Raw genomic sequence first — 72,089 nt, forward strand, 5'->3', positions numbered from 1 at the left:
AGAATCGTCCTGTACATTATATGATTATATTTACTGTCCTGTGGAAAATCGTCCTGTACATTATATGATTATATTTACTGTCCTGTGGAGAATCATCCTGTACATTATATGATTATATTTACTGCTCTGTGGAGAATCGTCCTGTACATTATATGATTATATTTACTGCTCTGTGGAGAATCGTCCTGTACATTATATGATTATATTCACTGTCCTGTGGAGAATCGTCCTGTACATTATATGATTATATTTACTGTCCTGTGGAGAATCGTCCTGTACATTATATGATTATATTTACTGCTCTGTGGAGAATCGTCCTGTACATTATATGATTATATTTACTGTCCTGTGGAGAATCGTCCTGTACATTATATGATTATATTTACTGCTCTGTGGAGAATCGTCCTGTACATTATATGATTATATTTACTGTCCTGTGGAGAATCGTCCTGTACATTATATGATTATATTTACTGTCCTGTGGAGAATCGTCCTGTACATTATATGATTATATTTACTGCTCTGTGGAGAATCGTCCTGTACATTATATGATTATATTTACTGTCCTGTGGAGAATCGTCCTGTACATTATATGATTATATTTACTGTCCTGTGGAGAATCGTCCTGTACATTATATGATTATATTTACTGTCCTGTGGAGAATCGTCCTGTACATTATATGATTATATTTACTGCTCTGTGGAGAATCGTCCTGTACATTATATGATTATATTTACTGTCCTGTGGAGAATCGTCCTGTACATTATATGATTATATTTACTGTCCTGTGGAGAATCGTCCTGTACATTATATGATTATATTTACTGCTCTGTGGAGAATCGTCCTGTACATTATATGATTATATTTACTGCTCTGTTGAGAATCGTCCTGTACATTATATGATTATATTTACTGTCCTGTGGAGAATCGTCCTGTACATTATATGATTATATTTACTGCTCTGTGGAGAATCGTCCTGTACATTATATGATTATATTTACTGTCCTGTGGAGAATCGTCCTGTACATTATATGATTATATTTACTGCTCTGTGGAGAATCGTCCTGTACATTATATGATTATATTTACTGTCCTGTGGAGAATCGTCCTGTACATTATATGATTATATTTACTGTCCTGTGGAGAATCGTCCTGTACATTATATGATTATATTTACTGCTATGTGGAGAATCGTCCTGTACATTATATGATTATATTTACTGTCCTGTGGAGAATCGTCCTGTACATTATATGATTATATTTACTGTCCTGTGGAGAATCGTCCTGTACATTATATGATTATATTTATTGCTATGTGGAGAATCGTCCTGTACATTATATGATTATATTTACTGTCCTGTGGAGAATCGTCCTGTACATTATATGATTATATTTACTGTCCTGTGGAGAATCGTCCTGTACATTATATGATTATATTTACTGTCCTGTGGAGAATCGTCCTGTACATTATATAATTATATTTACTTCTATGTGGAGAATCGTCCTGTACATTATATGATTATATTTATTTCTATGTGGAGAATCGTCCTGTACATTATATAATTATATTTACTGTCCTGTGGAGAATCGTCCTGTACATTATATAATTATATGTACTGTCCTGTGTAGAATCGTCCTGTACATTATATAATTATATTTACTGTCCTGTGGAGAATCGTCCTGTACATTATATAATTATATTTACTTCTATGTGGAGAATCGTCCTGTACATTATATGATTATATTTATTTCTATGTGGAGAATCGTCCTGTACATTATATAATTATATTTACTTCTATGTGGAGAATCGTCCTGTACATTATATGATTATATTTATTTCTATGTGGAGAATCGTCCTGTACATTATATAATTATATTTACTGTCCTGTGGAGAATCGTCCTGTACATTATATAATTATATTTACTGTCCTGTGGAGAATCGTCCTGTACATTATATAATTATATTTACTGTCCTGTAGAGAATCGTCCTGTACATTATATGATTATATTTACTGTCCTGTGGAGAATCGTCCTGTACATTATATAATTATATTTACTGTCCTGTGGAGAATCGTCCTGTACATTATATAATTATATTTACTGTCCTGTAGAGAATCGTCCTGTACATTATATGATTATAGTTACTTCTATGTGGAGAATCGTCCTGTACATTATAGGATTATATTTACTGTCCTGTGTAGAATCGTCCTGTACATTATATGATTATATTTACTGTCCTGTGGAGAATCGTCCTGTACATTATATAATTATATTTACTGTCCTGTAGAGAATCGTCCTGTACATTATATAATTATATTTACTGTCCTGTGGAGAATCGTCCTGTACATTATATGATTATATTTACTGTCCTGTGGAGAATCGTCCTGTACATTATATGATTATATTTACTGTCCTGTGGAGAATCGTCCTGTACATTATATAATTATATTTACTGTCCTGTGGAGAATCGTCCTGTACATTATATAATTATATTTACTGTCCTGTAGAGAATCGTCCTGTACATTATATGATTATAGTTACTTCTATGTGGAGAATCGTCCTGTACATTATAGGATTATATTTACTGTCCTGTGTAGAATCGTCCTGTACATTATATGATTATATTTACTGTCCTGTGGAGAATCGTCCTGTACATTATATAATTATATTTACTGTCCTGTAGAGAATCGTCCTGTACATTATATAATTATATTTACTGTCCTGTGGAGAATCGTCCTGTACATTATATAATTATATTTACTGTCCTGTGGAGAATCGTCCTGTACATTATATGATTATATTTACTGTCCTGTGGAGAATCGTCCTGTACATTATATAATTATATTTACTGTCCTGTGGAGAATCGTCCTGTACATTATATGATTATAGTTACTTCTATGTGGAGAATCGTCCTGTACATTATATGATTATATTTACTGTCCTGTGTAGAATCGTCCTGTACATTATATGATTATATTTACTATTATATGGAGAATCGTCCTGTACATTATATGATTATATTTACTGTCCTGTGGAGAATCGTCCTGTACATTATATGATTATATTTACTGTCCTGTGGAGAATCGTCCTGTACATTATATGATTATATTTACTGTCCTGTGGAGAATTGTCCTGTACATTATATGATTATATTTACTGCTCTGTGTACAATCGTCCTGTACATTATATGATTATATTTACTGTCCTGTGGAGAATCGTCCTGTACATTATATAATTATATTTACTGTCCTGTGGAGAATCGTCCTGTACATTATATGATTATATTTACTGTCCTGTGGAGAATCGTCCTGTACATTATATAATTATATTTACTGTCCTGTGGAGAATCGTCCTGTACATTATATGATTATATTTACTTATCTTTGGAGAATCGTCCTGTACATTATATGATTATATTTACTTATCTTTGGAGAATCGTCCTGTACATTATATGATTATAGTTACTGTCCTGTGGAGAATCGTCCTGTACATTATATGATTATATTTACTGTCCTGTGGAGAATCGTCCTGTACATTATATAATTATATTTACTTCTATGTGGAGAATCGTCCTGTACATTATATGATTATATTTACTGCTTAGTGGAGAATTGTCTTGTGCTTTATATGATTGTTTTTTATATTGGTAATCGTTTATAATAGCAGAATAATTGTAATGATATTTTGTATCTAATCCTGTGGATATTATTTTTAGTGTATATTTTTTATATAGTTGAATAATAATAATATGAATAATATAAAAACAATTATTTTGTATGGATAAATAGATATATATTTGTGTGTAATTAATATTTATTTGCATATGTAATATCATTTTTATATCATACCGATATGTTATAGAAGAATTTAAAAAAAATAAATAAAAAATACCAGTATATATCAGTCTATAGTAAAAAAAATATATATAATTCCCCAGTGTCTTCAATAGGAGATTCATTATAAAATACCAATGTTTTATATTACTTTATAATAGAAAAATGTATACATTGTATGAGTATATTGTATCATTATATAATAGAATAATTGTTATATTGCACTAGTATATTAAACATGTATATAATAAAATAAGTATTATACTTAACCAGTGTATTATATCAGTCTATAGTAGAAGAATCCTTATAATATACCAGTGTATTATATCAGTCTATAGTAGAAGAATCATTATAATTTACCAGTCTATAGTAGAAGAATCATTATAATATACCAGTGTATTATACCAGTCTATAGTAGAAGAATCATTATAATATACCAGTGTATTATATCAGTCTATAGTAGAAGAATCATTATAATTTACCAGTCTATAGTAGAAGAATCATTTCATTATAATATACCAGAGTATTATATCAGTCTATAGTAGAAGAATCATTATAATATACCAGTGTATTATATCAGTCTATAGTAGAAGAATCATTATAATATACCAGAGTATTATATCAGTCTATAGTAGAAGAATCATAATTTACCAGTCTATAGTAGAAGAATCATTATAATATACCAGTGTATTATATCAGTCTATAGTAGAAGAATCATTATAATTTACCAGTCTATAGTAGAAGAATCATTATAATATACCAGAGTATTATATCAGTCTATAGTAGAATAATCATTATAATTAACCAGTGTATTATACCAGTCTATAGTAGAAGAATCATTATAATATACCAGTGTATTATATCAGTCTATAGTAGAAGAATCATAATTTACCAGTCTATAGTAGAAGAATCATTATAATATACCAGAGTATTATATCAGTCTATAGTAGAAGAATCATTATAATATACCAGTGTATTATATCAGTCTATAGTAGAAGAATCATTATAATATACCAGTGTATTATATCAGTCTATAGTAGAAGAATCATTATAATAAACCAGTGTATTATATCAGTCTATAGTAGAAGAATCATTATAATAAACCAGTGTATTATATCAGTCTATAGTAGAAGAATCATTATAATAAACCAGTGTATTATATCAGTCTATAGTAGAAGAATCATTATAATTTACCAGTGTATTATATCAGTCTATAGTAGAAGAATCATTATAATATACCAGTGTATTATATCAGTCTATAGTAGAAGAATCATTATAATATACCAGAGTATTATATCAGTCTATAGTAGAAGAATCATAATTTACCAGTCTATAGTAGAAGAATCATTATAATATACCAGTGTATTATATCAGTCTATAGTAGAAGAATCATAATTTATCAGTCTATAGTAGAAGAATCATTATAATTTACCAGTGTATTATATCAGTCTATAGTAGAAGAATCATAATTTATCAGTCTATAGTAGAAGAATCATTATAATATACCAGAGTATTATATCAGTCTATAGTAGAAGAATCATTATAATTTACCAGAGTATTATATCAGTCTATAGTAGAAGAATCATTATAATAAACCAGTATATTATATCAGTCTATAGTAGAAGAATCATTATAATATACCAGAGTATTATATCAGTCTATAGTAGAAGAATCATTATAATTTACCAGTCCATAGTAGAAGAATCATTATAATATACCAGAGTATTATATCAGTCTATAGTAGAAGAATCATTATAATTTACCAGTCTATAGTAGAAGAATCATTATAATATACCAGTGTATTATATCAGTCTATAGTAGAAGAATCATTGTAATGTAATGATTTGTGTAAACAATTTAAATGATAAATAATATGTGTAGTATAGGAGTGATATAGAATGATATGTACAATATATAGTTGGGATTTAACTATATGTTTAGGATATAAGTAATTGATAATGATAAATCTAGGATATATGTATATATATATATCTCTATCTGTCTGTCTATATATATACATATATACATACATACACACACACACACAATATATAGGTGATATATAATTGTGTGTACAGGATAACAGTGATATAAAATGATATATACAATATATAGGAGACATTCAATGATATGTACTATATCTATATGTAATATATAATTTTATAGACAATATATAGGTGATATATAAGGATATGTTAAGAATATAGATGATAATTATATGTCAATGATATAGGACATAAATAATGATATGTACAAAGCTTAAGTGAAATATATGTAAAGAATATAGACACTGTCCATAGCTGATTAGACAGTCACAGCCATATATATAGGCGTGTTTATATAGACTCTATATATAGGTGTGTGATTATAGATGTGTATATAGGTGTGATTATGTGTGTATATATAGGTGTGAATATAGATGTATATAAGTTATTATATATATGTGTATATAGGTGATTATAGATGTGTGTGTGTGTGTGTGTGTGTATAGGTGTGTGATTATACATGTGAATATATAGGTGTTAATACAGATATATAGGTGTGTGATTATAGATGTATATGTAGGTCTGTGATTATAGTGTGTGTGTGTGTGTGTGTGTGTGTGTGTGTGTGTGTGTGTGTGTGTGTGTGTGTGTGTGTTATTATAGATGTGTATAGGTGTGCGATTATAGATGTATATATAGGTGCTTATATGTGTATATTACGGTGATTGTAAGTGTATATATAGGTGTGTGATTATAGATGTGTATATACGTGTGTGATTCTAGATGTATATATAGGTGTGTGATTATAGATATATATACACATATAATCACACCTATATATACAAGTGTGTGATTATAGATGTGTATATATATGTTTGATTATAGATGTATATATAGGTGTGTGATTATAGATGTATATATAGGTGTGATTATATATGTGTGTGATTATAGATGTTTATATAAGTGTGTGATTATAGATGTATATACAGGTGTGTGATTATAAATGTGTATATATATGTTTGATTATAGATGTGTATATAGGTGTGATTTTGTTTATATATATATTGTTGATATTTATGCATCTCAATATCTGATAATAACAATGTTGTATCGGAATAATCGTTAATAATCGTTTCCTTTACTTTCTTCTCGTTTCTATTTCATTTTGATCATTTTGAAAACAACACGTTCCATTGGTCGCCCAATCAGATTGTACAGTATGTGGATGGCATTGCGGCTGCCGTTGTTGGTGTCCTGCACACACTGTATCCCATGCTCTGGCTGCACATTCTTTCTGTCGCGACATTTGTGTCCCCAGCGACCTCCTGTAACACTCCATATCTGCTACAATGTATCAGTCTCCAGACGTCAGAGTGCGAGCCGCCCCCATATTCCGGGGATCCCCCGCTCCTCTTTATCTGCTCGGGGACATGAAAGGCGCAGCCCGGGCGCCTGGTGCTATTATCAGCGCGGAGCAGAGACAAGCGGCCGCTGGGAAGGGGCTGGAGGGGCTGCCGGGCCCCAGATAATGAAGATGTGAAGCCGGGGACACAAAGGCCACTCACCTCATTAGCATGAAACCTCCGCATCCCCTTTGAGCCCCTCTAATCCCCCCGCATTCAAAGCCTCTCAGTAATGAAGCTTTTACAGCTAATAGTGTTCTGTGTGCCGAGAGAAAGGCGCCTAATCCGCCTTATCAGCGCAGAAAGTCGCAGCAAACACCCCTCCCCCCACTGCGGCCGGGAGACGAGCGACAACCCTGCCCTGCGCAGCGCCATCTATATATATATATATATATATATATATATATATATATATATATATAGGAGGGGGCAGACTGACCAGGACCCGGCAGCCCCCGGATTATAGAGATTAACACCCCCCCCCCCCCCAAATATTGCTGCCGGGATAATTGCCTAAACTGATTTGCACTTTCACAAAAGCCCCCGGGATCCTTTGTAGGGAGAACACAGAGCAAACGAGCGGCTTTATCTCCGGACACAACCCCGATTCATGCGCTAATGAGGCGCGAACCAACAACAAGCGCTGCCATGTCCGGGGCAGGTGTGAACGGGCCGCAGCGACACATGAGCGGTGCCGCATCTGGATAATAAGAACTCTTTATTGACAAAATATTGACAGGGCATCGTCATACTTCTCGGAAGTACAAAGAATCCTACAAGTCACCACAACACACAGACGTCTGTACAATCCGCAGCACAAGCCGCGGCCAAACCACTGCTGCCAGTCGTTGCGTCATTTCACGCGGACAATCCGCAGGGGGTCCAGCGCCACGTATACTCCACACAATCCGACTTTGAACCTCCTGTGCCCCCCGCCGATCGCGTGTGTCCCCGGGGGCCCGCAGCCAGCTCTCCTCCTGGTCCTGTACAACACATAATCCCGGGGTGGGGTCTTTGCTGTCTGCGGCCTGGATACAAAAGTGTTCATCAAAAGTGCTGATTATCAATGCTGTTAATCGTCCGATGTGACGTCGATCTCCTCGGGGCTGGCCTGCTTGGTGGCAATCCTCCAGCGATTAATATGGTGGGTGCCCTTCTTCTTCTGAGACGAGTCTGAACCTTCCTCCTCCAGCTTCTGCCGTTTAAACTTCGTTCTCCGGTTCTGGAACCATACTTTTACCTGCAAGGCATAAAACGCAAGATTAACGCAAAGTCCTATCAAATATACTACCCCTATAGTACTGTACTGCTATCCTGCTGAATATTACTCCTATATACCTCAATACTTCTATACTGCCTAATACTACTCCTATATACCTCAACACTGCTATACTGCCTAATACTACCGCTATATACCTCAACACTGCTATGCTGCCTAATACTACCCCTATAAACCCCAACACTGCTATACTGCCTAATACTACCCCTATATACCTCAATACTTCTATACTACCTAATACTGCCCCTATATACCTCAACACTGCTATGCTGCCTAATACAACCCCTATATACCTCAATACTTCTATACTGCCTAATACTACTCCTATATACCTCAACACTGCTATACTGCCTAATACTACCGCTATATACGTCAACACTGCTATACTGCCTAATATTACTCCTATAAACCCCAACACTGCTACAATGCCTTATACTACCCCTATATACCTCAACACTGCTGTACTGCCTAATACGACTCCTATATACACTGGGAAAACGGCTATACTGCCTAATTCTACTCCTATATACCTCAACACTGTTATACTACCCAATACTATCCCTATACACCTCAACACTGCTATACCATCTATTACTACTCCTATATACCTCAACACTGCTATGCTGCCTACCCCTATATACAACACTGCCATACTGCCTAAGACTGCTCCTATATACCTCAACACTGCTATATTGCATACTACTACTATACTACCACCATATACCTCAAAACTGCTATATTGCATACTACTACTATACTACCACCATATACCTCAACACTGCTATACTGCCTAATATTACTCCTATGTACCTCAACACTGCTATACTGCCTAATATTACTCCTATGTACCTCAACACTGCTATACTGCCTAATATTACCCCTATATACCTCAACACTGCTATACTGCCGAATACTACTCCTATATACCTCAATACTGCTATACTGCCTAATTCTACTCCTATAAACCCCAACACTGCTATAATGCCTAATATTACTCCTATAAACCCCAACACTACTATAATGCCTTATACTACTCCTATATACATCAACACTGCTATACTGCCTTATACTACCCCTATATACCTCAACACTGCTATTTTGCCTAATACTACCCCTATATACCTCAACACTGCTATAATGCCTAATATTACTCCTATATACACTGGAAAACGGCTATACTGACTAATACTACTCCTATATACCTCAACACTGCTATACTGGCTAATATTACCCCTATATACAACAACACTGTTATACTGCCTAATACAATCCATATACACCTCAACACTGCTATACCATCTATTACTACTCCTATATACCTCAACACTGCTATGCTGCCTAATACTACCCCTATATACAACACTGCTATACTGCCTAATACTACCCCTATATACCTCAACACTGATATACTGCCGAATACTACCCCTATATACCTCAACACTGCTATACTGCCTAATATTACCCCTATATCTCTCAATACTGCTATACTGCCTAATACTACTCCTATATACATCAGCCTTGCTAATCTGCCTAATACTACTCCTATATACCTCAACACTGCTATACTGCCTAATACTACTCCTATATACCTCAACGCTGCTATACTGCCTAATTCTACTCCTATAAACCCCAACACTACTATAATGCCTAATACTACCGCTATATACCTCAACACTCCTACAATGCCTAATACTACTCTTATATAGATCAACACTGCTATACTGCCTAATACTACCCCTATATACTCCAAGACTGCTATAATGCCTAATACTACCCCTATATACCTCAACACTGCTATAATGCCTAATATTACTCCAATATACATCAACACTCCTATACTGCCTAATACTACTCTTATATAGATCAACACTGCTATACTGCCTAATACTGCCCCTATATACTCCAAGACTGCTATAATGCCTAATACTACCCCTATATACCTCAACACTGCTATAATGCCTAATATTACTCCTATATACATCAACACTCCTATACTGCCTAATACTACTCTTATATAGATCAACACTGCTATACTGCCTAATACTACCCCTATATACTTCAACACTGCTGTACCTCCTAATAATACAACTATATACACTGGAACACTGCTATACTGCCGAATACTACCCCTATATACCTCAACACTGCTATGCTGCCTAATACTACCCCTCTATACCTCAACACTGCTATACTGCCTAATATTACTCCTATAAACCCCAACACTGCTATAATGCCTTATACTACCCCTATATAACTCAACACTGCTGTACTGCCTAATACTACTCCTATATACACTGGAAAACGGCTATACTGCCTAATACTACTCCTATAAACCACAACACTGCTATAATGCCTTATACTACCCCTATATAACTCAACACTGCTGTACTGCCTAATACTACTCCTATATACACTGGAAAACGGCTATACTGCCTAATACTACTCCTATATACCTCAACACTGCTATACTGGCTAATACTACCCCTATATACAACAACACTGTTATACTGCCTAATACTATCCCTATACACCTCAACACTGCTATACCATCTATTACTACTCCTATATACCTCAACACTGCTATGCTGCCTAATACTACCCCTATATACAACACTGCTATACTGCCTAATACTACCCCTATATACCTCAATACTGATATACTGCCGAATACTACCCCTATATACATCAACACTGCTATACTGCTGAATACTACCCCTATACCTCAATTCTGCTATACTGCCTAATACTACTCCTATATACCTCAATACTGCCTAATACTACCCCTATATACCTCAACACTGCTATACTGCCTAATATTACCCATATATCTCTCAATACTGCTATACTGCCCAATACTACTCCTATATACATCAGCCTTGCTAATCTGCCTAATACTACTCCTATATACCTCAACGCTGCTATACTGCCTAATTCTACTCCTATAAACCCCAACACTACTATAATGCCTAATACTACTCCAATATACCTCAACACTGCTATTATGCCTAATACTACCCCTATATACCTCAACACTCCTACAATGCCAAATACTACTCTTATATAGATCAACACTGATATACTGCCTAATACTACCCCTATATACCTCAACACTGCTATAATGCCTATTACTCCTATATACATCAACACTGCTATACTGTCTAATACTACTCCTATATACCTCAACACTTCTATACTGCCTAAATATTACCCTTATATAAAACAACACTGCTATACTGCCCAATACTTACTCCTATATACCTAAACATTGCTAAGCTGACTAATACTACCCCTATATACCTCAACACTGCTATACTGCCTAATACTACCCCTATATATCTCAACACTGCTATACTGCCTAAATATTACCCTTATATACAACACTGCGATGCTGCCTAAAATTACCCCTATATACCACAACACTGCTATACTGCCTAATACTACCCCTATATACCTCAACACTCCTATACTGCCTTATACTACTCCTATATACCTCAATACTGCTATACTGACTTATACTACTCCTATATAACCATCCTCAATTCTATGCTGCCTGAATTTTATCCCTATATAACCCTCCTTAATGGTATCTTTCCTAAATATTACCCCTTTATACCTCAACACTACTATACTGCCCAAACACTATTCATGTATAAAGTTCCAACATTTACCCAGGGTACCTGCCCACTGCCCCCGTATACGGATAACACACACACACACACACACACACACTTTATCATTCATAATACTGCTGTCTTCTTATGCGGCTGAGGGGCTTTCGGCCCCCTCAGGCTCCAGCACCAAGATGAGTGCTACCTCCGCACCCCCTATAGCTACGCCCCTGCCCCCACCACCACATCTGCTTCACAAGTATTTGTACCATCTTATTACAGTCTGTGGAGTTTATAATAGACATTAATATGAAACATGACATATATTTATACCTACAACATCATAACACATGGATGATCTAAAACTGGAGCTTAGTAGCCACAAGGGACAAGTATGTGGGGGTGACACTGCTTCTAATGAATCCAGACAGACCACTAACCCACCGGGCGACAGACCACTCACCCACCGGGCGACAGACCACTCACCCACCGGGCGACAGACCACTCACCCACCGGGCGACAGACCACTCACCCACCGGGCGACAGACCACTGACGGGACTGCCGACAACTCCTATCAACTGACTGACAACTAATAACCGGCAACTGACAACTATTGGTTCATGGACACAGAAATTCGCTAATTTGATATCAGATTTTTATGATTCTGGTTGTCAGGACGTGAAAACGCAGCGTGGATGTTGAGCGTCATTCACACGCTGGTTTTGTAGTTATTTCTATATCGGTCTGTGCATCATGCCCTGCCTTGTACGTATCTGTGCTTCCCAATCAGAGGATTTCACTTTTTTTCATTAATAAAAATAATACAATTATAAAAATTAAAAAAATACAAGTAAAACCAAAAATTAAAAAAACGCTCAAAATATTACAAAGAGGGTGCACTTTCTATAAAATGAGATCAGTTTCGGTTTTGCATCTGGTTTTATTTTCAGGAATAAAACGTTGCATTTCGATCCTGTAGAAAACCAAATCCTGACTTGGAAACACTCAAATGTACTGGACCAAAAGGTCCAGTACAAATCCTGAGCTCCATGATCAATTCCCAGTATGATTATAGGTTATTATAGTACAAGCCGCCGCCACCACAATACCCGACTATAAACGCCAGCACTGGCTCCGCGCTTTCTGCCCCATAACTTTCTTCCTTTCCCCCTGTTCCTATTGTATCATCTCTCTCTCCTTATATTGATATTGTAACATTGTATCTGATTGTAATAGTCACTTATAATATACTTGTATCTGATTGTAATAGTCACTTATAATGTACTTGTATCTGATTGTAATAGTCACTTATAATATACTTGTATCTGATTGTAATAGTCACTTATAATATACTTGTATCTGATTGTAATAGTCACTTATAATATACTTGTATCTGATTGTAATAGTCACTTATAATATACTTGTATCTGATTGTAATAGTCACTTATAATATACTTGTATCTGATTGTAATAGTCACTTATAATATACTTGTATCTGAATGTAATAGTCACTTATAATATACTTGTATCTGAATGTAATAGTCACTTATAATATACTTGTATCTGAATGTAATAGTCACTTATAATATACTCGTATCTGAATGTAATAGTCACTTATAATATACTTGTATCTGATTGTAATAGTCACTTATAATGTACTTGTATCTGATTGTAATAGTCACTTATAATATACTTGTATCTGATTGTAATAGTCACTTATAATATACTTGTATCTGATTGTAATAGTCACTTATAATATACTTGTATCTGATTGTAATAGTCACTTATAATATACTTGTATCTGATTGTAATAGTCACTTATAATATACTTGTATCTGATTGTAATAGTCACTTATAATATACTTGTATCTGATTGTAATAGTCACTTATAATATACTTGTATCTGATTGTAATAGTCACTTATAATATACTTGTATCTGAATGTAATAGTCACTTATAATATACTTGTATCTGAATGTAATAGTCACTTATAATATACTTGTATCTGATTGTAATAGTCACTTATAATATACTTGTATCTGAATGTAATAGTCACTTATAATATACTTGTATCTGAATGTAATAGTCACTTATAATATACTTGTATCTGATTGTAATAGTCACTTATAATATACTTGTATCTGAATGTAACAGTCACTTATAATATACTTGTATCTGAATGTAACAGTCACTTATAATATACTTGTATCTGAATGTAATAGTCACTTATAATATACTTGTATCTGAATGTAATAGTCACTTATAATATACTTGTATCTGATTGTAATAGTCACTTATAATATACTTGTATCTGAATGTAATAGTCACTTATAATATACTTGTATCTGAATGTAATAGTCACTTATAATATACTTGTATCTGATTGTAATAGTCACTTATAATATACTTGTATCTGATTGTAATAGTCACTTATAATACACTTGTATCTGAATGTAATAGTCACTTATAATATACTTATATCTGAATGTAATAGTCACTTATAATATACTTGTATCTGAATGTTATAGTCACTTATAATATACTTGTATCTGATTGTAATAGTCACTTATAATATACTTGTATCCGAATGTAATAGTCACTTATAATATACTTGTATCTGAATGTAATAGTCACTTATAATATACTTGTATCTGATTGTAATAGTCACTTATAATGTACTTGTATCTGATTGTAATAGTCACTTATAATATACTTGTATCTGAATGTAATAGTCACTTATAATATACTTGTATCTGAATGTAATAGTCACTTATAATATACTTGTATCTGATTGTAATAGTCACTTATAATATACTTGTATCTGAATGTAATAGTTACTTATAATATACTTGTATCTGATTGTAATAGTCACTTATAATATACTTGTATCTGATTGTAATAGTCACTTATAATATACTTGTATCTGATTGTAATAGTCACTTATAATATACTTGTATCTGATTGTAATAGTCACTTATAATATACTTGTATCTGATTGTAATAGTCACTTATAATATACTTGTATCTGATTGTAATAGTCACTTATAATATACTTGTATCTGATTGTAATAGTCACTTATAATATACTTGTATCTGAATGTAATAGTCACTTATAATATACTTGTATCTGATTGTAATAGTCACTTATAATATACTTGTATCTGATTGTAATAGTCACTTATAATATACTTGTATCTGAATGTAATAGTCACTTATAATATACTTGTATCTGATTGTAATAGTCACTTATAATATACTTGTATCTGATTGTAATAGTCACTTATAATATACTTATATCTGATTGTAATAGTCACTTATAATATACTTGTATCTGATTGTAATAGTCACTTATAATATACTTGTATCTGAATGTAATAGTCACTTATAATATACTTGTATCTGAATGTAATAGTCACTTATAATATACTTGTATCTGATTGTAATAGTCACTTATAATATACTTGTATCTGATTGTAATAGTCACTTATAATATACTTGTATCTGATTGTAATAGTCACTTATAATATACTTGTATCTGATTGTAATAGTCACTTATAATATACTTGTATCTGATTGTAATAGTCACTTATAATATACTTGTATCTGATTGTAATAGTCACTTATAATATACTTGTATCTGATTGTAATAGTCACTTATAATATACTTGTATCTGATTGTAATAGTCACTGTAACTTATTACAGCTCAGCCGGAAATGGTTAATATAATAATATGATAATTATTTAAAAAAAATAGTAATAATAATACATAATAATAGCAATAATAATACTAATATTTTTATTATTAGTAGTATTACTATTATTATTAAGATTATTTTTATTTTACTTTTTATTATTATTATTAGTTTCTGTGTAAAGTGATAATTTTCCTCTCTGTCGCCGCAGTTTATTATAATCTCCATCATCGGATTTTTATAACTTCTTGTTGTTCTGATCTTTATATTATTATCACGGTTCTGCATTTCTTGCTGTTGCCGGATTCTACTTCTCTGGTTCTGGGTGTTTACTGTGAATGAAGCCGGAGCCGGACAGCCCGGTGTTTTATACAGATCAGTATCGACTGCACCTTCCACACTAATCACCCTCATCATCATCATCATCATCCTCCTCGTCATTATCCTCATCATCACCCTCATCATCATCATCCTCCTCATCATCACCCTCATCATCATCATCACCCTCATCATCATCATCACCCTCATCATCATCATCACCCTCATCATAATCATCACCCTCATCATCCTCATCATCATCATCACCCTCCTCCTCATCATCCTCCTCATCATCATCATCCTCCTCCTCATCATCCTCCTCATCATCATCATCCTCCTCATCATCCTCCTCCTCATCATCATCCTCCTCATCATCATCCTCCTCATCATCATCCTCCTCATCATCATCCTCCTCATCATCATCCTCCTCATCATCATCCTCCTCATCATCATCCTCCTCATCATCATCCTCCTCATCATCATCCTCCTCATCATCATCCTCCTCCTCATCCTCCTCCTCCTCATCATCCTCCTCCTCCTCCTCCTCCTCCTCATCCTCCTCCTCCTCCTCATCATCATCCTCCTCCTCCTCATCATCATCATCATCCTCATCATCATCATCATCCTCCTCCTCCTCCTCCTCCTCCTCCTCCTCCTCATCATCATCACCCTCATCATCATCATCCTCCTCCTCATCACCCTCCTCCTCATCACCCTCATTGATCCTTTAGGATTGGCATATTTTACAGAGCAGGGGCACGGCTTTCTGGGGGTGAAGTGTACCCACTCACTGCCAGGATAATAGTCGGGCCCTCTCTCCTGCAGCCGCTGCGGTCACTGTGTCTGTATCAGCAGTATAAAGGACACCCGCCAGGGCTAGAGACCGCAGCTTGGCCACCGCGTCACCCTCCACACCCGGTCATGGCCTCCTGGGCGTTCCACAGAGAACCCCGCAGACCAGACCCTCAGACCCGCTCTGCTCATTCAGTCTCTTAGCTTAGTGTCAAGTGTAACTTCTCCCAATCAACACCTCCCGCTCCTAAAAACGATCAATTTCTGAAGAAACTACCCTGTAATTATCACAAGAGCCGATCACCCGCTTTCACTTTCCTCTCAGCCTTTAAATATCAGCCTCTCTCCCTCCCTAATCCACTGCAACCTCCGCCCTAATCCACCGCACCCTCCCCCCCTAATCCACTGCAACCTCCCCCCCTAATCCACTGCAACCTCCCCCCCTAATCCACCGCACCCTCCCCCCTAATCCACTGCAACCTCCCCCCTAATCCACCGCACCCTCCCCCCCTAAACCACTGCAACCTCCGCCCCTAATCCACTGCAACCTCCGCCCCTAATCCACCGCACCCTCCCCCTTAATCCACTGCAACCTCCTCCCCTAATCCACCGCAACCTCCGCCCTAATCCACCGCACCCTCCCCCCTAATCCACCGCACCCTCCCCCCCTAATCCACTGCAACCTCTGCCCTAATCCACCGCACCCTCCCCCCTAATCCACTGCAACCTCCCCCCTAATCCACCGCACCCTCCCCCCCTAATCCACCGCAACCTCCGCCCCTAATCCACTGCAACCTCCGCCCTAATCCACCGCACCCTCCCCCTAATACACTGCAACCTCCTCCCTAATCCACCGCACCCTCCCCCCCTAATCCACCGCAACCTCCGCCCTAATCCACCGCACCCTCCCCCCTAATTCACTGCAACCTCCCCCCCATATCCACTGCAACCTCCGCCCTAATCCACCGCACCCTCCCCCCTAATCCACCGCAACCTCCCCCCTAATCCACTGCAACCTCCCCCCTAATCCACCGCACCCTCCCCCCCTAATACACCGCAACCTCCGCCCTAATCCACCGCACCCTCCCCCCTAATCCACTGCAACCTCCCCCCTAATCATCTGCAACCTCCCCCCTAATCCACCGCACCCTCCCCCCCTAATCCACCGCAACCTCCGCCCTAATCCACCGCACCCTCCCCCCTAATCCACTGCAACCTCCCCCCTAATCCACCGCACCCTCCCCCCCTAATCCACCGCAACCTCCGCCCTAATCCACCGCACCCTCCCCCCCCAAACCCACCGCACCCTTCCCCCCCTAATCCACTGCAACATCCCCCCTAATCCACCGCACCCTCCGCCCTAATCCACTGCAACCTCCCCCCTAATCCACCGCAACCACCACCCTAAATCCACCGCACCCTCCCCCTAATCCACCACAACCTCCCCCCTAATCCACCGCACCTTCCCCCCCTAATCCACCGCACCCGCCCCCCTATTCCACCACACCCTCCCCCCCATATCCACCGCAACCTCCCCCCTAATCCACTGCAACCTCCGCCCTAATCCACCGCACCCTCCCCCCCATATCCACCGCAACCTCCCCCCCTAATCCACTGCACCCTCCCCCCTAATCCACTGCAACCTCCCCCCTAATCCACCGCACCCTCCCCCCCTAATCCACCGCAACCTCCGCCCTAATCCACCGCACCCTCCCCCCCCAAAACCCACCGCACCCTTCCCCCCTAATCCACCGCAACATTCCCCCTAATCCACCGCACCCTCCGCCCTAATCCACTGCAACCTCCCCCCTAATCCACCGCAACCTCCCCCCTAAATCCACCGCACCCTCCCCCCTAATCCACCACAACCTCCCCCCTAATCCACCGCACCTTCCCCCCCTAATCCACCGCACCCGCCCCCCTAATCCACCACACCCTCCCCCCCATATCCACCGCAACCTCCCCCCCTAATCCACCACACCCTCCCCCCCATATCCTCCGCACCCTCCCCCTAATCCACCGCAACTTCCCCCCCTAATCCACCGCACCCTCCCCCCTAATCTACCGCACCCTCCCCCCTAATCCACCGCACCCTCCCCCCTAATCCACTGCAACCTCCCCCCTAATCCACCGCACCCTCCCCCCCTAATCCACTGCAACCTCCGCCCTAATCCACCGCACCCTCCCCCCCTAATCCACTGCAACCTCCGCCCTAATCCACCGCACCCTCCCCCCTAATCCACCGCAACCTCCCCCCTAATCCACCGCACCCTCCCCCCCTAATCCACTGCAACCTCCGCCCTAATCCACCGCACCCTCCCCCCTAATCCACTGCAACCTCCCCCCTAATCCACCGCACCCTCCCCCCCTAATCCACCGCAACCTCCGCCCTAATCCACCGCACCCTCCCCCCCCAAACCCACCGCACCCTTCCCCCCCCTAATCCACTGCAACATCCCCCCTAATACACCGCACCCTCCGCCCTAATCCACCGCAACCTCCCCCCTAATCCACCGCACCTTCCCCCCCCTAATCCACCGCACCCGCCCCCCTAATCCACCGCACCCTCCCCCCCATATCCACTGCAACCTCCCCCCCTAATCCACCGCACCCTCCCCCCTAATCTACCGCACCCTCCCCCCTAATCCACCGCACCCTCCCCCCTAATCCACCGCACCCTCCCCCCTAATCCACCGCACCCTCCCCCCTAATCCACCGCACCCTCCCCCCTAATCCACCGCACCCTCCCTGTTGCTTTACAAAGCTCTCTATACTGTCTCAAAAGCTCCACTACACACCCTCCCCCCCCTAATCCACTGCAACCTCCGTCCTAATCCACCGCACCCTCCCCCCCCCTAATCCCTGCACCTCTGCTACACTCACTACATCTTCTATACACTCCCTGCACCTCTGCTACACTCACTCCATCTTCTATACACTCCCTGCACCTCTGCTACACTCACTCCATCTTCTATACACTCCCTGCACCTCTGCTACACTCACTCCATCTTCTATACACTCCCTGCACCTCTGCTACACTCACTACATCTTCTATACACTCCCTGCACCTCTGCTACACTCACTACATCTTCTATACACTCCCTGCACCTCTGCTACACTCACTACATCTTCTATACACTCCCTGCACCTCTGCTACATTCACTACATCTTCTATACACTCCCTGCACCTCTGTTACATTCACTACATCTTCCATACACTCCCTGCACCTCTGTTACATTCACTACATCTTCTATACACTCCCTGCACCTCTGTTACATTCACTACATCTTCTATACACTCCCTGCACCTCTGTTACACTCACTACATCTTCTATACACTCCCTGCACCTCTGTTACATTCACTACATCTTCTATACACTCCCTGCACCTCTGTTACATTCACTACATCTTCCATACACTCCCTGCACCTCTGTTACATTCACTACATCTTCTATACACTCCCTGCACCTCTGTTACATTCACTACATCTTCTATAAACTCCCTGCACCTCTGCTACACTCACTCCATCTTCTATACACTCCCTGCACCTCTGCTACACTCACTACATCTTCTATACACTCCCTGCACCTCTGCTACACTCACTACATCTTCCATACACTCCCTGCACCTCTGCTACACTCACTACATCTTCTATACACTCCCTGCACCTCTGCTACATTCACTACATCTTCTATACACTCCCTGCACCTCTGTTACATTCACTACATCTTCCATACACTCCCTGCACCTCTGTTACATTCACTACATCTTCTATACACTCCCTGCACCTCTGTTACATTCACTACATCTTCTATACACTCCCTGCACCTCTGTTACACTCACTACATCTTCTATACACTCCCTGCACCTCTGTTACATTCACTACATCTTCTATACACTCCCTGCACCTCTGTTACATTCACTACATCTTCCATACACTCCCTGCACCTCTGTTACATTCACTACATCTTCTATACACTCCCTGCACCTCTGTTACATTCACTACATCTTCTATAAACTCCCTGCACCTCTGTTACATTCACTACATCTTCTATACACTCCCTGCACCTCTGCTACATTCACTACATCTTCTATACACTCCCTGCACCTCTGTTACATTCACTACATCTTCTATACACTCCCTGCACCTCTGTTACATTCACTACATCTTCTATACACTCCCTGCACCTCTGCTACACTCACTACATCTTCTATACACTCCCTGCACCTCTGTTACACTCAATACATCTTCTATACACTCCCTTAGCACCTCTGTTACATTCACTACATCTTCTATACACTCCCTGCACCTCTGCTACATTCACATCTGCTATACACTCCCTGCACCTCTGTTACATTCACTACATCTTCTATACAGTCCCTGCACCTCTGCTACATTCACTACATCTTCTATACACTCCCTGCACCTCTGCTACACTCACTACATCTTCTATACACTCCCTGCACCTCTGTTACATTCACTACATCTTCTATACACTCCCTGCACCTCTACTACACTCACTACATCTTCTATACACTCCCTGCACCTCTGCTACATTCACATCTATACACTCCCTGCACCTCTGCTACACTCACTACATCTTCTATACACTCCCTGCACCTCTGTTACACTCACTACATCTTCTATACACTCCCTGCACCTCTGTTACACTCACTACATCTTCTATACACTCCCTGCACCTCTGTTACATTCACTACATCTTCTATACACTCCCTGCACCTCTGCTACACTCACTACATCTTCTATACACTCCCTGCACCTCTGCTACATTCACTACATCTTCTATACACTCCCTGCACCTCTGTTACACTCACTACATCTTCTATACACTCCCTGCACCTCTGTTACATTCACATCTGCTATACACTCCCTGCACCTCTGCTACACTCACTACATCTTCTATACACTCCCTGCACCTCTGCTACATTCACTACATCTTCTATACACTCCCTGCACCTCTGTTACATTCACTACATCTTCCATACACTCCCTGCACCTCTGTTACATTCACTACATCTTCTATACACTCCCTGCACCTCTGTTACATTCACTACATCTTCTATACACTCCCTGCACCTCTGTTACATTCACTACATCTTCTATACACTCCCTGCACCTCTGTTACACTCACTACATCTTCTATACACTCCCTGCACCTCTGTTACATTCACTACATCTTCTATACACTCCCTGCACCTCTGTTACATTCACTACATCTTCTATACACTCCCTGCGCCTCTGTTACATTCACTCCATCTTCTATACACTCCCTGCACCTCTGTTACATTCACTACATCTTCCATACACTCCCTGCACCTCTGTTACATTCACTACATCTTCTATACACTCCCTGCGCCTCTGTTACATTCACTCCATCTTCTATACACTCCCTGCACCTCTGTTACATTCACTACATCTTCTATACACTCCCTGCACCTCTGTTACATTCACATCTGCTATACACTCCCTGCACCTCTGTTACATTCACTACATCTTCTATACACTCCCTGCGCCTCTGTTACATTCACTCCATCTTCTATACACTCCCTGCGCCTCTGTTACATTCACTACATCTTCTATACACTCCCTGCACCTCTGTTACACTCACTACATCTTCTATACACTCCCTGCACCTCTGTTACACTCACTACATCTTCTATACAGTCCCTGCACCTCTGCTACATTCACATCTGCTATACACTCCCTGCACCTCTGCTACATTCACTACATCTTCTATAAACTCATTTCACGTCTGTTAATCTCGCTACTTCCCTGTGAGGTTTTTCAGCTCTGCTACATTCACTGCACCAGCTAAACAGACAGCGGAGCATTGACCGGGTAATGAGGAGCCGCTGTCCCCTCGGTCACTGATGATCCTCATGCTGTTATATCGATAATCACTTGTAGTCTGTAATAACGATGATTATCTTGAGGAGTGGGATTAGTGCCGAGGACAATATGTCACTGCTCGTTTATCACGTACACAATACACAATGCTGCTAATGAACGAGAGTAACCTGCAAAGTAAACTCATTACAGCAATTAGCCCGCACCGACAATGAAGATTAACAGTCTGCAGCAGCGGGAACCGAACTGCCCGAGCCGCCAAGAACAACCGGGCGACGAGGAGGACGTCACTAATAGTCATCATCATCATCATCATCTAGTAGATTATCATACCAAATAGCATTCATATGTAAAACGAAAATTGTTACTACGGACAATACCCCTGCTCCTTCTGCCGCTAATAATAGTAGTAATAATAATAATAATAATAATAATAATAATAATAATAGTAATAATAGTAATAATAGTAATAATAATAATAATAATAATAATAATAATAATAGTAATAACAAGAATAATAATAATAATAAAGATAATAATAATATTATTATCTTATTATTATTACTATTATCTTATTTGTATTATTATTATTATTACTATTATCTTATTTGTATTATTATTTTTATTACAAATACCGTTGTTGTTGTTATTATTATTACTATTATTAATAATAATAATAGTAATAATAATAATTGTAATAATAATAATAAACAAATACATCCACTAATCTATTGCGGCTCAGCAAAGTTTAAAAATGTACGAACTTGAGGTTCTTAGTAAACATTTTGTCAGAATGTGTGTGTGCCCAGACCTGTGGGTCGTCAGTACCAGCTAGTGCCCAGTTTCGGGGGTCAGTCCTGGCTGTGCCCAGCCTCGGGGGTCAGTCCTGGCTGTGCCCAGCCTCGGGGGTCAGTCCTGGCTGTGCCCAGCCTCGGGGGTCAGTCCTGGCTGTGCCCAGCCTCGGGGGTCAGTCCTGGCTGTGCCCAGCCTCGGGGGTCAGTCCTGGCTGTGCCCAGCCTCGGGGGTCAGTCCTGGCTGTGCCCAGCCTCGGGGGTCAGTCCTGCCTGTGCCCAGTCTCGGGGGTCAGTCCTGCCTGTGCCCAGTCTCGGGGGTCAGTCCTGCCTGTGCCCAGTCTCGGGGGTGTGCCCAGTCTCGGGGGTCAGTCCTGGCTGTGCCCATGCTCGGAGGTCAGTCCTGTCTGTGCCTAGTCTCGGGGGTCAGTCCTGCATGTGCCCAGTCTCGGGGGTCTTCAGTACCTGGGTCTCTGTGAGGCTGAGGCTGTGCGCCAGTTGCTTCCTTTCTGCGCCCACCACATAGTGGTTCTTCTCGAAGGCGTGCTCCAGCCGCAACAACTGAGACGGGGAGAATGCGGTCCGGATCCGCTTGGGTTTCCGGGCCAGAGCGTTGTGCAATAAGAAACTCTCCGCACTCGTGTCATTACCTGTGGAGAGAGCAGGGGGGCAGCTCAGCAAAATCCAGTGCGACACCCCAAAATCAGCCACACGCTGCAGACTATATACTATACATACACATTCAGACTATGCGCGGACTATCTGCGCCAACGCGCACACACCAGCTATAACATACAGTATACACACACACACCAGCTATAACATACAGTATATACACACACACACCAGCTATAATCTACAGTATATACATATACCAGCTATGACATACAGTATATACATATACACCAGCTATAACATACAGTATATACACATACCAGCTATAACATACAGTATATACACACACACACACACACACACACACACACACCAGCTATAACATACAATATGTACATAAATCCACACCAGCTATAAACATACAATATATACATATACACCAGCTATAACATACAATATATACATATACACCAGCTATAACATACAGTATATACACATACCAGCTATAACATACAGTATATATATATATATATATATATATACACACACACACACACACACACACACACACACACACACAAGCTATAAAACACAGTATATACATATATCCACATCAGCTATAACATACAGTATATACATATACCACCTATAACATACAGTATATACACACACACCAGCTATAATGTACAGTATATACACATACCAGCTATGACATACAGTATATACATATACACCAGCAATAACATACAGTATATACACATACCAGCTATAACATACAGTATATACACACACACACACACACCAGCTATAACATACAGTATATACATATACACCAGCTATAACATACAGTATATACATATACACCAGCTATAACATACAATATATACATATACACCAGCTATAACATACAGTATATACACATACCAGCTATAACATACAGTATATATATATATATATATATATATATACACACACACACACACACAAGCTATAAAACACAGTATATACATATATCCACATCAGCTATAACATACAGTATATACATATACCCAAACTAGCTATAATATACAGTAGATACATATACCCACACCAGCTATAACAAAGTATATACGTATACCCAAACTAGCTAGAATATACAGTATATACATATACCCACACCAGCTATAACATAGAGTATATACATATACCCACACCAGCCATTACATACAGTATATACATATACCCACACCAGCTATAACATACAGTATACACATACACACACCAGCTATAACATACAGTATATACACATACCAGCTATAACATACAGTATATATATATATACACACACACACACACACACACACACACAAGCTATAAAACACAGTATATACATATATCCACATCAGCTATAACATACAGTATATACATATACCCAAACTAGCTATAATATACAGTAGATACATATACCCACACCAGCTATAACAAAGTATATACGTATACCCAAACTAGCTAGAATATACAGTATATACATATACCCACACCAGCTATAACAGAGTATATACATATACCCACACCAGCCATTACATACAGTATATACATATACCCACACCAGCTATAACATACAGTATACACATACACACACCAGCTATAACATACAGTATATACACAGACCAGCTATAACATACAATATATACATAAATCCACACCAGCTATAATATATCGTATATACAAATACCCACACCAGCTATAACATACAGTATATACATATACACAGACCAGCTATAACATACAGCATATACGTATATCCACACCAGCTATAATATACAGTATATACATATATCCACACCAGCTATTACATACAGTATATACATATACCCAAACCAGCTATAACATACAGCATATACAAAAAATAGAGACCAGAAGCAGCACTCAAAATAATTTTTTGAGTGCTGCTTCTGGTCTCTATTTTTTGTACATTCATGAGGAGTGCGTCCCTCCTTTTATTGAAGCTAGCACCAGCCGATTTTGGTATTCACACTGTGCTGCTCCTACTACCTTTTTGAGCCTATACATATATCCACACCAGCTATAACATACAGTATATACATATATACAAACCACCTTTAATATACAGTATATACATATACACACACCAGCTATAACATACAGCATATACATATATCCACACCAGCTATAACATACAGTATATACATATATCCACACCAGATATAACAAAGTATATACATATATCCACAACAGCTATAACATAAAGTATATACATATATCCACAACAGCTATAACATACAGTATATACATATATCCACAACAGCTATAACATACAGTATATACATATATACAAACAAACCACCTTTAATATACAGTATATACATATACACACACCAGCTATAACATACAGTGTATATACATATATCCATAAACTACTGTATGTAGACACTGCACTATATACTACACCCATAATCTACTGTATATAGAAAAACAGCACTATATACTACCCCCATAATCTACTGTAAATAGAGAAACTGCGCTATATACTAGACCCATAAACTACTGTATGTAGAGACACTGCGCTATATACCACCCCCATAAACTACTGTATGTAGAGACACTGCGCTATATACCACCCCCATAAACTACTGTATGTAGAGACACTGCGCTATATACCACCCCCATAATCTACTGTATGTAGAGACACTGCACCATATACCACCCGCATAATCTACTGTATGTAGAGACACTGCACTATATACCACCCGCATAATCTACTGTATGTAGAGACACTGCACCATATACGACCCGCATAATCTACTGTATGTAGAGACACTGCGCTATATAATACCCTCATAATCTACTGTATGTAGAGACACTGCACTATATACCACCCGCATAAACTGCTGTATGTAGAGACACTTCGCTATATACCACCCCCATAATCTACTGTATATAGTAAAACCGCACTATATACTACCCCCATAATCTACTGTAAATAGAGAAACTGCGCTATATACTAGACCCATAAACTACTGTATGTAGAGACACTGCGCTATATACCACCCCCATAATCTACTGTATGTAGAGAAACTGCTCTATATACTACCCTCATAATCTACTGTATGTAGAGACACTGCACCATATACGACCCGCATAATCTACTGTATGTAGAGACACTGCGCTATATACTACCCTCATAATCTACTGTATGTAGAGACACTGCACTATATACCACCCGCATAAACTACTGTATGTAGAGACACTGCGCTATATACCACCCCCATAATCTACTGTATGTAGAGAAACTGCTCTATATACTACCCTCATAATCTACTGTATGTAGAGACACTGCACCATATACGACCCGCATAATCTACTGTATGTAGAGACACTGCGCTATATACTACCCTCATAATCTACTGTATGTAGAGACACTGCACTATATACCACCCGCATAAACTGCTGTATGTAGAGACACTGCGCTATATACCACCCCCCATAAACTACTGTATGTAGACACCACTATATACAACCCCCATAATCTACTGTATGTAGAGAAACTGCGCTACATACCACCGGCATAATCAACTGTAAATAGAGAAACTGGGCTATATACTACCCCCATAAACTACTATATGTAATGACACTGCGCTACAAGTATAATGTATAGTATATGGAAACACTGCACTATATATAGCGACACTACACTGTATACTACATATATACACTACAGTATATAAACAGTGAACTAAGTACTGTATAAACTACAATATAGAGACACTGTACTTCGCACTACATGTATAAACTACAATGTACACTACAGTACATAGAGACACTACACTATATACTACAAGTATAAAGTATAGTATATAGACAGTGCCGTATTATAAATATACACTACTATTTATCTACGCTGCACTATATGCTTAAAGTATACACGAATATATATATATAAACACACACACACATATATATATATATATATATATATATAGCACTACTAGTGCAATTTATATATAGAGATAGTACTATATACTACAAATTATTAAGTAACGTGTATACAAACACACCTGATCTGCGCTGCGCTGTAAATTATATACACACTGCACTATATACTACACGTGTAAACTAATATACATACACATAGACGCACACCACTATATACAACTCGCATAAAAACTTCAAATATATATAAGAGAGAGAGAGAGAGAAAGGAAGAGAAAGAGTGAAAGAGAACACTCAATACTACAAGTGTAAACTGCAATGCATATAGAGCACTGTATGCTACAACGATAAACTACAGTATAAGACACTGCACCATATACTACACGTATAAACTACAATCTATAGGGACACTGCACCGTATGCCACACGTATAAACTACAATATACAGAGACACTGAACCGTATACCACACGTATAAACTACAATATACAGAGACACTGCACCGTATACCACACGTATAAACTACAATATACAGAGACACTGCACCGTATACCACACGTATAAACTACAATATATAGGGGAAATGCACCATATACTACACGTATAAACTACAATGTATATAGAGAGCACTGTATGCTACAACGATAAACTACAGTATAAGACACTGCACCATATACTACACGTATAAACTACAATCTATAGGGACACTGCACCGTATGCCACACGTATAAACTACACTATACAGAGACACTGCCCCGTATACCACACGTATAAACTACAATATACAGAGACACTGCACCGTATACCACACGTATAAACTACAATATATAGGGGAAATGCACCATATAGTACACGTATAAACTACAATATATAGGGACACTGCACCATATACTACACGTATAAACTACAGTATATAGACACTGCACAATATACTACAGTATATAGACACTGCACCATATACTACACGTATAAACTACAGTATATAGACACTGCACCATATACTACAATCTATAGGGACACTGCACCATATACTACACGTATAAACTACAGTATATAGAGACGGCACCATATACTACAATATAGACAGAGAAACGCCCGTGTATTTACTTCAAATATAGTATGCAATATATATCGACAAAGCAAGACCTGTATATACGACACGTATATATAGATACATAATTATAAGTAGATCGAGTGTAAACTGTACAACACGACATTAAATAAGTATGTGTAAAACATACCATGTATACACTGCACCCCATAGAAAGAAAGGAATGCGCCACCCTACATGTAATATACCCCATGTAATTACCCCGCACACTACAGGCAATGTATGTGCCCACAACAATATAATCACCCGGTGTATTATATACATACTGCGGTACAAGCACCAAGTATATAATATGCTTACTCAATATAATATACTCACAGGATAGAAATACCCGTATATAATATAATCACAGAATATGATATTCTTACAGCGATATAAACACCCATATATGATATACTCACAGAATATAAACACCCGTATATAATATACACATAATACAATATACTCATAGCGATATAAACACCAGTATATAATATACGCACAGGATATAAACAACCGTATATAATATAATCACAGGATACAATATACTCACAAGAAATAATCACCCGTATATAATATAATCACATAATATGATATATGTATATATTATATATGTGAGTACATTATATAATCACCCGCATATAAAATACTCACATCATATAATATACTCACATGACAAACACCCGTATATAATATACTCACATGACATAAACACCCGTACATAATATACTCACAGAGTACAATATACTCACAGGATATAAACATCCAGTTTAATAAGTAATCAGAGCGACATTAATAACCAGCATACAATATAATCACAGAGATACAAACACCCAGTATATAATATTCTCACAATAGGATAAATATCCAGTATATAATAATAATGTATAACCACAGTGACATAATCAACCGGTACAAAATATAGTCACAGTGATATAAACACTCAATATATAATATTCTCACATCGATATAAACAACCAGTATATAATGTATTCACTGAATATAATATCCTCACAGTGATATAAACACTCAATATATAATATTCTCAGCGATATAAACAACCAGTATATAATGTATTCACTGAATATAATATCCTCACAGTGATATAAACACTCAATATATAATATTCTCAGCGATATAAACAACCAGTATATAATGTATTCACTGAATATAATATCCTCACAGCGATATAAACACTCAATATATAATATCCTCACAGCGATATAAACAACCAGTATATAATGTACTCAGAATATAATATCCTCACAGCGATATAAACACTCAATACATAAAATCAGCGATATAAACAACCAGTATATAATTTACTCACTGAATAGAATATCCTCACAGTGATATAAACACTCAATATATAATATTCTCACAGCGATATAAACAACCAGTATATAATGTATTCACTGAATATAATATCCTCACAGCGATATAAACACTCAATATATAAAATAGTAAGGCAGGTCGGAGCAGCACAAGTGCAAATTACCAAATAAGTGGTCGGTGCGAAGCTTCAAATGATAGGAGTGACTTCTCCCCATACGATGTATAACAAAAAGACAAGAGAAGCGGCACTCACCGGAAAAAAGTGACGTTTATTCATTATTTATTGCATTTGTTGGGTGAATAAACTTCACTTTTTTTCGCGAGTGCCGCTTCCATGCTCTTGTCTTTTTGTAACACTCAATATATAATATTCTCACAGCGATATAAACAACCAGTATATAATGTACTCAGAATATAATATCCTCACAGTGATATAAACACTCAATATATAATCTTCTCACATCGATATAAACAACCAGTATATAATGTACTCAGAATATAATATCCTCACAGTGATATAAAGACTCAATATATAATCTTCTCAGCGATATAAAATACACAGCACACAAATGATAATAAATACAAAGATATAAACTCAGTGCTGGATCATCTTGGACTCGGCTGTGACATTCTCTGATCCCGGGCAGTGAAGAGAATCAGCGCGGGGCCGCGGTATTCAGGATATATATATATATATATACCGCAGTCGAATATCATCATCACATCGGCCTCACTTACTTCCATGGAACTCTACAGTATACACAGCACCGAGTACACACCAGAGACCAGCAAATGTGCGACTACCGCACACCGCACAGTACCGAATCCAGCGCAGCTCCCCAAATAATCACTATACAGTCACACATATATATTATATACTCACACATATATCATATATAGCTCCACATTATATACAACCACACATATTATATACAGTCACACATATTATATACAGCCCCAAATTATATACAGCCACACATATCATATACAGCCCCACATTATATTACAACCACACAAATATATTATATACTCACACATATATCATATACAGCCCCACATTATATTACAGCCCCACAAATATATTATATACAGCCACACATATCATATACAGTCACACATATATATTATACACTAAAACATATCATATACAGCCCACATTATATATTATCTACTCACACACATATATCATATACAGTCACATATATATATATATATATCATATACAGAGATATATATAGTCGCACATATATATTATATACAGTCACACACACACACACACACACACACACACACACACGTATATATATATATAAATAATATACAGTCACACAATATATATTTATATATACATATATATAAATATATAGTCACACATATTATATAGAGACACACATATATATCATATACAGCCACACATATATATATAATATACAGCCACACATATATATTATATACTCACACATATAGTATATACAGCCACATATCACACAATACGAAGAGCACAAAATGTTTGAGAAAGTCTCTGTTGAGCTGAAACGTCGCACGTATGGGTGAATAAAGTTCCCTTTCTTTCGGATGTGCTGCCTTGTCTCTCTTTTGGATTTTACATATCACACATTCACATATATATTTTAAAGAGTCACATATATTATATACAGTCATACATATTATACAGTCCCGTATATATTATATACAGTCACATATTATATACAGGTTAATATATTTTAAATACACTCACAGGCATATACAATCGCACACATATATTACTCAGCACGTATAGATTACATACAGTAAACCCGAAACTCAATCTAGAAATACAAATAGAAAAACCGCGCAAGAGCCGAACCAAGAGCCGAATGTAGAAGAACGTGATGTCCCCTGCTCTCCATCTACGGATAAATGCTGGGATAGTCGCACCCCATCCCCGGTGCTGCTCTCGGTCTCCCCGGATCCTTGAGATTTCGTTTCTTTTCGTTGCTGACAGCTCCGGATCTTTATCTTAGTGAAGCCTCCGAAAGAAAAGACCCCAAAATCCTGCAAAACTCCCCCAAATCAGAGCGGAGCTTGGGAGCAGCAGAGACCGGAGCCGACGGGAAACTTTCCGGGCTACACAGCACTTTCATGAAGTTCGGGCAGAGCGGGGAGCGGCTGTCATCGGAGCGGATGCCGGACTTACCTTGGAACCGGTGCCCCAGATATCTGTAGCGGTGGATGAGCCAGGGGTAGAAGGTGGAGGGATCCCTTTGTTGAGAAGAGAAGAGCGGGTGTGGGGAGTGGGAGGTTGGCAGTGGGTGCGCTGCCAATGCATGAGGTGGGGGCACAGAGTGCACGGGTAACGCCGGGTTCGACGGGTGAGAAACAGTCTCTGCAAACACTAAGTCCGGGTTGGAGTAGACGCCCCTGCCCGTGGAGTGGAAGCCATTGAGGAAGGGGTTCATGGGGCTAGAGTTGGCATAACTGAGGGCAGCGGGTCTGATAGGGTCCTCGGAGCGGGAGGCCGGGTGGGGACTGTCCTTGGCCACCAGAGATTCGATGGTAAAGCACCTCTTTGGAGCGGGCTGGAACATGGTGCCCGGGAGCGGGGCCACAGTGCGGGCAGTGATTAGTGGGCAGTGCGGTCACCGTCCTCCAGTGCCCAGTGCCAGGCGACCCATGGAAGTGCCGGACTCTCCACAACTTGTGCGGACGATCTGTTAGTTGCTGCGGGTAATTAGTGCGGCGCTGACACTCCGGCTTCCTGCGCACATGTCGCCCGCTCTGATTGGACGCTGCGCCACAGGGGAGGCTCCTCCATGCGTCAGAGTGCACAGCCCGGAGAGCGCATCCACTCACTGCGAATGGGCAGGGAACCCCCGGCCGCCCTCCGAGCCTCTGCCTGTCACTGGCTGTCAACAGTTTACACGGGATAAATAATACTGCCCACTCTGCTGCATCACCTGTAGTCCTGGGGCGCCACATCCGCAAAGTGGGGTTCAGTACCTGGGCACTACATCCGCAAAGTGGAGCTCAGTACCTGGGCGCTACATCCGCAAAGTGGAGCTCAGTACCTGGGTGCTACATCTGCAAAGTGGAGCTCAGTACCTGGGTGCTACATCCGCAAAGTGTAGCTCAGTGCCTGGGCACTACATCCACGTACTGGGGCTCAGTACCTGGGCGCTACATCCGAAAACTGGAGCTCAGTACCTGGGCACTACAGCCACATACCGGGGCTCAGTACCTGGGCACTACATCCGAAAACTGGAGCTCGGTACCTGGGCACTACAGCCACATACTGGGGCTCAGTACCTGGGCACTACATCCGAAAACTGGGGCTCAGTACCTGGGCGCTACATCCGAAAACTGGAGCTCAGTAACTGGGGGCTACATCCGCAAACTGGAGCTCAGTACCTGGGCGCTACATCCAAAAACTGGGGTTCAGTACCTGGGAACTACATCCGCAAACTGGGGCTCAGTACCTGGGCACTACATCCGTAAACTGGGGCTCAGTACCTGGGCACTACATCCGCAAACTGGAGCTCAGTACCTGGGCACTACATCCACAAACTGGGGTTCAGTACCTGGGCACTTCATCCGCAAACTGGGGTTCAGTACCTGGGCACTACATCCGCAAACTGGGGTTCAGTACCTGGGCACTACATCCGCAAACTGGGGTTCAGTACCTGGGCACTACATCCGCAAACTGGGGTTCAGTACCTGGGCACTACATCCGCAAACTGGGGTTCAGTACCTGGGCACTACATCCGCAAACTTGGGTTCAGTAACTGGGCACTCCAACCGCAAACTGGGGCTCAGTACCTGGGCACTACATCCGCAAACTGGGGCTCAGTACCTGGGCGCTACATCCGCAAAATGGGGCTCAGTACCTGGGCACTACATCCGCAAACTGGGGCTCAGTACCTGGGCACTACATCCGCAAACTGGGGTTCAATATCTGGGCACTACATCCGCAAACTGGGGCTCAGTACCTGGGCACTACATCCGCAAACTGGGGCTCAGTACCTGGGCACTACTTCCACAAACTGGGGCTCAGTACCTGGGCGCTACATCCGCAAACTGGGGTTCAATATCTGGGAACTACATCCGCAAACTGGGACTCAGTACCTGGGCACTACATCCGCAAACTGGGGCTCAGTACCTGGGCGCTACATCCGCAAACTGGAGCTCATAACCGGGGCGCTACAGTCGCAAACTGGGGCTCAGTACCTGGGCACTACATCCGCAAACTGGGGTTCAGTAACTGGGCACTACATCCACAAACTGGAGCTCAGTACCTGGGCACTACATCCGCTAACTGGGGTTCTGTACCTGGGCGCCACATCCGCAAACTGGGGCTCAGTACCTGGGCGCTATGTCCGCAAATTGGGGTTCAGTACCTGGGCACTACATCCACAAATTGGGGCTCAGTACCTGGGCACTACATCCGCAAACTGGGGCTCAGTACCAGGGCACTACATCCGGAAACTGGGATTCAGTACCTGGGCACTACATCAGCAAACTGGGGCTCAGTACCTGGGCGCTACATCCGCAAACTGGGGTTCAGTACCTGGGAACTACATCCGCAAACTGGGGCTCAGTACCTGGGCACTACATCCGCAAACTGGGGCTCAGTACCTGGGCACTTCATCCGCAAACTGGGGTTCAGTACCTGGGCACTACATCCGCAAACTGGGGTTCAGTACCTGGGCACTACATCCGCAAACTGGGGTTCAGTACCTGGGCACTACATCCGCAAACTGGGGTTCAGTACCTGGGCACTACATCCGCAAACTGGGGTTCAGTACCTGGGCACTACATCCGCAAACTTGGGTTCAGTAACTGGGCACTCCAACCGCAAACTGGGGCTCAGTACCTGGGCACTACATCCGCAAACTGGGGCTCAGTACCTGGGCGCTACATCCGCAAAATGGGGCTCAGTACCTGGGCACTACATCCGCAAACTGGGGCTCAGTACCTGGGCACTACTTCCACAAACTGGGGCTCAGTACCTGGGCGCTACATCCGCAAACTGGGGTTCAATATCTGGGCACTACATCCGCAAACTGGGACTCAGTACCTGGGCACTACATCCGCAAACTGGGGCTCAGTACCTGGGCACTACATCCACATACTGGGGCTCAGTACCTGGGCACTATATCCGCAAACTGGGGCTCAGTACCTGGGCGCTACATCCGCAAAATGGAGCTCATAACCGGGGCGCTACAGTCGCAAACTGGGGCTCAGTACCTGGGCACTACATCCGCAAACTGGGGTTCAGTAACTGGGCACTACATCCACAAACTGGAGCTCAGTACCCGGGCACTACATCCGCTAACTGGGGTTCTGTACCTGGGCGCCACATCCGCAAACTGGGGCTCAGTACCTGGGCGCTATGTCCGCAAATTGGGGTTCAGTACCTGGGCACTACATCCACAAATTGGGGCTCAGTACCTGGGCACTACATCCGCAAACTGGGGCTCAGTACCAGGGCACTACATCCGGAAACTGGGATTAAGTACCTGGGCACTACATCAGCAAACTGGGGCTCAGTACCTGGGCGCTACAACCGCAAACTGGGGTTCAGTAATTGGGCACTACATCCACAAACTGGGGCTCAGTACCTGGGCACTACATCCGCAAACTGGGGCTCAGTACCTGGGCACTACAGCCGCAAACTGGGGCTCAGTAATTGGGCACTACATCCACAAACTGGGGCTCAGTACGAGGGCGCTACAGCCGCAAACTGGGGCTCAGTACCTGGGCACTACATCCGCAAACTGGGGCTCAGTACCAGGGCACTACATCCGGAAACTGGGATTCAGTACCTGGGCACTACATCAGCAAACTGGGGCTCAGTACCTGGGCGCTACATCCGCAAACTGGGGTTCAGTAATTGGGCACTACATCCACAAACTGGGGCTCAGTACCTGGGCACTACATCCGCAAACTGGGGCTCAGTAATTGGGCACTACATCCACAAACTGGGGCTCAGTACCTGGGCGCTACAGCCGCAAACTGGGGCTCAGTACCTGGGCACTACAGCCGCAAACTGGGGCTCAGTAATTGGGCACTACATCCACAAACTGGGGCTCAGTACCTGGGCGCTACAGCCGCAAACTGGGGCTCAGTACCTGGGCACTACATCCGCAAACTGGGGCTCAGTACCTGGGCACTACAGCCGCAAACTGGGGCTCAGTACCTGGGCACTACATCCGCAAACTGGGGCTTAGTACCTGGGCGCCACAGCCGTAAACTGGGGCTCAGTACCTGGGCGCTACATCCGCAAACTGGGGTTCAGTAACTGGGCACTACATCCGCAAACTGGGGCTCAGTACCTGGGCGCTACATCCGCAAACTGGGGCTCAGCACCTGGGCACTACATCCACAAACTGGGGCTCAGAAATTGGGCACTACATCCGCAAACTGGGGCTCAGCACCTGGGCGATACATCCGCAAACTGGGGCTCAGTACCTGGACACTACATCCACATACTGGGGTTCAGTACCTGGACACTACATCCACAAACTGGGGCTCAGTACCTGGGCGCTACATCCACACACTGGGGTTCAGTACCTGGACACTACATCCACAAACTGGGGCTGAGTACCTGGGCGCTACATCCACATACCGGGGCTCAGTACCTGGGCACTACATCCGAAAACTGGAGCCCGGTACCTGGGCACTACATCCGAAAACTGGAGCTCAGTAACTGGGGGCTACATCCGCAAACTGGAGCTCAGTACCTGGGCGCTACATACAAAAACTGGGGTTCAGTACCTCTGAACTACATCCGCAAACTGGGGCTCAGTACCTGGGCACTACATCCGTAAACTGGGGCTCAGTACCTGGGCACTACATCCGCAAACTGGAGCTCAGTACCTGGGCACTACATCCACAAACTGGGGTTCAGTACCTGGGCACTTCATCCGCAAACTGGGGTTCAGTACCTGGGCACTACATCCGCAAACTGGGGTTCAGTACCTGAGCACTACATCCGCAAACTGGGGTTCAGTACCTGGGCACTACATCCGCAAACTGGGGTTCAGTACCTGGGCACTACATCCGCAAACTGGGGTTCAGTACCTGGGCACTACATCCGCAAACTTGGGTTCAGTAACTGGGCACTCCAACCGCAAACTGGGGTTCAGTACCTGGGCACTACATCTGCAAACTTGGGTTCAGTAACTGGGCACTCCAACCGCAAACTGGGGCTCAGTACCTGGGCACTACATCCGCAAACTGAGGCTCAGTACCTGGGCACTACATCCGCAAACTGGGGTTCAATATCTGGGCACTACATCTGCAAACTGGGGCTCAGTACCTGGGCACTACATCCGCAAACTGGGGCTCAGTACCTGGGCACTACTTCCACAAACTGGGGCTCAGTACCTGGGCGCTACATCCGCAAACTGGGGTTCAATATCTGGGCACTACATCCACAAACTGGAGCTCAGTACCTGGGCACTACATCCGCTAACTGGGGTTCTGTACCTGGGCGCCACATCCGCAAACTGGGGCTCAGTACCTGGGCGCTATGTCCGCAAATTGGGGTTCAGTACCTGGGCACTACATCCACAAATTGGGGCTCAGTACCTGGGCACTACATCCGAAAACTGGGGCTCAGTACCTGGGCACTACATCCGGAAACTGGGATTCAGTACCTGGGCACTACATCAGCAAACTGGGGCTCAGTACCTGGGCGCTACATCCGCAAACTGGGGTTCAGTAATTGGGCACTACATCCACAAACTGGGGCTCAGTACCTGGGCACTACAGCCGCAAACTGGGGCTCAGTAATTGGGCACTACATCCACAAACTGGGGCTCAGTACCTGGGCGCTACAGCCGCAAACTGGGGCTCAGTACCTGGGCACTACATCCGCAAACTGGGGCTCAGTACCAGGGCACTACATCCGGAAACTGGGATTCAGTACCTGGGCACTACATCAGCAAACTGGGGCTCAGTACCTGGGCGCTACATCCGCAAACTGGGGTTCAGTAATTGGGCACTACATCCACAAACTGGGGCTCAGTACCTGGGCACTACATCCGCAAACTGGGGCTCAGTACCTGGGCACTAAAGCCGCAAACTGGGGCTCAGTAATTGGGCACTACATCCACCAACTGGGGCTCAGTACCTGGGCGCTACAGCCGCAAACTGGGGCTCAGTACCTGGGCACTACATCCGCAAACTGGGGCTCAGTACCTGGGCACTACAGCCGCAAACTGGGGCTCAGTACCTGGGCACTACATCCGCAAACTGGGGCTTAGTACCTGGGCGCCACAGCCGTAAACTGGGGCTCAGTACCTGGGCGCTACATCCGCAAACTGGGGTTCAGTAACTGGGCACTACATCCGCAAACTGGGGCTCAGCACCTGGGCACTACATCCACAAACTGGGGCTCAGTAATTGGGCACTACATCCGCAAACTGGGGCTCAGCACCTGGGCGATACATCCGCAAACTGGGGCTCAGTACCTGGACACTACATCCACATACTGGGGTTCAGTACCTGGACACTACATCCACAAACTGGGGCTCAGTACCTGGGCGCTACATCCACATACTGGGGTTCAGTACCTGGACACTACATCCACAAACTGGGGCTCAGTACCTGGGCGCTACATCCACATACCGGGGCTTAGTACCTGGGCACTACATCCGAAAACTGGAGCTCGGTACCTGGGCACTACAGCCACATACTGGGGCTCTGTACCTGGGTACTACATCCGAAAACTGGGGCTCAGTACCTGGGCGCTACATCCGAAAACTGGAGCTCAGTAACTGGGGGCTACATCCGCAAACTGGGGCTCAGTAATTGGGCACTACATCCACAAACTGGGGCTCAGTACCTGGGCGCTACAGCCGCAAACTGGGGCTCAGTACCTGGGCACGACATCCGCAAACTGGGGCTCAGTACCTGGGCACTACAGCCGCACACTGGGGCTCAGTAATTGGGCACTACATCCACAAACTGGGGCTCAGTACCTGGGCGTTACAGCCGCAAACTGGGGCTCAGTACCTGGGCACTACATCCGCAAACTGGGGCTCAGTACCAGGGCACTACATCCGGAAACTGGGATTCAGTACCTGGGCACTACATCAGCAAACTGGGGCTCAGTACCTGGGCGCTACATCCGCAAACTGGGGTTCAGTAATTGGGCACTACATCCACAAACTGGGGCTCAGTACCTGGGCACTACATCCGCAAACTGGGGCTCAGTACCTGGGCACTACAGCCGCAAACTGGGGCTCAGTAATTGGGCACTACATCCACAAACTGGGGCTCAGTACCTGGGCGCTACAGCCGCAAACTGGGGCTCAGTACCTGGGCACTACATCCGCAAACTGGGGCTCAGTACCTGGGCACTATAGTTGCAAACTGGGGCTCAGTACCTGGGCACTACATCCGCAAACTGGGGCTTAGTACCTGGGCGCCACAGCCGTAAACTGTGGCTCAGTACCTGGGCGCTACATCCGCAAACTGGGGTTCAGTAACTGGGCACTACATCCGCAAACTGGGGCTCAGCACCTGGGCACTACATCCACAAACTGGGGCTCAGTAATTGGGCACTACATCCGCAAACTGGGGCTCAGCACCTGGGCGATACATCCGCAAACTGGGGCTCAGTACCTGGACACTACATCCACATACTGGGGTTCAGTACCTGGACACTAAATCCACATACTGGGGCTCAGTACCTGGGCACTACATCCGCAAACTGGGGCTCAGTACTTGGGCACTACTTCCACAAACTCGGGCTCAGTACCAGGGCGCTACATCCGCAAACTGGGGTTCAATATCTGGGCACTACATCCGCAAACTGGGACTCAGTACCTGGGCACTACATCCGCAAACTGGGGCTCAGTACCTGGGCACTACATCCACATACTGGGGCTCAGTACCTGGGCACTATATTCGCAAACTGGGGCTCAGTACTTGGGCGCTACATCCGCAAACTGGAGCTCATAACTGGGGCGCTACAGTCGCAAACTGGGGCTCAGTACCTGGGCACTACATCCGCAAACTTGGGTTCAGTAACTGGGCACTACATCCACAAACTGGAGCTCAGTACCTGGGCACTACATCCGCTAACTGGGGTTCTGTACCTGGGCGCCACATCCGCAAACTGGGGCTCAGTACCTGGGCGCTATGTCCGCAAATTGGGGTTCAGTACCTGGGCACTACATCCACAAATTGGGGCTCAGTACCTGGGCACTACATCCGCAAACTGGGGTTCAGTACCTGGGCACTACATCCGCAAACTGGGGTTCAGTACCTGGGCACTACATCCGCAAACTTGGGTTCAGTAACTGGGCACTCCAACCGCAAACTGGGGTTCAGTACCTGGGCACTACATCCGCAAACTTGGGTTCAGTAACTGGGCACTCCAACCGCAAACTGGGGCTCAGTACCTGGGCACTACATCCGCAAACTGAGGCTCAGTACCTAGGCACTACATCCGCAAACTGGGGTTCAATATCTGGGCACTACATCTGCAAACTGGGGCTCAGTACCTGGGCACTACATCCGCAAACTGGGGCTCAGTACCTGGGCACTACTTCCACAAACTGGGGCTCAGTACCTGGGCGCTACATCCGCAAACTGGGGTTCAATATCTGGGCACTACATCCACAAACTGGAGCTCAGTACCTGGGCACTACATCCGCTAACTGGGGTTCTGTACCTGGGCGCCACATCCGCAAACTGGGGCTCAGTACCTGGGCGCTATGTCCGCAAATTGGGGTTCAGTACCTGGGCACTACATCCACAAATTGGGGCTCAGTACCTGGGCACTACATCCGAAAACTGGGGCTCAGTACCTGGGCACTACATCCGGAAACTGGGATTCAGTACCTGGGCACTACATCAGCAAACTGGGGCTCAGTACCTGGGCGCTACATCCGCAAACTGGGGTTCAGTAATTGGGCACTACATCCACAAACTGGGGCTCAGTACCTGGGCACTACATCCGCAAACTGGGGCTCAGCACCTGGGCACTAAAGCCGCAAACTGGGGCTCAGTAATTGGGCACTACATCCACAAACTGGGGCTCAGTACCTGGGCGCTACAGCCGCAAACTGGGGCTCAGTACCTGGGCACTACATCCGCAAACTGGGGCTCAGTACCTGGGCACTACAGCCGCAAACTGGGGCTCAGTACCTGGGCACTACATCCGCAAACTGGGGCTTAGTACCTGGGCGCCACAGCCGTAAACTGGGGCTCAGTACCTGGGCGCTACATCCGCAAACTGGGGTTCAGTAACTGGGCACTACATCCGCAAACTGGGGCTCAGCACCTGGGCACTACATCCACAAACTGGGGCTCAGTAATTGGGCACTACATCCGCAAACTGGGGCTCAGCACCTGGGCGATACATCCGCAAACTGGGGCTCAGTACCTGGACACTACATCCACATACTGGGGTTCAGTACCTGGACACTACATCCACAAACTGGGGCTCAGTACCTGGGTGCTACATCCACATACCGGGGCTTAGTACCTGGGCACTACATCCGAAAACTGGAGCTCGGTACCTGGGCACTACAGCCACATACTGGGGCTCAGTACCTGGGTACTACATCCGAAAACTGGGGCTCAGTACCTGGACGCTACATCCGAAAACTGGAGCTCAGTAACTGGGGGCTACATCCGCAAACTGGGGCTCAGTAATTGGGCACTACATCCACAAACTGGGGCTCAGTTCCTGGGCACTACAGCCGCAAACTGGGGCTCAGTACCTGGGCACGACATCCGCAAACTGGGGCTCAGTACCTGGGCACTACAGCCGCACACTGGGGCTCAGTAATTGGGCACTACATCCACAAACTGGGGCTCAGTACCTGGGCGTTACAGCCGCAAACTGGGGCTCAGTACCTGGGCACTACATCCGCAAACTGGGGCTCAGTACCAGGGCACTACATCCGGAAACTGGGATTCAGTACCTGGGCACTAGATCAGCAAACTGGGGCTCAGTACCTGGGCGCTACATCCGCAAACTGGGGTTCAGTAATTGGGCACTACATCCACAAACTGGGGCTCAGTACCTGGGCACTACATCCGCAAACTGGGGCTCAGTACCTGGGCACTACAGCCGCAAACTGGGGCTCAGTAATTGGGCACTACATCCACAAACTGGGGCTCAGTACCTGGGCGCTACAGCCGCAAACTGGGGCTCAGTACCTGGGCACTACATCCGCAAACTGGGGCTCAGTACCTGGGCACTACAGCCGCAAACTGGGGCTCAGTACCTGGGCACTACATCCGCAACTGGGGCTTAGTACCTGGGCGCCACAGCCGTAAACTGGGGCTCAGTACCTGGGCGCTACATCCGCAAACTGGGGTTCAGTAACTGGGCACTACATCCGCAAACTGGGGCTCAGCACCTGGGCACTACATCCACAAACTGGGGCTCAGTAATTGGGCACTACATCCGCAAACTGGGGCTCAGCACCTGGGCGATACATCCGCAAACTGGGGCTCAGTACCTGGACACTACATCCACATACTGGGGTTCAGTACCTGGACACTACATCCACATACTGGGGCTCAGTACCTGGGCACTACATCCGCAAACTGGGGCTCAGTACTTGGGCACTACTTCCACAAACTGGGGCTCAGTACCTGGGCGCTACATCCGCAAACTGGGGTTCAATATCTGGGCACTACATCCGCAAACTGGGACTCAGTACCTGGGCACTACATCCGCAAACTGGGGCTCAGTACCTGGGCACTACATCCACATACTGGGGCTCAGTACCTGGGCACTATATTCGCAAACTGGGGCTCAGTACTTGGGCGCTACATCCGCAAACTGGAGCTCATAACCGGGGCGCTACAGTCGCAAACTGGGGCTCAGTACCTGGGCGCTACATCCGCAAACTGGGGTTCAGTAACTGGGCACTACATCCGCAAACTGGGGCTCAGCACCTGGGCACTACATCCACAAACTGGGGCTCAGTAATTGGGCACTACATCCGCAAACTGGGGCTCAGCACCTGGGCGATACATCCGCAAACTGGGGCTCAGTACCTGGACACTACATCCACATACTGGGGTTCAGTACCTGGACACTACATCCACAAACTGGGGCTCAGTACCTGGGCGCTACATCCACATACCGGGGCTTAGTACCTGGGCACTACATCCGAAAACTGGAGCTCGGTACCTGGGCACTACAGCCACATACTGGGGCTCAGTACCTGGGTACTACATCCGAAAACTGGGGCTCAGTACCTGGGCGCTACATCCGAAAACTGGAGCTCAGTAACTGGGGGCTACATCCGCAAACTGGGGCTCAGTAATTGGGCACTACATCCACAAACTGGGGCTCAGTTCCTGGGCACTACAGCCGCAAACTGGGGCTCAGTACCTGGGCACGACATCCGCAAACTGGGGCTCAGTACCTGGGCACTACAGCCGCACACTGGGGCTCAGTAATTGGGCACTACATCCACAAACTGGGGCTCAGTACCTGGGCGTTACAGCCGCAAACTGGGGCTCAGTACCTGGGCACTACATCCGCAAACTGGGGCTCAGTACCAGGGCACTACATCCGGAAACTGGGATTCAGTACCTGGGCACTAGATCAGCAAACTGGGGCTCAGTACCTGGGCGCTACATCCGCAAACTGGGGTTCAGTAATTGGGCACTACATCCACAAACTGGGGCTCAGTACCTGGGCACTACATCCGCAAACTGGGGCTCAGTACCTGGGCACTACAGCCGCAAACTGGGGCTCAGTAATTGGGCACTACATCCACAAACTGGGGCTCAGTACCTGGGCGCTACAGCCGCAAACTGGGGCTCAGTACCTGGGCACTACATCCGCAAACTGGGGCTCAGTACCTGGGCACTACAGCCGCAAACTGGGGCTCAGTACCTGGGCACTACATCCGCAAACTGGGGCTTAGTACCTGGGCGCCACAGCCGTAAACTGGGGCTCAGTACCTGGGCGCTACATCCGCAAACTGGGGTTCAGTAACTGGGCACTACATCCGCAAACTGGGGCTCAGCACCTGGGCACTACATCCACAAACTGGGGCTCAGTAATTGGGCACTACATCCGCAAACTGGGGCTCAGCACCTGGGCGATACATCCGCAAACTGGGGCTCAGTACCTGGACACTACATCCACATACTGGGGTTCAGTACCTGGACACTACATCCACATACTGGGGCTCAGTACCTGGGCACTACATCCGCAAACTGGGGCTCAGTACTTGGGCACTACTTCCACAAACTGGGGCTCAGTACCTGGGCGCTACATCCGCAAACTGGGGTTCAATATCTGGGCACTACATCCGCAAACTGGGACTCAGTACCTGGGCACTACATCCGCAAACTGGGGCTCAGTACCTGGGCACTACATCCACATACTGGGGCTCAGTACCTGGGCACTATATTCGCAAACTGGGGCTCAGTACTTGGGCGCTACATCCGCAAACTGGAGCTCATAACCGGGGCGCTACAGTCGCAAACTGGGGCTCAGTACCTGGGCACTACATCCGCAAACTGGGGTTCAGTAACTGGGCACTACATCCACAAACTGGAGCTCAGTACCTGGGCACTACATCCGCTAACTGGGGTTCTGTACCTGGGCGCCACATCCGCAAACTGGGGCTCAGTACCTGGGCGCTATGTCCGCAAATTGGGGTTCAGTACCTGGGCACTACATCCACAAATTGGGGCTCAGTACCAGGACACTACATCCGGAAACTTGGATTCAGTACCTGGGCACTACATCAGCAAACTGGAGCTCAGTAACTGGGGGCTACATCAGCAAACTGGGGCTCAGTAATTGGGCACTACATCCACAAACTGGGGCTCAGTACCTGGGCGCTACAGCCGCAAACTGGGGCTCAGTACCTGGGCACGACATCCGCAAACTGGGGCTCTGTACCTGGGCACTACAGCCGCACACTGGGGCTCAGTAATTGGGCACTACATCCACAAACTGGGGCTCAGTACCTGGGCGTTACAGCCGCAAACTGGGGCTCAGTACCTGGGCACTACATCCGCAAACTGGGGCTCAGTACCAGGGCACTACATCCGGAAACTGGGATTCAGTACCTGGGCACTACATCAGAAAACTGGGGCTCAGTACCTGGGCGCTACATCCGCAAACTGGGGTTCAGTAATTGGGCACTACATCCACAAACTGGGGCTCAGTACCTGGGCACTACATCCGCAAACTGGGGCTCAGTACCTGGGCACTACAGCCGCAAACTGGGGCTCAGTAATTGGGCACTACATCCACAAACTGGGGCTCAGTACCTGGGCGCTACAGCCGCAAACTGGGGCTCAGTACCTGGGCACTACATCCGCAAACTGGGGCTCAGTACCTGGGCACTACAGCCGCAAACTGGGGCTCAGTACCTGGGCACTACATCCGCAAACTGGGGCTTAGTACCTGGGCGCCACAGCCGTAAACTGGGGCTCAGTACCTGGGCGCTACATCCGCAAACTGGGGTTCAGTAACTGGGCACTACATCCGCAAACTGGGGCTCAGCACCTGGGCACTACATCCACAAACTGGGGCTCAGTAATTGGGCACTACATCCGCAAACTGGGGCTCAGCACCTGGGCGATACATCCGCAAACTGGGGCTCAGTACCTGGACACTACATCCACATACTGGGGTTCAGTACCTGGACACTACATCCACAAACTGGGGCTCAGTACCTGGGTGCTACATCCACATACCGGGGCTTAGTACCTGGGCACTACATCCGAAAACTGGAGCTCGGTACCTGGGCACTACAGCCACATACTGGGGCTCAGTACCTGGGTACTACATCCGAAAACTGGGGCTCAGTACCTGGGCGCTACATCCGAAAACTGGAGCTCAGTAACTGGGGGCTACATCCGCAAACTGGGGCTCAGTAATTGGGCACTACATCCACAAACTGGGGCTCAGTTCCTGGGCACTACAGCCGCAAACTGGGGCTCAGTACCTGGGCACGACATCCGCAAACTGGGGCTCAGTACCTGGGCACTACAGCCGCACACTGGGGCTCAGTAATTGGGCACTACATCCACAAACTGGGGCTCAGTACCTGGGCGTTACAGCCGCAAACTGGGGCTCAGTACCTGGGCACTACATCCGCAAACTGGGGCTCAGTACCAGGGCACTACATCCGGAAACTGGGATTCAGTACCTGGGCACTAGATCAGCAAACTGGGGCTCAGTACCTGGGCGCTACATCCGCAAACTGGGGTTCAGTAATTGGGCACTACATCCACAAACTGGGGCTCAGTACCTGGGCACTACATCCGCAAACTGGGGCTCAGTACCTGGGCACTACAGCCGCAAACTGGGGCTCAGTAATTGGGCACTACATCCACAAACTGGGGCTCAGTACCTGGGCGCTACAGCCGCAAACTGGGGCTCAGTACCTGGGCACTACATCCGCAAACTGGGGCTCAGTACCTGGGCACTACAGCCGCAAACTGGGGCTCAGTACCTGGGCACTACATCCGCAAACTGGGGCTTAGTACCTGGGCGCCACAGCCGTAAACTGGGGCTCAGTACCTGGGCGCTACATCCGCAAACTGGGGTTCAGTAACTGGGCACTACATCCGCAAACTGGGGCTCAGCACCTGGGCACTACATCCACAAACTGGGGCTCAGTAATTGGGCACTACATCCGCAAACTGGGGCTCAGCACCTGGGCGATACATCCGCAAACTGGGGCTCAGTACCTGGACACTACATCCACATACTGGGGTTCAGTACCTGGACACTACATCCACATACTGGGGCTCAGTACCTGGGCACTACATCTGCAAACTGGGGCTCAGTACTTGGGCACTACTTCCACAAACTGGGGCTCAGTACCTGGGCGCTACATCCGCAAACTGGGGTTCAATATCTGGGCACTACATCCGCAAACTGGGACTCAGTACCTGGGCACTACATCCGCAAACTGGGGCTCAGTACCTGGGCACTACATCCACATACTGGGGCTCAGTACCTGGGCACTATATTCGCAAACTGGGGCTCAGTACTTGGGCGCTACATCCGCAAACTGGAGCTCATAACCGGGGCGCTACAGTCGCAAACTGGGGCTCAGTACCTGGGCGCTACATCCGCAAACTGGGGTTCAGTAACTGGGCACTACATCCGCAAACTGGGGCTCAGCACCTGGGCACTACATCCACAAACTGGGGCTCAGTAATTGGGCACTACATCCGCAAACTGGGGCTCAGCACCTGGGCGATACATCCGCAAACTGGGGCTCAGTACCTGGACACTACATCCACATACTGGGGTTCAGTACCTGGACACTACATCCACAAACTGGGGCTCAGTACCTGGGCGCTACATCCACATACCGGGGCTTAGTACCTGGGCACTACATCCGAAAACTGGAGCTCGGTACCTGGGCACTACAGCCACATACTGGGGCTCAGTACCTGGGTACTACATCCGAAAACTGGGGCTCAGTACCTGGGCGCTACATCCGAAAACTGGAGCTCAGTAACTGGGGGCTACATCCGCAAACTGGGGCTCAGTAATTGGGCACTACATCCACAAACTGGGGCTCAGTTCCTGGGCACTACAGCCGCAAACTGGGGCTCAGTACCTGGGCACGACATCCGCAAACTGGGGCTCAGTACCTGGGCACTACAGCCGCACACTGGGGCTCAGTAATTGGGCACTACATCCACAAACTGGGGCTCAGTACCTGGGCGTTACAGCCGCAAACTGGGGCTCAGTACCTGGGCACTACATCCGCAAACTGGGGCTCAGTACCAGGGCACTACATCCGGAAACTGGGATTCAGTACCTGGGCACTAGATCAGCAAACTGGGGCTCAGTACCTGGGCGCTACATCCGCAAACTGGGGTTCAGTAATTGGGCACTACATCCACAAACTGGGGCTCAGTACCTGGGCACTACATCCGCAAACTGGGGCTCAGTACCTGGGCACTACAGCCGCAAACTGGGGCTCAGTAATTGGGCACTACATCCACAAACTGGGGCTCAGTACCTGGGCGCTACAGCCGCAAACTGGGGCTCAGTACCTGGGCACTACATCCGCAAACTGGGGCTCAGTACCTGGGCACTACAGCCGCAAACTGGGGCTCAGTACCTGGGCACTACATCCGCAAACTGGGGCTTAGTACCTGGGCGCCACAGCCGTAAACTGGGGCTCAGTACCTGGGCGCTACATCCACAAACTGGGGTTCAGTAACTGGGCACTACATCCGCAAACTGGGGCTCAGCACCTGGGCACTACATCCACAAACTGGGGCTCAGTAATTGGGCACTACATCCGCAAACTGGGGCTCAGCACCTGGGCGATACATCCGCAAACTGGGGCTCAGTACCTGGACACTACATCCACATACTGGGGTTCAGTACCTGGACACTACATCCACATACTGGGGCTCAGTACCTGGGCACTACATCCGCAAACTGGGGCTCAGTACTTGGGCACTACTTCCACAAACTGGGGCTCAGTACCTGGGCGCTACATCCGCAAACTGGGGTTCAATATCTGGGCACTACATCCGCAAACTGGGACTCAGTACCTGGGCACTACATCCGCAAACTGGGGCTCAGTACCTGGGCACTACATCCACATACTGGGGCTCAGTACCTGGGCACTATATTCGCAAACTGGGGCTCAGTACTTGGGCGCTACATCCGCAAACTGGAGCTCATAACCGGGGCGCTACAGTCGCAAACTGGGGCTCAGTACCTGGGCACTACATCCGCAAACTGGGGTTCAGTAACTGGGCACTACATCCACAAACTGGAGCTCAGTACCTGGGCACTACATCCGCTAACTGGGGTTCTGTACCTGGGCGCCACATCCGCAAACTGGGGCTCAGTACCTGGGCGCTATGTCCGCAAATTGGGGTTCAGTACCTGGGCACTACATCCACAAATTGGGGCTCAGTACCAGGACACTACATCCGGAAACTGGGATTCAGTACCTGGGCACTACATCAGCAAACTGGAGCTCAGTAACTGGGGGCTACATCAGCAAACTGGGGCTCAGTAATTGGGCACTACATCCACAAACTGGGGCTCAGTACCTGGGCGCTACAGCCGCAAACTGGGGCTCAGTACCTGGGCACGACATCCGCAAACTGGGGCTCAGTACCTGGGCACTACAGCCGCACACTGGGGCTCAGTAATTGGGCACTACATCCACAAACTGGGGCTCAGTACCTGGGCGTTACAGCCGCAAACTGGGGCTCAGTACCTGGGCACTACATCCGCAAACTGGGGCTCAGTACCAGGGCACTACATCCGGAAACTGGGATTCAGTACCTGGGCACTACATCAGAAAACTGGGGCTCAGTACCTGGGCGCTACATCCGCAAACTGGGGTTCAGTAATTGGGCACTACATCCACAAACTGGGGCTCAGTACCTGGGCACTACATCCGCAAACTGGGGCTCAGTACCTGGGCACTACAGCCGCAAACTGGGGCTCAGTAATTGGGCACTACATCCACAAACTGGGGCTCAGTACCTGGGCGCTACAGCCGCAAACTGGGGCTCAGTACCTGGGCACTACATCCGCAAACTGGGGCTCAGTACCTGGGCACTACAGCCGCAAACTGGGGCTCAGTACCTGGGCACTACATCCGCAAACTGGGGCTTAGTACCTGGGCGCCACAGCCGTAAACTGGGGCTCAGTACCTGGGCACTACATCCGCAAACTGGGGTTCAGTAACTGGGCACTACATCCGCAAACTGGGGCTCAGCACCTGGGCACTACATCCACAAACTGGGGCTCAGTAATTGGGCACTACATCCGCAAACTGGGGCTCAGCACCTGGGCGATACATCCGCAAACTGGGGCTCAGTACCTGGACACTACATCCACATACTGGGGTTCAGTACCTGGACACTACATCCACATACTGGGGCTCAGTACCTGGGCACTACATCCGCAAACTGGGGCTCAGTACTTGGGCACTACTTCCACAAACTGGGGCTCAGTACCTGGGCGCTACATCCGCAAACTGGGGTTCAATATCTGGGCACTACATCCGCAAACTGGGACTCAGTACCTGGGCACTACATCCGCAAACTGGGGCTCAGTACCTGGGCACTACATCCACATACTGGGGCTCAGTACCTGGGCACTATATTCGCAAACTGGGGCTCAGTACTTGGGCGCTACATCCGCAAACTGGGGCTCAGTACCTGGGCACTACATCCGCATACTGGGGCTCAGTACCTGGACACTACTTCCACAAACTGGGGCTCAGTACCTGGGCGCTACATCCGCAAACTGGGGTTCAATATCTAGGCACTACATCCACAAACTGGGACTCAGTACCTGGGCACTACATCCGCAAACTGGGGCTCAGTACCTGGGCACTACATCCACATACTGGGGCTCAGTACCTGGGCACTATATCCGCAAACTGGGGCTCAGTACATGGGCGCTACATCCGCAAACTGGAGCTCATAACCGGGGCGCTACAGTCGCAAACTGGGGCTCAGTACCTGGGCACTACATCCGCAAACTGGGGTTCAGTAACTGAGCACTACATCCACAAACTGGAGCTCAGTACCTGGGCACTACATCCGCTAACTGGGGTTCTGTACCTGGGCGCCACATCCGCAAACTGGGGCTCCGTACCTGGGCGCTATGTCCGCAAATTGGGGTTCAGTACCTGGGCACTACATCCGCAAACTGGGGCTCAGTACCTGCGCACTACATCCACAAATTGGGGCTCAGTACCTGGGCACTACATCCGCAAACTGGGGCTCAGTACCAGGGCACTACATCCGGAAACTGGGATTCAGTACCTGGGCACTACATCAGAAAACTGGGGCTCAGTACCTGGGCGCTACATCCGCAAACTGGGGTTCAGTAATTGGGCACTACATCCACAAACTGGGGCTCAGTACCTGGGCACTACATCCGCAAACTGGGGCTCAGAACCTGGGCACTACAGCCGCAAACTGGGGCTCAGTAATTGGGCACTACATCCACAAACTGGGGCTCAGTACCTGGGCGCTACAGCCGCAAACTGGGGCTCAGTACCTGGGCACTACATCTGCAAACTGGGGCTTAGTACCAGGGCACTACATCTGGAAACTGGGATTCAGTACCTGGGCACTACATCAGCAAACTGGGGCTCAGTACCTGGGCGCTACATCCGCAAACTGGGGTTCAGTAATTGGGCACTACATCCACAAACTGGGGCTCAGTACCTGGGCACTACATCCGCAAACTGGGGCTCAGTACCTGGGCACTACAGCCGCAAACTGGGGCTCAGTAATTGGGCACTACATCCACAAACTGGGGCTCAGTACCTGGGCACTACATCCGCAAACTGGGGTTCAATATCTGGGCACTACATCCGCAAACTGGGGCTCAGTACCTGGGCACTACATCCGCAAACTGGGGCTCAGTACCTGGGCACTACTTCCACAAACTGGGGCTCAGTACCTGGGCGCTACATCCGCAAACTGGGGTTCAATATCTGGGCACTACATCCACAAACTGGGACTCAGTACCTGGGCGCTACATCCGCAAACTGGAGCTCATAACCGGGGCACTACAGCCGCAAACTGGGGCTCAGTAATTGGGCACTACATCCACAAACTGGGGCTCAGTACCTGGGCGCTACAGCCGCAAACTGGGGCTCAGTACCTGGGCACTACATCTGCAAACTGGGGCTTAGTACCAGGGCACTACATCTGGAAACTGGGATTCAGTACCTGGGCACTACATCAGCAAACTGGGGCTCAGTACCTGGGCGCTACATCCGCAAACTGGGGTTCAGTAATTGGGCACTACATCCACAAACTGGGGCTCAGTACCTGGGCACTACATCCGCAAACTGGGGCTCAGTACCTGGGCACTACAGCCGCAAACTGGGGCTCAGTAATTGGGCACTACATCCACAAACTGGGGCTCAGTACCTGGGCACTACATCCGCAAACTGGGGTTCAATATCTGGGCACTACATCCGCAAACTGGGGCTCAGTACCTGGGCACTACATCCGCAAACTGGGGCTCAGTACCTGGGCACTACTTCCACAAACTGGGGCTCAGTACCTGGGCGCTACATCCGCAAACTGGGGTTCAATATCTGGGCACTACATCCACAAACTGGGACTCAGTACCTGGGCGCTACATCCGCAAACTGGAGCTCATAACCGGGGCGCTACAGTCGCAAACTGGGGCTCAGTACCTGGGCACTACATCCGAAAACTGGGGTTCAGTAACTGGGCACTACATCCACAAACTGGAGCTCAGTACCTGGGCACTACATCCGCTAACTGGGGTTCTGCACCTGGGCGCCACATCCGCAAACTGGGGCTCAGTACCTGGGCGCTATGTCCGCAAACTGGGGCTCAGTACCTGGGCACTACATCCGCAAACTGGGGTTCAATATCTGGGCACTACATCCGCAAACTGGGGCTCAGTACCTGGGCACTACATCCGCAAACTGGGGCTCAGTACCTGGGCACTACTTCCACAAACTGGGGCTCAGTACCTGGGCGCTACATCCGCAAACTGGGGTTCAATATCTGGGCACTACATCCGCAAACTGGGACTCAGTACCTGAGCACTACATCCGCAAACTGGGGCTCAGTACCTGGGCACTACATCCGCAAACTGGGGCTCAGTACCTGGGCACTACAGCCGCAAACTGGGGCTCAGTGCCTGGGCACTACATCCACGAACTGGGGCTCAGTACCTGGGCGCTACAGCCGCAAACTGGGGCTCAGTACCTGGGCACTACATCCGCAAACTGGGGCTCAGTACCAGGGCACTACATCCGGAAACTGGGATTCAGTACCTGGGCACTACATCAGCAAACTGGGGCTCAGTACCTGGGCGCTACATCCGCAAACTGGGGTTCAGTAATTGGGCACTACATCCACAAACTGGGGCTCAGTACCTGGGCACTACATCCGCAAACTGGGGTTCAATATCTGGGCACTACATCCGCAAACTGGGGCTCAGTACCTGGGCACTACATCCGCAAACTGGGGCTCAGTACCTGGGCACTACTTCCACAAACTGGGGCTCAGTACCTGGGCGCTACATCCGCAAACTGGGGTTCAATATCTGGGCACTACATCCGCAAACTGGGACTCAGTACCTGAGCACTACATCCGCAAACTGGGGCTCAGTACCTGGGCGCTATATCCGCAAACTGGAGCTCATAACCGGGGCGCTACAGTCGCAAACTGGGGCTCAGTACCTGGGCACTACATCCGCAAACTGGGGTTCAGTAACTGGGCACTACATCCACAAACTGGAGCTCAGTACCTGGGCACTACATCCGCTAACTGGGGTTCTGTACCTGGGCGCCACATCCGCAAACTGGGGCTCAGTACCTGGGCGCTATGTCCGCAAATTGGGTTTCAATATCTGGGCTCTACATCCGCAAACTGGGGTTCAATATCTGGGCACTACATCCGCAAACTGGGACTCAGTACCTGGGCACTACATCCGCAAACAGGGGCTCAGTACCTGGGCACTACATCCACATACTGGGGCTCAGTACCTGGGCACTATATCCGCAAACTGGGGCTCAGTACCTGGGCGCTACATCCGCAAACTGGAGCTCATAAACGGGGCACTACAGTCGCAAACTGGGGCTCAGTACCTGGGCACTACATCCGCAAACTGGGGTTCAGTAACTGGGCACAACATCCACAAACTGATGCTCAGTACCTGGGCACTACATCCGCTAACTGGGGTTCTGTACCTGGGCGCCACATCCGCAAACAGGGGCTCAGTACCTGGGCGCTATGTCCGCAAATTGGGGTTCAGTACCTGGGCACTACATCCACAAATTGGGGCTCAGTACCTGGGCACTACATCCGCAAACTGGGGCTCAGTACCAGGGCACTACATCCGGAAACTGGGATTCAGTACCTGGGCACTACATCAGAAAACTGGGGCTCAGTACCTGGGCGCTACATCCGCAAACTGGGGTTCAGTAATTGGGCACTACATCCACGAACTGGGGCTCAGTACCTGGGCACTACATCCGCAAACTGGGGCTCAGTACCTGGGCACTACAGCCGCAAACTGGGGCTCAGTGCCTGGGCACTACATCCACGAACTGGGGCTCAGTACCTGGGCGCTACAGCCGCAAACTGGGGCTCAGTACCTGGGCACTACATCCGCAAACTGGGGCTCAGTACCAGGGCACTACATCCGGAAACTGGGATTCAGTACCTGGGCACTACATCAGCAAACTGGGGCTCAGTACCTGGGCGCTACATCCGCAAACTGGGGTTCAGTAATTGGGCACTACATCCACAAACTGGGGCTCAGTACCTGGGCACTACATCCGCAAACTGGGGCTCAGTACCTGGGCACTACAGCCGCAAACTGGGGCTCAGTAATTGGGCACTACATCCACAAACTGGGGCTCAGTACCTGGGCGCTACAGCCGCAAACTGGGGCTCAGTACCTGGGCACTACATCCGCAAACTGGGGCTCAGTACCTGGGCACTACAGCCGCAAACTGGGGCTCAGTACCTGGGCACTACATCCGCAAACTGGGGCTTAGTACCTGGGCGCCACAGCCGTAAACTGGGGCTCAGTACCTGGGCGCTACATCCGCAAACTGGGGTTCAGTAACTGGGCACTACATCCGCAAACTGGGGCTCAGTACCTGGGCACTACATCCACAAACTGGGGCTCAGTAATTGGGCACTACATCCGCAAACTGGGGCTCAGCACCTGGGCGATACATCCGCAAACTGGGGCTCAGTACCTGGACACTACATCCACATACTGGGGCTCAGTACCTGGACACTACATCCACAAACTGGGGCTCAGTACCTGGGCACTACATCCACATACTGGGGTTCAGTACCTGGACACTACATCCACAAACTGGGGCTCAGTACCTGGGCGCTACATCCACATACCGGGGCTCAGTACCTGGGCACTACATCCGAAAACTGGAGCTCGGTACCTGGGCACTACAGCCACATACTGGGGCTCAGTACCTGGGCACTACATCCGAAAACTGGGGCTCAGTACCTGGGCGCTACATCCGAAAACTGGAGCTCAGTAACTGGGGGCTACATCCGCAAACTGGAGCTCAGTACCTGGGCGCTACATCCAAAAACTGGGGTTCAGTACCTGGGAACTACATCCGCAAACTGGGGCTCAGTACCTGGGCACTACATCCGTAAACTGGGGCTCAGTACCTGGGCACTACATCCGCAAACTGGAGCTCAGTACCTGGGCACTACATCCACAAACTGGGGTTCAGTACCTGGGCACTTCATCCGCTAACTGGGGTTCAGTACCTGGGCACTACATCCGCAAACTGGGGTTCAGTACCTGGGCACTACATCCGCAAACTGGGGTTCAGTATCTGGGCACTACATCCGCAAACTGGGGTTCAGTACCTGGGCACTACATCCGCAAACTGGGGTTCAGTACCTGGGCACTACATCCGCAAACTTGGGTTCAGTAACTGGGCACTCCAACCGCAAACTGGGGCTCAGTACCTGGGCACTACATCCGCAAACTGGGGCTCAGTACCTGGGCGCTACATCCGCAAAATGGGGCTCAGTACCTGGGCACTACATCCGCAAACTGGGGCTCAGTACCTGGGCACTACATCCGCAAACTGGGGTTCAATATCTGGGCACTACATCCGCAAACTGGGGCTCAGTACCTGGGCACTACATCCGCAAACTGGGGCTCAGTACCTGGGCACTACTTTCACAAACTGGGGCTCAGTACCTGGGCGCTACATCCGCAAACTGGGGTTCAATATCTGGGCACTACATCCACATACTGGAGCTCAGTACCAGGGCACTACATCCGCTAACTGGGGTTCTGTACCTGGGCGCCACATCCGCAAACTGGGGCTCAGTACCTGGGCGCTATGTCCGCAAATTGGGCTTCAGTACCTGGGCACTACATCCACAAATTGGGGCTCAGTACCTGGGCACTACATCCGCAAACTGGGGCTCAGTACCAGGGCACTACATCCGGAAACTGGGATTCAGCACCTGGGCACTACATCAGCAAACTGGGGCTCAGTACCTGGGCGCTACATCTGCAAACTGGGGTTCAGTAATTGGGCACTACATCCACAAACTGGGGCTCAGTACCTGGGCACTACATCCGCAAACTGGGGCTCAGTACCTGGGCACGACAGCCGCAAACTGGGGCTCAGTAATTGGGCACTACATCCACAAACTGGGGCTCAGTACCTGGGCGCTACAGCCGCAAACTGGGGCTCAGTACCTGGGCACTACATCCGCAAACTGGGGCTCAGTACCAGGGCACTACATCCGGAAACTGGGATTCAGTACCTGGGCACTACATCAGCAAACTGGGGCTCAGTACCTGGGCGCTACATCCGCAAACTGGGGTTCAGTAATTGGGCACTACATCCACAAACTGGGGCTCAGTACCTGGGCACTACAGCCGCAAACTGGGGCTCAGTAATTGGGCACTACATCCACAAACTGGGGCTCAGTACCTGGGCGCTACAGCCGCAAACTGGGGCTTAGTACCTGGGCACTACATCCGCAAACTGGGGCTCAGTACCTGGGCACTACAGCAGCAAACTGGGGCTCAGTACCTGGGCACTACATCCGCAAACTGGGGCTTAGTACCTGGGCGCCACAGCCGTAAACTGGGGCTCAGTACCTGGGCGCTACATCCGCAAACTGGGGTTCAGTAACTGGGCATTACATCCGCAAACTGGGGCTCAGCACCTGGGCACTACATCCACAAACTAGGGCTCAGTAATTGGGCACTACATCCGCAAACTGGGGCTCAGCACCTGGGCGATACATGCGCAAACTGGGGCTCAGTACCTGGACACTACATCCACATACTGGGGTTCTGTACCTGGACACTACATCCACAAACTGGGGCTCAGTACCTGGGCGCTACATCCACATACTGGGGTTCAGTACCTGGACACTACATCCACAAACTGGGGCTCAGTACCTGGGCGCTACATCCACATACCGGGGCTCAGTACCTGGGCACTACATCCGAAAACTGGAGCTCGGTACCTGGGCGCTACATCCACATACTGGGGTTCAGTACCTGGGCACTACATCCGTAAACTGAGGCTCAGTACCTGGGCACTACATCCGCAAACTGGAGATCAGTACCTGGGCACTACATCCACAAACTGGGGTTCAGTACCTTGGCACTTCATCCGCAAACTGGGGTTCAGTACCTGGGCACTACATCCGCAAACTGGGGTTCAGTACCTGGGCACTGTATCCGCAAACTGGGGTTCAGTACCTGGGCACTACATCCGCAAACTGGGGTTCAGTACCTGGGCACTACATCCGCAAACTGGGGTTCAGTACCTGGGCACTACATCCGCAAACTTGGGTTCAGTAACTGGGCACTCCAACCGCAAACTGGGGCTCAGTACCTGGGCACTACATCCGCAAACTGGGGCTCAGTACCTGGGCACTACATCCGCAAACTGGGGCTCAGTACCTGGGCACTACATCCGCAAACTGGGGTTCAATATCTGGGCACTACATCCGCAAACTGGGGCTCAGTGCCTGGGCACTACATCCGCAAACTGGGGCTTAGTACCAGGGCACTACATCTGGAAACTGGGATTCAGTACCTGGGCACTACATCAGCAAACTGGGGCTCAGTACCTGGGCGCTACATCCGCAAACTGGGGTTCAGTAATTGGGCACTACATCCACAAACTGGGGCTCAGTACCTGGGCACTACATCCGCAAACTGGGGCTCAGTACCTGGGCACTACAGCCGCAAACTGGGGCTCAGTAATTGGGCACTACATCCACAAACTGGGGCTCAGTACCTGGGCACTACATCCGCAAACTGGGGTTCAATATCTGGGCACTACATCCGCAAACTGGGGCTCAGTACCTGGGCACTACATCCGCAAACTGGGGCTCAGTACCTGGGCACTACTTCCACAAACTGGGGCTCAGTACCTGGGCGCTACATCCGCAAACTGGGGTTCAATATCTGGGCACTACATCCGCAAACTGGGACTCAGTACCTGGGCGCTACATCCGCAAACTGGAGCTCATAACCGGGGCGCTACAGTCGCAAACTGGGGCTCAGTACCTGGGCACTACATCCGCAAACTGGGGTTCAGTAACTGGGCACTACATCCACAAACTGGAGCTCAGTACCTGGGCACTACATCCGCTAACTGGGGTTCTGTACCTGGGCGCCACATCCGCAAACTGGGGCTCAGGACCTGGGCGCTATGTCCGCAAACTGGGGCTCAGTACCTGGGCACTACATCCGCAAACTGGGGTTCAATATCTGGGCACTACATCCGCAAACTGGGGCTCAGTACCTGGGCACTACATCCGCAAACTGGGGCTCAGTACCTGGGCACTACTTCCACAAACTGGGGCTCAGTACCTGGGCGCTACATCCGCAAACTGGGGTTCAATATATGGGCACTAGATCCGCAAACTGGGACTCAGTACCTGGGCACTACATCCGCAAACTGGGGCTCAGTACCTGGGCACTACATCTGCAAACTGGAGTTCAGTACCTGGGCACTACATCCGCAAACTGGGGTTCAATATCTGGGCACTACATCCGCAAACTGGGACTCAGTACCTGGGCGCTACATCCGCAAACTGGAGCTCATAACCGGGGCGCTACAGTCGCAAACTGGGGCTCAGTACCTGGGCACTATATCCGCAAACTGGGGTTCAGTAACTGGGCACTACATCCACAAACTGGAGCTCAGTACCTGGGCACTACATCCGCTAACTGGGGTTCTGTACCTGGGCGCCACATCCGCAAACTGGGGCTCAGTACCTGGGCTCTATGTCCGCAAATTGGGGTTCAGTACCTGGGCACTACATCCACAAATTGGGGCTCAGTACCTGGGCACTACATCCGCAATCTGGGGCTCAGTACCAGGGCACTACATCCGGAAACTGGGATTCAGTACCTGGGCACTACATCAGCAAACTGGGGCTCAGTACCTGGGCGCTACATCCAAAAACTGGGGTTCAGTACCTGGGAACTACATCCGCAAACTGGGGCTCAGTACCTGGGCACTACATCCGCAAACTGGGGCTCAGTACCTGGGCACTACATCTGCAAACTGGAGTTCAGTACCTGGGCACTACATCCGCAAACTGGGGTTCAGTACCTGGGCACTACATCCGCAAACTGGGGTTCAGTACCTGGGCACTACATCCGCAAACTTGGGCTCAGTACCTGGGCACTACAGCCGCAAACTGGGGCTCAGTAATTGGGCACTACATCCACAAACTGGGGCTCAGTACCTGGGCACTACATCCGCAAACTGGGGTTCAATATCTGGGCACTACATCCGCAAACTGGGGCTCAGTACCTGGGCACTACATCCGCAAACTGGGGCTCAGTACCTGGGCACTACTTCCACAAACTGGGGCTCAGTACCTGGGCGCTACATCCGCAAACTGGGGTTCAATATCTGGGCACTACATCCGCAAACTGGGACTCAGTACCTGGGCGCTACATCCGCAAACTGGAGCTCATAACCGGGGCGCTACAGTCGCAAACTGGGGCTCAGTACCTGGGCACTACATCCACAAACTGGGGTTCAGTAACTGGGCACTACATCCACAAACTGGAGCTCAGTACCTGGGCACTACATCCGCTAACTGGGGTTCTGTACCTGGGCGCCACATCCGCAAACTGGGGCTCAGGACCTGGGCGCTATGTCCGCAAACTGGGGCTCAGTACCTGGGCACTACATCCGCAAACTGGGGTTCAATATCTGGGCACTACATCCGCAAACTGGGGCTCAGTACCTGGGCACTACATCCGCAAACTGGGGCTCAGTACCTGGGCACTACTTCCACAAACTGGGGCTCAGTACCTGGGCGCTACATCCGCAAACTGGTGTTCAATATCTGGGCACTACATCCGCAAACTGGGACTCAGTACCTGGGCACTACATCCGCAAACTGGGGCTCAGTACCTGGGCGCTACATCCGCAAACTGGAGCTCATAACCGGGGCGCTACAGTCGCAAACTGGGGCTCAGTACCTGGGCACTATATCCGCAAACTGGGGTTCAGTAACTGGGCACTACATCCACAAACTGGAGCTCAGTACCTGGGCACTACATCCGCTAACTGGGGTTCTGTACCTGGGCGCCACATCCGCAAACTGGGGCTCAGTACCTGGGCTCTATGTCCGCAAATTGGGGTTCAGTACCTGGGCACTACATCCACAAATTGGGGCTCAGTACCTGGGAACTACATCCGCAAACTGGGGCTCAGTACCAGGGCACTACAGCCGGAAACTGGGATTCAGTACCTGGGCACTACATCAGCAAACTGGGGCTCAGTACCTGGGCGCTACATCCAAAAACTGGGGCTCAGTACCTGGGCACTACATCCGCAAACTGGGGTTCAATATCTGGGCACTACATCCGCAAACTGGGGCTCAGTACCTGGGCACTACATCCGCAAACTGGGGCTCAGTACCTGGGCACTACTTCCACAAACTGGGGCTCAGTACCTGGGCGCTACATCCGCAAACTGGGGTTCAATATTTGGGCACTACATCCGCAAACTGGGACTCAGTACCTGGGCACTACATCCGCAAACTGGGGCTCAGTACCTGGGCGCTACATCCGCAAACTGGAGCTCATAACCGGGGCGCTACAGTCGCAAACTGGGGCTCAGTACCTGGGCACTATATCCGCAAACTGGGGTTCAGTAACTGGGCACTACATCCACAAACTGGAGCTCAGTACCTGGGCACTACATCCGCTAACTGGGGTTCTGTACCTGGGCGCCACATCCGCAAACTGGGGCTCAGTACCTGGGCTCTATGTCCGCAAATTGGGGTTCAGTACCTGGGCACTACATCCACAAACTGGGGCTCAGTACCTGGGCACTACATCTGCAAACTGGAGTTCAGTACCTGGGCACTACATCCGCAAACTGGGGTTCAGTATCTGGGCACTACATCCGCAAACTGGGGTTCAGTACCTGGGCACTACATCCGCAAACTGGGGTTCAGTACCTGGGCACTACATCCGCAAACTGGGGTTCAGTACCTGGGCACTACATCCGCAAACTTGGGTTCAGTAACTGGGCACTCCAACCGCAAACTGGGGCTCAGTACCTGGGCACTACATCCGCAAACTGGGGCTCAGTACCTGGGCGCTACATCCGCAAAATGGGGCTCAGTACCTGGGCACTACATCCGCAAACTGGAGCTCAGTACCTGGGCACTACATCCACAAACTGGGGCTCAGTACCTGGGCGCTACATCCGCAAACTGGGGTTCAATATCTGGGCACTACATCCGCAAACTGGGGCTCAGTACCTGGGCACTACATCCGCAAACTGGGGCTCAGTACCTGGGCACTACTTCCACAAACTGGGGCTCAGTACCTGGGCACTACATCCGCAAACTGGGGTTCAATATCTGGGCACTACATCCGCAAACTGGGACTCAGTACCTGGGCACTACATCCGCAAACTGGGGCTCAGTACCTGGGCACTACATCCACATACTGGGGCTCAGTACCTGGGCACTACATCCGCTAACTGGGGTTCTGTACCAGGGCACTACATCCGGAAACTGGGATTCAGTACCTGGGCACTACATCAGCAAACTGGGGCTCAGTACCTGGGCGCTACATCTGCAAACTGGGGTTCAGTAATTGGGCACTACATCCACAAACTGGGGCTCAGTACCTGGGCACTACATCCGCAAACTGGGGCTCAGTACCTGGGCACTACAGCCGCAAACTGGGGCTCAGTAACTGGGCACTACATCCGCAAACTGGGGCTCAGTACCTGGGCGCTACTGCCGCAAACTGGGGCTCAGTACCTGGGCACTACATCCGCAAACTGGGGCTCAGTACCTGGGTACTACAGCCGCAAACTGGGGCTCAGTACCTGGGCACTACATCCGCAAACTGGGGCTTAGTACCTGGGCGCCACAGCTGTAAACTGGGGCTCAGTACCTGGGCGCTACATCCGCAAACTGGGGTTCAGTAACAGGGCACTACATCCACAAACTGGGGCTCAGTAATTGGGCACTACATCCGCAAACTGGGGCTCAGCACCTGGGCGATACATCCGCAAACTGGGGCTCAGAACCTGGGCGATACATCCGCAAACTGGGGTTCAGTACCTGGACACTACATCCACAAACTGGGGCTCAGTACCTGGGCGCTACATCCACATACTGGGGTTCAGTACCTGGACACTACATCCACAAACTGGGGCTCAGTACCTGGGCGCTACATCCACATACCGGGGCTCAGTACCTGGGCACTACATCCGAAAACTGGAGCTCGGTACCTGGGCACTACAGCCACATACTGGGGCTCAGTACCTGGGCACTACATCTGAAAACTGGGGCTCAGTACCTGGACGCTACATCCGAAAACTGGAGCTCAGTAACTGGGGGCTACATCCGCAAACTGGAGCTCAGTACCTGGGCGCTACATCCAAAAACTGGGGTTCAGTACCTGGGAACTACATCCGCAAACTGGAGCTCAGTACCTGGGCATTACATCCGCAAACTGGGGTTCAATATCTGGGCACTACATCCGCAAACTGGGGCTCAGTACCTGGGCACTACATCCGCAAACTGGGGCTCAGTACCTGGGCACTACTTCCACAAACTGGGGCTCAGTACCTGGGCGCTACATCCGCAAACTGGGGTTCAATATCTGGGCACTACATCCGCAAACTGGGGTTCAGTAACTGGGCACTACATCCACAAACTGGGGTTCAGTACCTGGGCACTACATCCGCTAACTGAGGTTCTGTACCTGGGCGCCACATCCGCAAACTGGGGCTCAGTACCTGGGCGCTATGTCCGCAAATTGGGGTTCAGTAGCTGGGCACTACATCCACAAATTGGGGCTCAGTACCTGGGCACTACATCCGCAAACTGGGGCTCAGTACCAGGGCACTACATCCGGAAACTGGGATTCAGTACCTGGGCACTACATCAGCAAACTGGGGCTCAGTACCTGGGCGCTACATCTGCAAACTGGGGTTCAGTAATTGGGCACTACATCCACAAACTGGGGCTCAGTACCTGGGCACTACATCCGCAAACTGGGGCTCAGTACCTGGGCACTACAGCCGCAAACTGGGGCTCAGTAATTGGGCACTACATCCACAAACTGGGGCTCAGTACCTGGGCGCTACAGCCGCAAACTGGGGCTCAGTACCTGGGCACTACATCCGCAAACTGGGGCTCAGTACCAGGGCACTACATCCGGAAACTGGGATTCAGTACCTGGGCACTACATCAGCAAACTGGGGCTCAGTACCTGGGCGGTACATCCGCAAACTGGGGTTCAGTAATTGGGCACTACATCCACAAACTGGGGCTCAGTACCTGGGCACTACATCCGCAAACTGGGGCTCAGTACCTGGCCATTACAGCCGCAAACTGGGGCTCAGTAATTGGGCACTACATCCACAAACTGGGGCTCAGTACCTGGGCGCTACAGCCGCAAACTTGGGCTTAGTACCTGGGCACTACATCCGCAAACTGGGGCTTAGTACCTGGGCACTACATCCGCAAACTGGGGCTCAGTACCTGGGCACTACAGCCGCAAACTGGGGCTCAGTACCTGGGCACTACATCCGCAAACTGGGCCTTAGTACCTGGGCGCCACAGCCATAAACTGGGGCTCAGTACCTGGGCGCTACATCCGCAAACTGGGGTTCAGTAACTGGGCATTTTATCCGCAAACTGGGGCTCAGCACCTGGGCACTACATCCACAAACTGGGGCTCAGAAATTGGGCACTACATCCGCAAACTGGGGCTCAGCACCTGGGCGATACATGCGCAAACTGGGGCTCAGTACCTGGACACTACATCCACATACTGGGGTTCAGTACCGGGACACTACATCCACAAACTGGGGCTCAGTACCTGGGCGCTACATCCACATACTGGGGTTCAGTACCTGGACACTACATCCACAAACTGGGGCTCAGTACCTGGGCGCTACATCCACATACCGGGGCTCAGTACCTGGGCACTACATCCGAAAATTGGAGCTCGGTACCTGGGCACTACAGCCACATACTGGGGCTCAGTACCTGGGCACTACATCCGTAAACTGGGGCTCAGTACCTGGGCACTACATCCGCAAACTGGAGCTCAGTACCTGGGCACTACATCCACAAACTGGGGTTCAGTACCTGGGCACTTCATCCGCAAACTGGGGTTCAGTACCTGGGCACTACATCCGCAAACTGGGGTTCAGTACCTGGGCACTATATCCGCAAACTGGGGTTCAGTACCTGGGCACTACATCCGCAAACTGGGGTTCAGTACCTGGGCACTACATCCGCAAACTGGGGTTCAGTACCTGGGCACTACATCCGCAAACTTGGGTTCAGTAACTGGGCAATCCAACCGCAAACTGGGGCTCAGTACCTGGGCACTACATCCGCAAACTGGGGCTCAGTACCTGGGCGCTACATCCGCAAAATGGGGCTCAGTACCTGGGCACTACATCCGCAAATTGGGGCTCAGTACCTGGGCACTACATCCGCAAACTGGGGTTCAATATCTGGGCACTACATCCGCAAACTGGGGCTCAGTACCTGGGCACTACATCCGCAAACTGGGGCTCAGTACCTGAGCACTACTTCCACAAACTGGGGCTCAGTACCTGGGCGCTACATCCGCAAACTGGGGTTCAATATCTGGGCACTACATCCGCAAACTGGGACTCAGTACCTGGGCACTACATCCGCAAACTGGGGCTCAGTACCTGGGCACTACATCCACATACTGGGGCTCAGTACCTGGTCACTATATCCGCAAACTCGGGCTCAGTACCTGGGCGCTACATCCGCAAACTGGAGCTCATAACTGGGGCGCTACAGTCGCAAACTGGGGCTCAGTACCTGGGCACTACATCCGCAAACTGGGGTTCAGTAACTTGGCACTACAACCACAAACTGGAGCTCAGTACCTGGGCACTACATCCGCTAACTGGGGTTCTGTACCTGGGCGCCACATCCGCAAACTGGGGCTCAGTACCTGGGCGCTATGTCCGCAAATTGGGGTTCAGTACCTGGGCACTACATCCACAAATTGGGGCTCAGTACCTGGGCACTACATCCGCAAACTGGGGCTCAGTACCAGGGCACTACATCCGGAAACTGGGATTCAGTACCTGGGCACTACATCAGCAAACTGGGGCTCAGTACCTGGGCGCTACATCCAAAAACTGGGGTTCAGTACCAGGGAACTACATCCGCAAACTGGGGCTCAGTACCTGGGCACTACATCCGCAAACTGGGGCTCAGTACCTGGGCACTACATCCGCAAACTGGAGCTCAGTACACTACATCCACAAACTGGGGTTCAGTACCTGGGCACTTCATCCGCAAACTAAGGTTCAGTACCTGGGCACTACATCCGCAAACTGGGGTTCAGTACCTGGGCACTACATCCGCAAACTGGGGTTCAGTACCTGGGCACTACATCCGCAAACTGGGGTTCAGTACCTGGGCACTACATCCGCAAACTGGGGTTCAGTACCTGGGCACTACATCCGCAAACTTGGGTTCAGTAACTGGGCACTCCAACCGCAAACTGGGGCTCAGTACCTGGGCACTACATCCGCAAACTGGGGATCAGTACCTGGGCGCTACATCCGCAAAATGGGGCTCAGTACCTGGGCACTACATCCGCAAACTGGGGCTCAGTACCTGCGCACTACATCCACAAACTGGGGCTCAGTACCTGGGCGCTACATCCGCAAACTGGGGTTCAATATCTGGGCACTACATCCGCAAACTGGGGCTCAGTACCTGGGCTCTACATCCGCAAACTGGGGCTCAGTACCTGGACACTACTTCCACAAACTGGGGCTCAGTACCTAGGCGCTACATCCGCAAACTGGGGTTCAATATCTCGGCACTATATCCGCAAACTGGGACTCAGTACCTGGGCACTACATCCACAAACTGGGGCTCAGTACCTGGGCACTATATCCACATACTGGGGCTCAGTACCTGGGCACTATATCCGCAAACTGGGGCTCAGTACCTGGGCGCTACATCCGCAAACTGGAGCTCATAACCGGGGCGCTACAGTCGCAAACTGGGGCTCAGTACCTGGGCACTACATCCGCAAACTGGGGTTCAGTAACTGGGCACTACATCCACAAACTGGAGCTCAGTACCTGGGCACTACATCCGCTAACTGGGGTTCTGTACCTGGGCGCCACATCCGCAAACTGGGGCTCAGTACCTGGGCGCTATGTCCGCAAATTGGGGTTCAGTACCTGGGCACTACATCCACAAATTGGGGCTCAGTACCTGGGCACTACATCCGCAAACTGGGGCTCAGTACCAGGGCACTACATCCGGAAACTGGGATTCAGTACCTGGGCACTACATCCACAAACTGGGGCTCAGTACCTGGGCGCTACAGCCGCAAACTGGGGCTCAGTACCTGGGCACTACATCCGCAAACTGGGGCTCAGTACCAGGGCACTACATCTGGAAACTGGGATTCAGTACCTGGGCACTACATCAGCAAACTGGGGCTCAGTACCTGGGCGCTACATCCGCATACTGGGGTTCAGTAATTGGGCACTACATCCACAAACTGGGGCTCAGTACCTGGGCACTACATCCGCAAACTGGGGCTCAGTACCTGGGCGCTACATCCGAAAACTGGAGCTCAGTAACTGGGGGCTACATCCGCAAACTGGAGATCAGTACCTGGGCGCTACATCCAAAAACTGGGGCTCAGTACCTGAGCACTATATCCACAAACTGGAGCTCAGTACCTGGGCACTACATCCACAAACTGGGGCTCAGTACCTGGGCACTACTTCCACAAACTGGGGCTCAGTACCTGGGCGCTACATCCGCAAACTGGGGTTCAATATCTGGGCACTACATCCACAAACTGGAGCTCATTACCTGGGCACTACATCCGCTAACTGAGGTTCTGTACCTGGGCGCCACATCCGCAAACTGGGGCTCAGTACCTGGGCGCTATGTCCGCAAATTGGGTTTCAGTACCTGGGCACTACATCCACAAATTGGGGCTCAGTACCTGGGCACTACATCCGCAAACTGGGGCTCAGTACCAGGGCACTACATCCGGAAACTGGGATTCAGTACCTGGGCACTACATCTGCAAACTGGGGTTCAGTAATTGGGCACTACATCCACAAACTGGGGCTCAGTACCTGGGCACTACATCCGCAAACTGGGGCTCAGTACCTGGGCACTACAGCCGCAAACTGGGGCTCAGGAATTGGGCACTACATCCACAAACTGGGGCTCAGTACCTGGGCGCTACAGCCGCAAACTGGGGCTCAGTACCTGGGCACTACATCCGCAAACTGGGGCTCAGTACCAGGGCACTACATCCGGAAACTGGGATTCAGTACCTGGGCACTACATCAGCAAACTGGGGCTCAGTACCTGGGCGCTACATCCGCAAACTGGGGTTCAGTAATTGGGCACTACATCCACAAATTGGGGCTCAGTACCTTGGCACTACATCCGCAAACTGGGGCTCAGTACCAGGGCGCTACATCCGGAAACTGGGATTCAGTACCTGGGCACTACATCAGCAAACTGGGGCTCAGTACCTGGGCGCTACATCCAAAAACTGGGGTTCAGTACCTGGGAACTACATCCGCAAACTGGGGCTCAGTATCTGGGCACTACATCCGCAAACTGGGGCTCAGTACCTGGGCACTACATCCGCAAACTGGAGCTCAGTACACTACATCCACAAACTGGGGTTCAGTACCTGGGCACTTCATCCGCAAACTAAGGTTCAGTACCTGGGCACTACATCCGCAAACTGGGGTTCAGTACCTGGGCACTACATCCGCAAACTGGGGTTCAGTACCTGGGCACTACATCCGCAAACTGGGGTTCAGTACCTGGGCACTACATCCGCAAACTGGGGTTCAGTACCTGGGCACTACATCCGCAAACTTGGGTTCAGTAACTGGGCACTCCAACCGCAAACTGGGGCTCAGTACCTGGGCACTACATCCGCAAACTGGGGATCAGTACCTGGGCGCTACATCCGCAAAATGGGGCTCAGTACCTGGGCACTACATCCGCAAACTGGGGCTCAGTACCTGCGCACTACATCCACAAACTGGGGCTCAGTACCTGGGCGCTACATCCGCAAACTGGGGTTCAATATCTGGGCACTACATCCGCAAACTGGGGCTCAGTACCTGGGCTCTACATCCGCAAACTGGGGCTCAGTACCTGGACACTACTTCCACAAACTGGGGCTCAGTACCTAGGCGCTACATCCGCAAACTGGGGTTCAATATCTCGGCACTATATCCGCAAACTGGGACTCAGTACCTGGGCACTACATCCACAAACTGGGGCTCAGTACCTGGGCACTACATCCACATACTGGGGCTCAGTACCTGGGCACTATATCCGCAAACTGGGGCTCAGTACCTGGGCGCTACATCCGCAAACTGGAGCTCATAACCGGGGCGCTACAGTCGCAAACTGGGGCTCAGTACCTGGGCACTACATCCGCAAACTGGGGTTCAGTAACTGGGCACTACATCCACAAACTGGAGCTCAGTACCTGGGCACTACATCCGCTAACTGGGGTTCTGTACCTGGGCGCCACATCCGCAAACTGGGGCTCAGTACCTGGGCGCTATGTCCGCAAATTGGGGTTCAGTACCTGGGCACTACATCCACAAATTGGGGCTCAGTACCTGGGCACTACATCCGCAAACTGGGGCTCAGTACCAGGGCACTACATCCGGAAACTGGGATTCAGTACCTGGGCACTACATCCACAAACTGGGGCTCAGTACCTGGGCGCTACAGCCGCAAACTGGGGCTCAGTACCTGGGCACTACATCCGCAAACTGGGGCTCAGTACCAGGGCACTACATCTGGAAACTGGGATTCAGTACCTGGGCACTACATCAGCAAACTGGGGCTCAGTACCTGGGCGCTACATCCGCATACTGGGGTTCAGTAATTGGGCACTACATCCACAAACTGGGGCTCAGTACCTGGGCACTACATCCGCAAACTGGGGCTCAGTACCTGGGCGCTACATCCGAAAACTGGAGCTCAGTAACTGGGGGCTACATCCGCAAACTGGAGATCAGTACCTGGGCGCTACATCCAAAAACTGGGGCTCAGTACCTGAGCACTATATCCACAAACTGGAGCTCAGTACCTGGGCACTACATCCACAAACTGGGGCTCAGTACCTGGGCACTACTTCCACAAACTGGGGCTCAGTACCTGGGCGCTACATCCGCAAACTGGGGTTCAATATCTGGGCACTACATCCACAAACTGGAGCTCATTACCTGGGCACTACATCCGCTAACTGAGGTTCTGTACCTGGGCGCCACATCCGCAAACTGGGGCTCAGTACCTGGGCGCTATGTCCGCAAATTGGGTTTCAGTACCTGGGCACTACATCCACAAATTGGGGCTCAGTACCTGGGCACTACATCCGCAAACTGGGGCTCAGTACCAGGGCACTACATCCGGAAACTGGGATTCAGTACCTGGGCACTACATCTGCAAACTGGGGTTCAGTAATTGGGCACTACATCCACAAACTGGGGCTCAGTACCTGGGCACTACATCCGCAAACTGGGGCTCAGTACCTGGGCACTACAGCCGCAAACTGGGGCTCAGTAATTGGGCACTACATCCACAAACTGGGGCTCAGTACCTGGGCGCTACAGCCGCAAACTGGGGCTCAGTACCTGGGCACTACATCCGCAAACTGGGGCTCAGTACCAGGGCACTACATCCGGAAACTGGGATTCAGTACCTGGGCACTACATCAGCAAACTGGGGCTCAGTACCTGGGCGCTACATCCGCAAACTGGGGTTCAGTAATTGGGCACTACATCCACAAACTGGGGCTCAGTACCTGGGCACTACATCCGCAAACTGGGGCTCAGTACCTGGGCACTACAGCCGCAAACTGGGGCTCAGTAATTGGGCACTACATCCACAAACTGGGGCTCAGTACCTGGGCGCTACAGCCGCAAACTGGGGCTTAGTACCTGGGCACTACATCCGCAAACTGGGGTTTAGTACCTGGGCACTACATCCGCAAAATGGGGCTCAGTACCTGGGCACTACAGCCGCAAACTGGGGCTCAGTACCTGGGCACTACATCTGCAAACTGGGGCTTAGTACCTGGGCGCCACAGCCGTAAACTGGGGCTCAGTACCTGGGCGCTACATCCGCAAACTGGGGTTCAGTAACTGGGCATTACATCCGCAAACTGGGGCTCAGCACCTGGGCACTACATCCACAAACTGGGGCTCAGTAATTGGGCACTACATCCGCAAACTGGGGCTCAGTAATTGGGCACTACATCCGTAAACTGGGGCTCAGTACCTGGGCACTACATCCGCAAACTGGAGCTCAGTACCTGGGCACTACATCCACAAACTGGGGTTCAGTACCTGGGCACTTCATCCGCAAACTGGGGTTCAGTACCTTGGCACTACATCCGCAAACTGGGGTTCAGTACCTGGGCACTATATCCGCAAACTGGGGTTCAGTACCTGGCACTACATCCGCAAACTGGGGTTCAGTACCTGGGCACTACATCCGCAAACTGGGGTTCAGTACCTGGGCACTACATCCGCAAACTTGGGTTCAGTAACTGGGCACTCCAACCGCAAACTGGGGCTCAGTACCTGGGCACTACATCCGCAAACTGGGGCTCAGTACCTGGGCGCTACATCCGCAAAATGGGGCTCAGTACCTGGGCACTACATCCGCAAACTGGGGCTCAGTACCTGGGCACTACATCCGCAAACTGGGGTTCAATATCTGGGCACTACATCCGCAAACTGGGGCTCAGTACCTGGGCACTACATCCGCAAACTGGGGCTCAGTACCTGGGCACTACTTCCACAAACTGGGGCTCAGTACCTGGGCGCTACATCCGCAAACTGGGGTTCAATATCTGGGCACTACATCCGAAAACTGGGGCTCAGTACCTGGGCACTACATCCGCAAACTGGGGCTCAGTACCTGGGCACTACATCCGCAAACTGGAGCTCAGTACCTGGGCACTACATCCACAAACTGGGGTTCAGTACCTGGGCACTTCATCCGCAAACTAAGGTTCAGTACCTGGGCACTACATCCGCAAACTGGGGTTCAGTACCTGGGCACTACATCCGCAAACTGGGGTTCAGTACCTGGGCACTACATCCGCAAACTGGGGTTCAGTACCTGGGCACTACATCCGCAAACTGGGGTTCAGTACCTGGGCACTACATCCGCAAACTTGGGTTCAGTAACTGGGCACTGCAACCGCAAACTGGGGCTCAGTACCTGGGCACTACATCCGCAAACTGGGGCTCAGTACCTGGGCGCTACATCCGCAAAATGGGGCTCAGTACCTGGGCACTACATCCGCAAACTGGGGCTCAGTACCTGCGCGCTACATCCACAAACTGGGGCTCAGTACCTGGGCGCTACATCCGCAAACTGGGGTTCAATATCTGGGCACTACATCCGCAAACTGGGGCTCAGTACCTGGGCTCTACATCCGCAAACTGGGGCTCCGTACCTGGGCACTACTACCACAAACTG

General features: G+C 48.2%; 1 protein-coding gene across 1 annotated transcript; it reads right to left on the reverse strand.

Moving 5' to 3' along the window:
- Positions 1 to 7,921: 7,921 nt before the first annotated feature.
- On the reverse strand, positions 7,922 to 33,255 carry EMX2 (empty spiracles homeobox 2). The gene is made up of 3 exons (XM_075842310.1): positions 32,722 to 33,255; positions 24,039 to 24,223; positions 7,922 to 8,462 (listed from the first exon to the last, which is right to left on the reverse strand). Exons 1-3 carry the CDS (start codon positions 33,110 to 33,112, stop codon positions 8,295 to 8,297), a joined length of 744 nt encoding a protein of 247 aa, XP_075698425.1. The 5' UTR covers positions 33,113 to 33,255; the 3' UTR covers positions 7,922 to 8,294.
- Between the last annotated feature and the right edge of the window lie 38,834 nt (positions 33,256 to 72,089).

The sequence above is a fragment of the Rhinoderma darwinii genome, chromosome 11 (assembly GCF_050947455.1).
Source record: "Rhinoderma darwinii isolate aRhiDar2 chromosome 11, aRhiDar2.hap1, whole genome shotgun sequence".
Taxonomy (NCBI): domain Eukaryota; kingdom Metazoa; phylum Chordata; class Amphibia; order Anura; family Rhinodermatidae; genus Rhinoderma; species Rhinoderma darwinii.

Coding starts and splice junctions, on each gene's coding strand:
- EMX2 (XM_075842310.1), bottom strand. CDS start 33,112: ATGTTCCAGCCCGCTCCAAAGAGGTGCTTTACCATCGAATCTCTGGTG. Junction 24,224..32,721: donor TCTGGGGCACCGGTTCCAAG/GTAAGTCCGGCA, acceptor CTCTCTCCACAG/GTAATGACACGAGTGCGGAG. Junction 8,463..24,038: donor TCAGCCTCACAGAGACCCAG/GTACTGAAGACC, acceptor TATGCCTTGCAG/GTAAAAGTATGGTTCCAGAA.